Here is a 69,109-nt window from a genome sequence, read left to right as displayed (position 1 = left end):
TCTGCTGCACTGCCTGCTGTGAGGCTTCCTCACCTGTGTTGAGGGCCTGGGCTGGGGCCTGAGCTCATGGAGCCTGCTGCTGCCCTGGAGCTCCCACGTCTTCCTCAGCTGCTGGCCCTGAGGGAGCTGTTCCCCCTGTGCTGAGGGCTGCCAGGACCCAGGGTGCTCCTTATCTGGGCTGTGGGGGAGCTGGTCCAAGCTGTGCTGGGCTGGTGTGTCTTGGGCACCTATGACTGTCATTGGCACTGGCAAGAGGTGACTGTGCCAAGGCCAGGGAGGACACAATCCCCCTGAATGCCTGCTCTGCTCTGGGGTGCCTTTGCTCTGCTGCATGCCTGGCTGTGATCTGGAGCCGTGGGCAAGCTGTGCACTTGGTTTCCTTCCCCAGATAAAGCTGGAGAGGCTGCAGCAAGCAGGATGTTTGGTTTCGCTGGCAAGTAACAGTTTGCAGCTGCTTTCTGGCTGAGGACGTTGCTGCTGGGTTGATGTCATTGCAGCACATCTTCCCCTTCTGAGGCTGGTGACACTGACAGCCCTGGCTGAGCAGTATTTGCTGGGTGCAACCTGGGGCAGCAGAGCTGGTGTCGCAGCGAGTGCCATAGGCAGGTGCCGTGGGGAAGGCTTGCAGAGGCTTGGGTCCCTGCAGGTCATTGAAGAGCTGCATGCTTTCTCACTTGTGGTCTTACATGTTGAGGTCGTGGTCTCATGCCTTTCCTCCCACAGCTAAGACCACAGAGCAACCTGTAGGTGTTACTGGGGTGATGAGGGTGAGCGGGTCATTGTCAGGTCCTTGGCTTCTGGTGCCGAGGGATGGCCCACCTGTTGGTGGGGTGGGTTTAACAGCCCATAATGTGGCTTCCTGCATGGGATCGGGATGCTGGGCATCTACACTGTTCTGCACGTAGTGCTGAGGGGTGCACAGCACTGCTGCTGATGCTGGCATGTGCTGATTGCTCCACTCGCCCTTTCCTCTTGTCCTGTGAATAATTGTTCACCATCTCCTGCCGCTGTGGAGGGCAGTGGGCTCTACAATGCTGCCTGGCAGCTGTCACATCTCCAGACAGAAGTGCTCCAAGCCATTTAACAGCCCCTCTCCCTGGGACTCATGATGCTGCACTGTGCTCTTTGCCGTGACTATGTTGAATGCTGCAGCCCTGTATGGCTTCTTGCAGGGCCTCGTGGGTGCCAGTTCTGCCATTATTCCTGGCCTTAACCAGCTGTTGCTGCAGTGTGTGAACAGCTTCCCTGCTGTGCCCCCATCTCAGCCTTGTGTCTAGGAGAGCTTTTGCCAAATCTTTTCTGTTTTAGCGATGTACAAGCTAGTGGTGGGTTCATCACCCACATGTGCCAATGCTGTCCAGCACCTATCAAACTGGTGTGTGAGAATTGCTCTGCATAGGCCACGCAGCCCTTTCCTCGTGCCCCTGTAGTGCTGCAGGGCGGGTGGTGTGTGTGTGTCTGTAGGCATGTGCATATCTTGCTCAGTGGCACTGTGCTGGGCATTTGCACTGTCCCGTACTGGTGCTGCCAGGCTCATTTGTGGAGTGTGTGCTTGTACATACCTCAGAAAATACCTTTGTCCAACATTGCTGCTGCCTTCTGTGCAGCACCCATCTCTGCAGTTCCCTGCCTTCCTGCACTGCCATGGTCTGAGAAAGGAGTGGTAGCTTCGGGGTTTGTGTTTTTTTTTTGGGGGGGGTGGGGTGGGGTGTGTGTGTGGGGGGGGGGGGGCGGGTTTATCAACACTACAACCTGATTTTAGATGTCATTTAATTACTTTTGTGCTCTTTTTTTTTTTTATTTGGCCACAACCACTTCATTTTGACATACTTTTTTTTTTCTTTTTTTCTTTTCTTTGGTGCCTACCCCAGGTCCTCGACTCCACTGCACAGTCATGCTCCTTGGTTTCTTTGTGTGTGCCTCAGGTCTGCTTAAAGAACTTACAATAGTAGGCATGTGTCTGTTCTGACCCTCCAGGATAGTATCTCTAAACAAACATTTTCCAATTTTCCAGGGCACCAGAGCTTTATAAAAAAATCTTGTGTTTTACTGGTAGCCCTAATTCTTTTTAATATACCTCCCTAAAATACAAAAGTTAGCTGGCAAAACAAGGTGCTCTGGCTCTCTGCAGCTACAGCCTTGCTACCTGCAGCCCAAGTTACAGCATGGCAGCACCTGCACCCCACCACCATGGTGCTTTTGCTCCTCAGGTACCCCTCATCTCACCAGACCAGGGAGCAGCACAGCCCCCTCCCACCAGCAGCCTGCTGGGATCTGGCCTCATCCTCCTTCCTGGCCCTGCTGCCAGGGTGTCTCTGCCCTCTGCAGCCTGTTGTGCAGTGAAAGCAGCTGTGATGCCACCCTCAGTGGGACAGTCTGTTAACTGCAGCTTGTCCAGCAGCACAACGTGGCTCAGCATGCAGCACTGGCACTCCCCCGAGGGCCAGAGGTGTGACAGACGGCCTTAAGAGGACTTGCAGCTCTTGCACGCTGTGCAACAACAGGTCTCCTTCTAAGGGCCGTACACACATGTTCCAGAAGTGCTAGTACCCGTACACACGTGCACACACACACACACACACACACACAGATCTGCAACTCTCCAGGGACAGTTCTGCCTTTGAGCCAGGATGCTTTTATTGAAAAGACCCTGCCACAGGGAGTCACTTGTTCTGTCCCTTCCCTACCTAGTCCTGCAGCAGGAGCTGAGCAGCACCTGGAAGGATGAGTCCTGAAAGTGCTTTTTACTGGGAGGTTTATTCCTGGAAGACGCTAGATCCTGTGATGTTTGAGTCCAGGGCTGCAGAGCCAGCATCCTAGCTCAGTGACAGGCTGCAGAGCAGAGCATGGAGAGAGAGCAGCAGCCAGGGCACCAGCTGCCATCTCTGCAGCAGAAAGCCTCCTCACATCACCCCCTTCCTTCCCCCTGCCGCTGGCAAGAGGGCATGCCCGGGCCTGGCCTCAGCCTCGGACACCGAGCACTGCAGATGCCCAGCGAGAGATCTCTGCCTGCAGGCTCTGCGGAGCAAACAAGCACAGTCCAGGCACCACTACTTCACCAGCCCCAGGGTGGTCAGTGACACGAGCAGGTGGACTGGGCACAAAACAGCGAGCCAGTGGTCCACCAGCTCTAAGCATTCAGGACCAGCCTTTTTCCAACAGGTCTGTGCTACATCAGCCAACCTGGTGCAGGCCATGGGACTAGCTCCAGGAGTGGGAGCACCAGCAGTGACCACATCCCCGCCAGACAGAAGGAGCCAGGAGTGGGATGTGCCGCTATTGAAGCTAGGGTTCCCAGAGCAGTGATGAGCTCTGCAGCCCACATCCTGCTGAGCCCACCGAGACCCTGTTGGGCCTCACCCCATCATCTCCTCCAGGCAGCACAGGCAGCGCGCTGCCTGCAGGGTGCTCACAGCAGCTCCCCCACAAACAGCTTGAATGTGTCAGGGCTGAGCCCTACTACGGAAATGGCAAAGCCACAGCCATGCCCTGGCACCGCGTGCTCCCATAGCTCTGGGGGGCTCACGCTAGCCCATAGAACAGCTCCAGCCAGCACTCCCTGCCCCAGCTGCGTGCTCTGCAGGCGGGCTAGACACTGCGGCAGCACTAGATCCTCATGCTCACTTGTGTCTTTGTCCCCTGCAGCAGAGAGAGGCCTTGAAGCCCCTGCATGGCCAGGACGGGGTGCAGCAGAGCCCCCTTATGCAGCAGGGATCCACTCCAGCTGTGCTCACTGGGCCCGGCCCCACAGGTAAACCCTCTTACCACCTAGCTGTGACTTCCCTGGCAGCACTGGGGCAAATGCCTGCACTGCCCCATCCCCTCAGTCTCAGGGCCAGAAGGGGAGCAGCTCCCACCCCCTGCAGGCAGCCCTCTGAGCCCAGACACCAGCGGCTGGGAGCAAGGTCTGCCCCGGGCTGGCTGCTGGGCAGGTGGCGGGTACCATGTGGTTGTACCCAGGCCTTTGGCCAAGCCAGCGCATAGGGACATTGCCTCCCCACAAGCCAGCGCACCAGCCTCTCTGCTCCCCTAGACTTGCCCCCCTGTGCTGGTGGTGTGCCCCCCCCACCCTTTCTCAGCTCCGTGGTCCACAGTGGCAGGGGAGCAGGGCCAGGCATGTGGGATGGGCAGGGCCACGCACTGCATGCACGGCTGGGAGCCGGCTCCATGCACATCCCCGGACAGGTGCCCTCGGGAAAGCGTAAGTTCTGATACGCGGATCTTCGCATGCAGAATTCCAGGCTGGGCACCTGGTGCTGCCTCCTCTTCCAAGGCCTGCTTTGGCTCTGGCAGGACGCCCAGGACCGCAGACACAGAGCTGGCGCTGCACTTACACCTCGATTATATTGACCGAGGGAGACTTCTTCTATGAGAGAAAAAAAAACAAACTGCTTTAAGGCCTTGTTTTGTTAAGTCCCCTGGGATGCAGAGCCCCCAGCCTCCCATGGCAGGTACCACGACCAGCAGTCCTCCTCTGCAAAAACGGCTGCCAGCTGCAGCTGAGCCCTCTGCCCTGAGCTGAGGTATGGGCAAGCTGCAGCAGAGACCTGGCTTCAACATCTCCCTCAGAAGACCAAGTGAGCTAACCCCACACCCCCAGCATTTCGCATGGATGCAGTCTCCTGCCACAAAGGTTCAGGTAGCTAGCTCAGCTGCATCGCCTGGGTGCCTCTCTCCAGGTGAATCCCTTCAACCACACAGTCACCTCCCCAGGAAGCCTTTCTGCCCACTGCTGTGCCTCAGTGCTCCTGGGTGAACCAGCGCACCCCCCCCCCATACTCTTCAGCCTCCAGGGCTTGCAGATGGGTGATGACTTCCAGAGGTAGCCATGCTACGCCTGATGCCCTTGCACAGGAGGTAGGTGCAGGGTCAGAACACAAAAGATAAGTGAGGGGGTAGGAGAATGTCTGCCATGGGGCAGAGAACCCAGAAAGCACAGAATGATCAGCATGGAGGGACAGAAGAGGCCTGCTGAGTGCCAGGCATGTCTCACTGCCATGCTCCTCATGACAGCTCCGGAGTGTGCCAAGGGAACTAAAGGCTGCAGGTGGCAAGGTGAATTTTTCTTTAAAACCATTGCAAGCACAAGCAGGCACTTTAACTAAAAGCAACGTGCTCACTGAAGAGCACAGCAGATATGTGAATTCAGAGAAGGTGCTGGGAAAGAAGGGCAGGGGTTCTGGTTGCTGCACATCTGTTTTGTAGCTCAGCCCTTTCACACTGGAGCAAGGCACATGCACACTGAAGCAGGGCACAGGAGGTGAGTGTCCCCGTGACCACGCTTTATAACAGGGCTCAGATGAACTGCTGCACCATTGCCTGCTACTTTACAGCAGCTTGGCCCTGAAGCCAGGAGGGAAAGCAAATGCAGAACTTTTTTTTTCCTATGCCTCGTTCCCAGCTTTGTAATTAAGGACTGCAAGAATGCAGTGCTGTCACCTTCAAGGATGCCAAAAGTATGGTGAATGCAAAAAACCAAGCTGAGGTGCATCAGCCCTGTACAGGCGAACTTCACAAGCAGCAGGAACAGGCCTTCGCACCTGCCTTTGCAGCCCAGTATGAGCAGGGTCAGTTTGGAGCAGGGATCCAAGAGGGATCTTTTTGGCAAGGAGTAATCAAGAAGCTGGAAAATCTGGAGAACTGGGGCCTTCAAGTCCCGATAGGAAGTTTCTGCTCCTGACATCCACTGGAAACCAAGATGTGGAAGCAGAGGGGCAATGAGACAACAGAGTGAGTTCCCACTATGGATAGAGGAGGCAGAAGAGACACAAGGGAAAAACCTAATGCAAGGTCCTGTTAGAGCATGTGCATCACTGTTATAAATCACTGTCTTTGTCAAGTAAAAAAGGGAGATGTGTCAGGTGCTGAGGAAAAAGCGAGATGAAAGTACTGCTCCCTCCCATCCACAGCTCAGCACAGTACCTTTGTTAGGGTGGAGAAAGGGCTCTGGGGTCCTTCCCATGAACAACTTGTGTAGTGATGGCCTGGAGCAGGCCTGAGCAAAGGCAGCCACGGACCAGTGCAGCAACTACAAGAACAGCTGCCCAGCCTGACCACCTCCTGCCTAAACTGGCAGGAGCTAGATCTGTGTATGGGATGAAAAGATGTGCAGCCTTGGAGGGACATGGTAAAGGGGCCGTTACAGTGACAGGACAGGCACCACCCCACAATGTGGAAGCCACCTCAGCTGATACATCCTGCTGTCTCTTCCAGTGTTCCTCCTGCAATCATCCATGGGGCACACACACTGCCCCAGAGAGACCAGGGCTTACTGCACTCTAAACCCCCTCATTTTTTAGGGAGAGGGCATGAGTTGGGATGTTTCTATTTCTGGAGAGAGCCAGAACCGTCCAGGCAGCAAGGCACAGCAGACATCACATGCCATCCCTCCTGCCAGCCCTCCCCACTCACCTTGCTCCGCAGCAGCCCTCCGCTGGGTCGCTCTGGCGTGCTGTGCTCCGAGGACGGCTTTGTCTTTTCCTTGTTGTTGTTGGAGTCGTTGTCCTTGATGATGTCATACTGTCTGCAGAAGAGGGCGATCACCGCTGCAGAAAGACAGGGGATGAAGGACTCCTTCATACTGTCTGCATGCTGTCTGCCCCTGTTTTCCCTCCCCACAGCATCCCAGCTGGACAGCAGTCAGGCCCAGGGCACACTGGGGTGCAGGTCACCCACACACTCCACCTGTGTCAGCGTGGACCGCCTCAGGCACCTCTGCACGTGTGGCCAGGCCAGTCTCCTTGGGCAGACAAGGCATGGATGCAGCTAAGGCCATCAGGGCAAACGTGAGGTGCTTGGTGCCTACAGCTCAGGGCTCTGAGGCCAAAGGCAGATGTTGAAGCACTCACAGAGGGACAGCCCTTGAGGTCAGCAAGCAGCTGAGTGGGGTTTTGGCCCAGTGCTTGTGACCCTCACAAAAGCTAGCCCTTGGCTTTGTCCTGTCTTGCCAACTGACTGTGGGGTCAGCCACTCTGTCATGGTTTTACGGCACCCATCTCACGCAGCACGCATCCTACACCTTGGGACCCTGGATGCAGGACTCTGGAGCAGTGCTTGGAACCGTAATCATTAGATGTGTTGGACCCGTTCCAACCACAGTGCGTTATCACAGCCACCCGCAGACTGGACCTGACTTCTCCCTGCTGGCATTCTGACACACCAACCTGCACAAGGCATAAGCTAGCAGCAGACATCTTGTCTTTTCTTCCGGTGCACTAGAAAAGTGGTCAAGGCCAGGGCAAGGAGCAATTCCTGCAAGGTACCACTAGAAAATCCACATTTACCAGGAAGGGAGTAGGGGACAAATGACTTGCCATTCACAGCAGCTGCATGTGGCCAGTCAGGAGCTGACTTACCTCCTAGGTTTTCCTTGCTCCCAGGCAACATGTTGTTTGCTAGAGCACTGGTTTTAATCAGGTGCCGTACAGGAGCAAATCACCCATCTTACACAGCTACTACCGGCCTTGCAGCAATGTTACCGCATGTCGGACAAGCTAGCTAAGGACCAAGTTACACATCAGTTAACATCAGCTGGGATGCTCCCACCCTGTAACTCTGTATTCCTTGGGTCCCACACTGTCTCCTCCTCTTCCAGCACAGCAGCCAGGCTGGCCAGCCCACACGCTTCAGGCCACTACTGCTGAGCAGTGGCTGTGGTTGCTCCTTTTATCCCACTGGCTCGAGCTCCCACAAAGACTCAACGGACTTACAGGAAAGGATGCCAGACACATACTAATATGCCTCTGCACTCTTTCAAGCCCCATCTTCTTCATGGACCCTGGATTGCACCACTGCCCCAGCCTGCTGGAACGTTGCTTGTGGCACTCACCTGCCCACATGAGCAGCACAGCCACGATGATGATGATCTCGCCCGTTTGCAGCTGCCTGTCTTTGTCCAGCCCTTCCATGGTGATGTCACCTGCAGAGAAGAGAACCCAGGCAGGGCTGGCAGCAGATACCCTCCCACCAGAACCTACTTCAGGACCAGCAACACCTGAGGATCTCAGAAGGAGCTCCAGAGAAGAGAGACCCACCTCCCCCAAACAAGGATGGGTGTGGGATGACATCTGGGCTCTGGAGAAGACATGCAGCCTGTGGCTTTCCCACATCAGATAAGCCATCCTCACCACCAAAGGCAGTCAGGGATTCTAACTGCTTGTTTGGGTTCAAGTAGGGACTGCACAATGCATGGGAGGAATCACTGAAGTTACTTCCTATGTAGGAACCAGGGCAAGTTAGGAAGGCCCTGAGCTGAACACAAAAGTTCTGAGGTAAGCCATTTGCTTGCCCTGTTACACTCTTCTCAAGTCCCCCTCTTATGGCTAGTGCTGGAGACAGACCCCTGTGCCCAGCAGACACCCTCTGGGCATCATTGCTCTTGGATTCTTGGATCATCTCTCCCTCACGGAGCAGTATGTAGGCAACCCCAAGGCAAGAAGGCACAGCATGGATATGAGTTGGAAAAGAGGCTGGGGGGCTCTGTCATTTGTCCTTTGATAGCTTGCAGGATGGGAGATCTGAGAGCCTGTTCAACATCTGCTTCCTATGGGCAGCAGCTGAGCAGGCCACAGCAGCTGTCCTGGCCACAGCCTGTTTAGCTGAATAGGGTGCCAGGACCGGTGACAGGGGGGCTGTAAACTGGGGCTTGGGGACATCATCATGGCCATAGTGGACACAACAGCAGCCTGTTATGAGGCTGTGCGTCCCAAGCAGCCTGCTGCTCAGGGCAGCGCCTTTCTCACTGGCTGCTGGATCCCTGCCCGTGTGCTGTGGAGACCTTCAGATATGGTCCCACCAGCAGCACCCAGGCAAGCTGGAAGGAGCTGCCTCACCTTGGTTGGAGCTGTTGGAAGGGAGGCGGTCGGTCTCCTTCAGGGTCCGGAAGTGGACACGCTTGCTGGCCTGGCTTTCTCCATACAGGCCGATGCTCTGCACCTGGATGATGTAATCGGCATCCTCTGCCAAGTCCCACAGTACGCAGGCCCGGTTGGTTGTGTTCACCTCCCGGATGAAGCGCTGCATCTGTCCGTCTTGCCGCTGCCAGAGTGAAGAGCTGTCATCCCCAGGAGGCTGTTCCCAGCCGCACCAGGCACAGGCCCCCGTCTGCAGGGCTGTGCTGGGCACTCTCCCCTTACTCCTCCCTTCCCGGGCAATCCTCCACCCCTGGGGTGGGCCAGGCTGGCCAGCACTTTGCTATGCAGCATCCCTGTGTGGCCTGAGAGCCAGGCGCCTCCCTGGAGAAGCCACCATCATCTGGGGCTGTGGAGGCAGAGCAAGGCAAGCAAAGAAGGGTTATGCCATGGTTAAAGCACCATCCTTATCCAGACAAATCGCAGGGAAGCCACTGGAGGAACAGCTACCCCCAGTACAGCCCATGCTCTGTTGCCTCCCACCAGAATGGATGGCTCAGACAGGGCACCCTGGCAAGGGCAGCTCAACAGCAGAGATGTCCTCAGGCAGGTGCCAGAGGAGCTCCCAACTGCAGCAAAAGGGCTGACATAGGAGCATACTGGTAATTGGTGAAAGAGGTCCCCAGCCCCCTGGGGACAGAGCCTGGGTACCTGCTGTAGGATGGCATAGCCGATGACCACGTCTCCTTCTGGGACGTCCCAGGAGACGGTGGCAGAGTTTGCCTTCAGCTGCGTCACGGTCACGTTGACAGGGGATGGTGGCCTGTCTGGGTGAGCCAGGGATGGACCGAGGCAAGGCACAGGAAAGAGGCAAAAGAAGATGTCTCAGAACAGGCACTCACCCCTGCACACCACGATGGGGACCCTCTCCAACATCTGCCCATGGCAGCACGTTGGGCAGGGCTACAGGGAACAGCTTCTCCGGTGAATCTGTCCCCAGGAGAGGAGTGGCAGAGCAGGTGCACAAGGCTGAGCCCCCACCAGCAGCAACACATATGTGACGGCATGGTGCTTGCTGGGCTAGTGGGCAGCTGCCCACTGTGTGTGGGGGCAGGTGTGCAGGCACAGAGCTACTCCCTGCCTGCGCAGCTATCCCATGGCTTTGGCAGTCTTTGCTCACTGGCCAGGGCTCCTCCCTGCCTGGCTGTTGGTGAGAAATGTGCTCACTGCACACCTCACCCTCTGCAGTGTCCTATAGCAGGGAGGGAGGACAAGCTTGCGAGGCATCTGACGGGCTCTTCTCTAAAGGGCTTGCTTACAGCGGCAGACATAGCCCATTGCTCATAATACATGTTCCACGTAAAAGGCATTAGCAATGCTGACCACGTGCCCAGGCTGCCAGACCCAGCTAAAGACATGAAGGGGCCCCAGCAGGCTCCTTCTACCTTGCAGACATTGAAATGGGAAATGCATGAAAGCCTGTCATGAGCAAAAAAAAGAATTAAGAGTTAGAGACTGTCATGGCAATTTAACCAGTCCCTGCAGCTCAGAATCACATGAAAAGTCTCTGCAGCCTGTCTCAGAGCACTGCAGAGACCCTGCTATCAGAGAGGAGAATGACATTCAGACCAGTTCTTCACAAGGGCATCTGCTTGCAGATCTGAGGGACCTTCACTGCTGCTCAGATGTTCATCTGTTGGAAAGTTTACTTCATTCAGCTCCAGCACTAGCAGTAGCAGAGCTGCCTGGCATGACATGCTCCTGCTCAGCCTGGGCACAGAGTAGATTCTTGCTAGGGAAGTCCCATGTTTCTGTAGGGTTCAGAAAGTGCAAACACATCCTACATTAATGCAATTCTTCAACCAAGACTGTGATGGTAAAATCAGGCTCCTCTAAGCTGTGGGGCTGCCCCGTGGATATGCACATCATAAATGCCTGGCACACCACCCAGAGCTGTGTAGGAAGCAGCCCAGACACAGTATTTATATATCAACTGTGACAGAAAAATGGGGCAGCTTGGAATAAACACACTATGCAACTCAATCTGGCCATCTCAATCTGCCTGGCATTACTCCTTGCTCTAGAGCGGGGAGGAAAACCCAACGCAGAACGCAGAGCTGACTTCCCCAGCAGTGAAATGCCATCGGCTGCAAAGCTGGCAGGAACACTCAGCCATTGCTATCCTTCAGAAAGCTGGCTTGACTGACCCATGGTCTGCATCATCACCATTTTGAGACTTCACAGCACTAAGAACATGGCAGGAAACTACACAGGTACACAGATCTGCATACAAAGCCAAATCTTGACTGGAAATTAGACACAGAAGAGCGTGAAGACAGACACTGAGGCTGTTGTTCATGTGTCCTCTCTCCCTGTAAACAAGACAGCGTCCTGCTACAAGCTACCTGTGTAGCACAAGTTCAATGCTGTGATTTATACAAATAGAAAGAGCCCCAGAGGTCACCCAAGAACAAGTTAAAAAGACAACTCTAACACTACCAACCACCACTGTCAGAGTGACAGGGAAAGGTAATTTCTGCAGGTCATCTATTTAAATGCATGCATTCACATTTGAATATTCCCAGGTCCAGATCAAACCAGGAAAAGGCTGTGATTCCCACTCTGAGAAACGCAGGGCTGTGGTTTGCCAGAGGCAATAAAGACAGATGGAAGGGTCGCCCACAGAGCCCAGGAAATACGTTCTCAGAGAGACACTGGAGCTGAGTGTGTCCTCAGCAGAAGCCTGCCGCATCACCAGGAGATAAAAGTCACTGGAGACAGCATGAACAAGGACATCACAGGATGCTGCACCTTCTCTTTCAGAACAGAAGCTAGACAACTAGAAAGTATTCAAAGGTACGCTGAACGTCCTTTATCCTATTAAGAATGTGTCTCCTTAGAGTTTTGCCAGTGGGAAACTGGTTCATCACTCTAACCTGTGAAAGCGGGTCTTTTGAGCCATGTCCTTATCTGCACACCCTGGTCTCCCACAAGCCAAGAGCAAAATGGGCTGAATAAAGCTCCAGTCCCCAGACCTGGCCACTGACTGGGGCACATGTATACTGCACACCCAGTAGCTGAGCCCCCAGCAGATGCAGTCTGGTTTTCCACTACTGCCATGGCCAGTGTGCAAGTTAGTTGCACAACCAACAGTTGAGCTGTAGACACCACCCCATCAGCTAGCAAATAACCACGGCCTTGCACTGTCCCAGGCAGAAGCATTTCAAAGTGTGTGGGGAGGAAGGGCTGCAATGTTTTTGTTAGCCTTCAGGCATAAGAAGAACAACTGCCTAAGGCTACCACTATGTCAGCAAATGCAGTGAGGTCAGGAACAGCCTGGGAATCCAGTGGTGGAGACTGGTCCCGGGAACTGCTCTGGTCTGAACCAGCCAGTGTGTGCCCAAACCACTCCTGGGCACGGCTCAGGAGTTAGCATGAGCCACAAGCCATTCCTAGTAGGTAGCAGATGTGCTCCCCGCTTTGGAACTCATCAGCCTAGTGCTATGGACGTGACCAGATGGTGCCAGCTGGCCTCAGGACAAGAAGAAGACCTGGTGCTTCACAGGATACATCTACAGTAATAAATCAGGTAGCTTTTTACAGCTAACTGAGCGAGAAGAGGTCTGAACATGCCCAAAGGGGATACTTGGACTTTCCGACCTTTAAGTGTACGTGAGGAAATTAAAGGAGGGTCGGCAGGGTCTGACATCTCTGCAACACAGAGTCTGTGGAGGGAGCTTGTAGCAGGCTCCTTGCTCTGCAAAAGAATTTTCTAGGCTTCTGCAGGGACCCCAGCCTGGCCCAGCCCATGTTTTCAGGCAGAGGATGCTGAGACATGGCCCTGAGGCTGAGTCACTCTATGATTTGAGAACAAGGGCAATGCACTGATCCACAAGCCATGCTGCTGGGTCTGCACAGGACTTGACAGTATTGCTTCAACTGTACTTAGCCAGAGCTTACACAGGCCCTGTGCAGGGACCTTCACTCACTGGCAATGGAAGGGCATCCCTGGGGGGATACCACCCCGGTAACAGACTGCAAAGACAGTACACCCAAAGCCAGCATGATCTGCTGTTACACCTGGAGACATTCCACAAATGGAGAGAAGAGAGGGCAAGAGCACAGTGCGCGTGGCTAGTCAGTGCTTCAGACCTCATGCATCGTAAACACACTTTGTGCAGCTCTCCAGGCAAGCAGACCTGAACCTGTGTGACAGCAAGACCTGAAGGTGTCCAGGCTTTAGCTCTTCGTTGGAAAAATGACTGGTCAGTTTGCAGTTCAGCAAACTGGAGCAAATATGTTTCTGGGCACACGGGATTTGCACACCTAGCAGAAAGAGACAAGACAAGAAGTTTCAGAAGTCAAAACCAGAGAAGTTCACCCTAGAAACACAGGGCAATGTTTAATCCCAAGGATATTCCAAAGGAGACCTCACTGGAAGTTGTTACTGCAAGACCTTCAAAGAACAGCTCACACCATAGACAGCTTCCCGTATGATCCCCACGTTAAGCATAACATTCTCCAGCCTGCTCTGCCGCTGAGGTCAGAGTGGTTTCATGCCAGAGCTGTCACCATAAAGATCTGTGAGTGCAAGGGCTCCAAAAAAATGTACTCTCTGAAGCCAACTACTAAAAACATTCCTGCAAAGCCAAGATGCTCCAACACCCTGCTGGACTCTCTGGGGAAAAGCATGCCACAGCTAAGCTGCCCAATGCATTAATCACTAATGGTTCTGCATCATTTGTAAGTTATCCAGCTTCACTTTTTATTAAAGCCATGTCAAGACACAAGCACCACCACAGAAAGCAATCACTTACTCAAGGCCTGGCCCACCCTTTTGTCCTGCCAGTACAGCAGCACGTTCCTTTCAGGCCTGCTGAAGAGGTGGGAAGGGTCGGTCCTGAGTGCTGGAGCCAGCAGCGTTGCAGCCCGAGGTGGGGCAGCCGAGCACTGGGCTACATCTGCCACGCAGCCTGGCTTCCCAGGTTAGAGAAGAGGCCAGGCAGGTGCGCTTCACCAGCGATGCTGGCAGATGTGGTGCCGCATAGGGACAGGGCACAGCCCCGCTGGCACCCTCCCCACCCTGCTGTGACTCTGCGGGAGGGGACCCCACCTGCACATCGGCCTGTGCCCTTGGGACCGCTGCTCAAGGGCACCCAGATGTTTGCCCAACTTATCCCTGCAGCAGGGAAGTAAGCACCAGGCCGCACAGCTAAAAATAAGTGGCCCCTTTTTAACAACCCTGACTGCATTTCTTCCCGAACCCTTTAAGCCCCGGAGCATCTGTTTTGCAAGGAGACCCAAAACACAGCAGAAAATGTCTGATAATCGCAATTCGGCTTAATCAGGAACCTGACAAGGGCCAAGTAAGACAGCAGAAGCCTGCCACTGACACAGGGCCATGCGGACGAGTCAAGGGAAGAAAGGACGGCGGCGCCCTGCGTGCCCACAGACCTCGGCATCTCAGCAGACACCAGCCCAGCGCAAGCAAGGCAGGCAGGCAGCGTCCCGCTGCAGCCCAGCCCGCAGCCCGGGAGCATCCCTGCCCAGCGGCATCGACTCTCTCAGGACTCGCTGCTCGCTGCTGGGGGGCGAGGACGGGAGCGGGTGGCCGCCCCCCGCGAGGGCGCAAGGAGGGCACAGGCGGGAGGCACAAGCGGGAGGCTGCCCGTGCCCCCGGGAGAGCCGGGAGCCCTCCGCGGCCGGCAGCCACGGCCAGACGGTGGCACCCCGTCCCGCGGCACGGCCGGCCTGGGGGCCGGGCGCAGCCCCCGGGGGGTGCCCGGGGGCCCGAGGAGGCCGGGCCGGGCCCCAGGTCGCAGCGGCCGAGGCCGCGCCGGGGACGGGGCGAGGCCGGCGGGAGCGGCCGGCGGGGCAGGCCCGGCCCGCAGAAGAGGCCGGCGCACGGCGGGGCACGCCGCCCCCTCGCCTGGGGAGAGCCGGCCCCGCGCCTTCGCCCGGTCCCGCCGCAGGCAGCAGCGCGGGCCGACCCGCCGGGCCCCGCGGCAGCGAGCAGGGCCACCGCGGCCCCCGGTCCCGGCCCGGCCGCACTTACTGGCTCGCACGAGGCAGAGGTCGCAGCTGAAGAGCAGCAGGACGGGGTTGAGGAACGCCGAGAAGCGGGACATGGCGGCGGGGCCGGCGCAGGGGCGCCCCCGGACTGCGGCCCCGGCCCGGGCGGCAGCCCTGGCACCGGCCCGGCTCCCTGCGCCGCGGACGGAGCGGGGCCGAGCCCCGGCCGCAGCGCCCGGTGCGGGGGGTGTGTGGTGGAACGGCTGCCCGGCCCTCCCCCGGCCCCGCTCCGCCCTGCTCCGCCCCCCGAGCGGCACCGCAGCGGCTCCGGCGCCGCCTCCCACCTGCCCCGGTGCCGCCCCCGAGCCGTACCCGGCCCCGCCCCACCCTGCCGTACCCCCGCAGCCGCCGGCGCTGCTCTCGGTGCCCTCCCCTGGTAAGCACGGGTGCCCCACCGCATGCCGCGCCCCCGCCGGTGCCGGCTCTCCCCACGCACTGTGCTCACGCGTCGTGCCCGGCTCAGCCGCCCCCCTCGCCCGGTCCCGGTGTGGCGCGTCGCACGCTCCCGCCCCGCGGGTGTTGGCTCAGGCTGCGCGGCGCTCCCTCGGGTGTCCTGCGGGGGCTGGCGGCGCGCCCTGTCCCTCTGCCGCGGCAGCGATGGCAGCCGCGCGTGGAAGGGTGGCCGGCCACTGTGCACGACGACAGCGTCGGTCTCCAGGGTACTGGAGGGCTTCTGTGCCAGGCGGGCCTCGGGCAGGGCCAACGCTGGCTGTCACCTTGCGGTGCTCACAGCAGAAGGCTTCGTGGTGGAGGGCAGGGCCGTCCCACGCAGCCCCTGCCCAGGCTCCTGCACACGGCTGTGACAGGCTGAGGGGGCCCTCAGTCACCTTCGTACCCTGCACAGGGTTCTTGTGCACCTCTTGGTTCTGCTGCAGGAGGCTCCTAAAAGGCACATGGGAGAAACCTGTCCCATCCTCCCCGGGTTTCATTGCTCCTTGATGTGGACACTGTAGCATGGACCCATTTAGCACAGGTGGAGGTGGTGCTGGCCAAAACCTTGACCCATGGAGCTGCGGATGCAGAGCGATTGCTCACAAACCTGATCCTTGCAGTGCAGCTCTAATGGTCCCTGCTTGTGTGTGTTGTCATCAATTAACGAGTTTACGCTTGCAAAATTCCCCTGACCCGTGGCCACCCAGGAGCTCATCCGGGCCTTTGGCAAGAGCTGGCCGCAGCAGAGCTCTGCTTGCTCCCCAGGGGTTGTGCCTGGGCTCAGGGTTCTTGCCAGGTGCACGTGGGAGATGGACACAGTTGGAGATGCACCTGCATTATGGCACTGAATATCTGATGACTGGGACAGCCTCCCTTCCGCCCCACCGTGCTGCAGAGCTACACCCAACCACGGGCTCTTGCTCACCTGCTAGAAGCAGTGACACTTTGCAGTATTGCTGAGAGAAATCTTCACTAATTTGTGGGATGCTGGCTATTGGGGAGGTAACTCCATCCTCTCCTGTCATAGTCTAGGCTGTTGCTCCCTCAGGCTTAGGCGCAGTCCTTTCTGCAGGGCCAGCCGCGCTGCACTGCAGCCCACAGGCAGTGGTTAACTGTAAATGCTTATGTTCAGGTGCCCCTTCTTGCCTTCAGTCTGACCAAACAGGTATGGCATGGGACTGCAGGATGCTGGGCAAAACGGGTTTTACTTGTGGGACCTTCCCTGCCCTTTAGCACTTTGCTGCTGGGGGCAAACTGGAGAAGCAGACAGGCATGCAGAGCTGCTGGGGCACTATGACCAAGAATTGCCAAGGCTGAGCACAGCATGGCTTGACATGCACAGCAAAGCATGGCACAGCAGGGCATAGCCAGGCACAGCAGGGGAGGGGGAGGGCATGGCATGGCCCGTCATTGCATAGCACAGATAGCTCAGCATGGCAGGGGATGATATGGCGTGGTATGGTAAAGAAGGGCACAGCACGGTGTGACATGGTGCAGGAGGGAAGGGTGTGGTGGTGTGTGGCATGATATGGCATGGCACAGCACAGGCCAGCTGGGCATATCACGGTACAGCAGGGCACAGCGCTGCAGGACAGGGCCTTAAGATGTGGCATGGCAGGGCACAAAACAACACAACAAGGGATGGCATAGTGCAGCATGGCATGGCATGACAGGACACAGCACAGCATGGAAGGCTGCCAGAGCTGCTCAGCAGAAGGCAAAAGCAAGACATCGGGGCTGCTGGAAGACCAGAGAGAAGCCTGGGGCTGTTGAAGTTGCTGGGGGCTTCAGTGCTAGGTGCTGCAGCACCAGGCAAGGAATTGGACCCAAACCATCCTCTATTGCCTTACAGGCAGTAAGGTACCGTATTCTGTGGGCAAGAGGGACTAGAATGAGGAGTCAAGCCAAGTGGGAATCTATGAGCTCCCTTGGTTCCAAGGGGCTGCTAAGGTGGCGCAGCCTAGCTGTGACTTTGGGCAGACTTGGGGACTCCTGAGGCTCCTCCCTGTCCAGCTGATGTCCTTTGCTGCCGCCTGTGTTGTCCTGGCTATGGAGCACAGCTGGAGCTCCATAGCAACTAGACCAAGGCCTGGATGTGGTCAGCCTGCCGCAAAGGTACGTTGATGTGTATGTGTGCTTGTGTGTGCACTTGTGGGCACATGCATGCATAGTTCAATGCACTAGGGCCCCTGAAATTCCTTCCTGGTCTCTTTAGAAGATCTTTCCTAGTTATAGGAGAACTGGGGGAGCTATGGAAGATCAGGGTAGTGCTGTTGCCATGGGAAGAATTTAATCTGCAGTATCAGTGTGCAAGGGACAAATTCCAGCCAAGTGGAAACTGAAGCCTGGCAGAACCTAGGTTAACTTTGCAGCTGTATTGATACTGTCAAGTCGGTCACAGGGAAAAACCCTCTAAGCCTTGATTTGAAGTTTGAGAAGATGGACATTCTTTATTACAGTGCTGAGAGCACGGGGGAATGTTTCCTCCAAGTGTGCTCACCAAGTTACTCAAGGGTATGCATTATTTACAGCAGAGCACTTGCACACTCATAGTGCATTTCACATTCATTTTCATTCACGTACAGGTTTGGTTACAAGTTTCTCGCTTCTAATGCAAACTAGTACGCATCCTCAGGCAGCACTACCGAAGTTTTTTACTGACTACTCACGCTCCCCAAGTGGGGGTTTGCCCTCTTTTGGCAGCGGGGAGGGGGCTATTTGAGTCGGAGGTCACGGTCTCCTACGGCCACAGTTACCTTTGTCCTACTTTCAACCATCTTTCTGTGGATTGCAGCACATTATCAACTCGTCTCCTCTTGTGGCCAGAACTTCCTCACTTGGAGGCTTCTTCCTGCATAACTTATCGATGTCCTTTTCACCATCCATTCTTTGTTTCCCATCTTTCCCAAGGCTGACCCCCTTGATTAAAAATCCCTTCATTTGTCACTTTTAACAACTTTAGAGAGTCAGCTTGGCCTAAACTTTGTGCACAGATTTGTTTAATGTACAGTTAAACACTAAATCAGAGTTTGGCAATTTGGGAGTTTAGACATCTTGTCCCTTATATGGCAAAAGTCTTTCAACGTAGTCTGGGACAGATCAAAAGGTTAAGGCCTTTTGCTGAGCCAGCAACCTTCCCTTAACAGAATACTTTGACATAAATGCATATATGGTAGTAGCTATACAGTGGCATCAGTATGGCATATCGGGTGGTGTTTTGGCCCTGTCTAGGTTGTTCAGTGCTGCTTTTCAGGTGCTCTGGGTAGATCAGGAGATTACCTCCTTCCCATGCCGAGCTTCATTGTTGCTGCAGTCAACAGTGGCTAGGACAAAGGTGAGTCTTGCAGGAGCAAAAATCATGGACTCAACGACATATCAATATGGTCCTAGTTGAAGCCCCTTTACTTAAGTTTCTGCAAGCTTATATACAATTTTAATATTCATATACACGTCACATTAATTCTATTGGTTTCATACACTGTTCACATGCTGCTATACAGATACTAATTGGTTAAAAGCATACAAGTGGTTAGTCCCATCATTAAAATTGTTGACATTCTTGTGGTCATCAGTTCCCAGATCAGCTCCTGTTTTTCTGCCTGCTTAACTGCCAAAGATCCTGTTTAATTTGTTCCAGGTGGCTTTCTCACTCAACCTTGTGGCCTTGCTGAGCAGATAAAGCTTTTAATCATATCAAGCTGCTAAAGCACCAGTGACTTTTGATAGGCCAGATGTCCCTTTTCTTCCAAATACATTGCCACAGTGAGTCTGATCTTGCTTTTCCAGCACAGTCCTGCTGGAAGGCTCCTTTTCTCTCGATATGTATGTGGGGGAGGGAACTTCAATGAAAGCCAAGGGTAGAGCTGGCAACTGTGAGAATGTGACTGCATGAGGTTTTAGAGGAACAGATTAGTTGTCTCATCTCTGCAAGACCAGTTCTCACTTGATCACTGTCATCGTGGCTTGATCCACACTTGGCTATTGCAGAGCTGGTTGTTAACCTGATGGTTGGTGTTAATATTGACCACTCCACAGCTTGTCTTTGCCACCAAAGCCAAGGACTCTTTGTCACTGGCTGTTCTGTAGCATAGGTTCCTCTGTTCAGACAGCTCAGAGAGTAGCTGGAATAAATGTGTGCACTGATGTCAAACAGCTTCTGGTCATACTGCAGCTGTAACCCAAATAACCTAGGTCAAGTTCTTCCTCCTGTATCCTCCTGTACACTGAATCATTGGCTTAACTTCATACCATGATTTTTTCTATTTGTAATTGACCTCTTTTATTTGTTTTATTTGCATTTTAGTGGATTAGTTATTTTACATGCATACTAAGCTGTTACATCAGCCCCTCCCGTTGTTACCAGCACCATGTAGCTCCCTGCTACACATGCTACACATGCTCTACTGGACATTTCTCAGTATGTTCTTGCTACACATAAGCAGCATGTCTCACAGCCTTTGGAGCACAATCTTGAACACTGACATGTTGTCTAGTTGCTTATCAGTTGCATGGTTTGAATCCCTTCAGTTCAGACTGCAGAGCTGCAGTAGTTACTCATTTGCTCCCTGGCTTGCCCAACTTTACTCTAGCCTGCATATGTGTGGTCAGGTGAAGATGACATGGCAACTTTTAAAAGACATTATTTGGAAAGCTCAGCACCGTAGGCATTAGGTATCTGTGGCTAATGCTGTTCTTTGATAGCAGACCCAGGTGTCTATTAGCACTGTGGGACAGTTTATTCTGCATCCTCCATCCCCTACCCCCCACCCCCCGCAGCCACTTTCAAGGCATTAGGTTTCTTGTCTCCTTTCCCCATGCTCCGGGCTGCAACTCTATTGCTCATGCAGGAGGAGAATCATGCTGTGGTCAGTGGAAATTTATATCTGACCACCCTTGGTCACCACTGTTGGCTGAGCGGCATTCCCAGGCTTCATACACCCACCAGACCAGTTGTCCTGGACACAGGAAAGGACATGCCATGCCTCTCAGGGCAATTCTGTGAGCGTAGCAACCATCTCTCTCCAGAGCTACACCATCCCCTTGTGTGCTGCACTGGGGAAGGGCTCTGTGACTGTGCATGGGGAGAAGCACGGTTTGCTTTGGGAGCAGAGGAGAGCATTTGTATCTGTGGGTTTAGTCTATAAATTATAAATACTTAGAGTGCAAACTCTCCACACATATTTTATTATCATTTAAGTGTTTGGGGTTTTGGCCAGGCAAAATTAAATTTGCAATCACAAATCAAGACCTAATACATCCAAATTGCATTATATGCCTTGCAGTGCCTTGTACTTGGAATTCAGTGGGGAAATCCAGCAGCAGGCTTGAGATCCCATCCTCCTCACCTCTGCAGCGTGGGCTGCAGACACCACAGCCCCAGTTCCCTTCAGTTTCGCTCCCTGCCTGCCAGAGGAGGCATTGTAAGTCCCACTGGACCAGCTGACTCACCCCTGGCCACCCCCCACAGAGTGCTCTGCTCACCAACGATCCCTCCTGCCTGTCTGCATTTTAGCATGTGCTGTTGTGCTGCTCTCCTCTCCACTAGTACCAGCTGGCCCATGAGCAAAAGCCACGTGTGGGCAAGGAGCACGTGTGCCACATTATGGCAATGTGTCGCATTGGCTGTGACTGCTGCTCAGTGCGGTGGTGCAGATGGCTTCAATGCCTCTGTGCTGGCTCCCTCCTGTGTCCCATGCACCCTGCCTCACGCACAGGCATGCAGGCTGTAGGAGGCTCTTTCAGCAGAGAGAATTTCCCAGAGGCTGCCGGTATCTGGAAGGCTTTAAATACACTCATTACTAGTCTTTAGTTTTGGCAGTCACTGAGGCAAATGTGAGGAGAGTTGCTAGCAGCAATTGAATGCCCTGACCATGGTGCAGAAGTCTCCTGTACCTGCATGGCATCACCCTGCTGTCGTCTTTCTCTGCCCAATACCAAACACGCCAGCAAGGGTTCCTAGCGCATCAGGAATTTGCCTCTGTGTGTTTATTTCCATGACCCTTGGGAGCTGGGAAAGTTTTACATTTATCATATACCTGTGCAGAAACTGCCCATCCTTTGTAGCATGTAAATGTTACTGATAAATGAAACCCACAATGGATGCATGTCTAACCTAAGCCTTAGTCAGCTTTTAACTAGCACAAGGTGAGCATTCACAGATTTATGAAAGGAACTAATATGACATGACCTCCAATAGCTGGCTCCTGACCTGGGGCTCCTGGACCTCTGTGACTATTCCCTTCCTGGGACACCACGCTTGTGCAATTATTTCCCCAAGAAACACCAAGTTTATGAACATCTGTGCAAGTCTCCATGTCCTCCATCCTCCCTCTGATGTAGCAAGTCTTTGCGGGTCCTATTCTGCCCGTGTCGGGTTCCAGAGAGTGGCAGCATAGTGCTGCCCAAATCGCAGTCCTGGCTCTTCCAGATCCCTGCTGTAGAGCCTCCCATGGCCAGCTGTGACCTGATTATGCCTATGGAAACAGCCAGCAGCTGCTGCTGTGACCCGGGATGGCCTTTTCCAGGTGAGCATCGCCCTTCACCCAGCTGCAGGCTGGCCTAGAGGAGGGCTGGGAGGGCACAAATGTCAGATCTACCCCTGCACTCCCAGACCCTGTGTCACAACTGGTCCCATGACTGCCTATCATGAGCTCTCACCAAAGTTGCTGTGGCTGCTGTTCTGCATTGGTTGTTGTTTTGCCCCATTCACTGGAAGATAATGTCCAGGGTATGTTGTGAGGGTTCATTCACGTTCATTCAGCCATGTCCATGTGCTGGCTGCTGTATCTTACTTCCCTCCCATGAGGTGGAATTAATTCATTGATCCCTTGTGATAATAACAACGGAGGGCAAAGGTACAGCAAATCACAGATATTTTCTGTAAAGCTACTACAGGAAATCCCCCCATTGTCTTCAGCCAAGGAAGGGCTCAGATCCATCACCAGGTTGTGGATATCAACCCTTTGAGACCTTATGAACACTATGAAATGTGGAAAGCCCTTCTGCTAATCATTAATTATTACCAATCCTCCTTTTTTGTTCATTTGGTGATGGCATTTTTTTTACCATCTGCTGCATAACTGGTTTTGAGGAATCCAGTACCGCCCAAGAACAGACATTTATACTTTTGATTATCACAGGTTATTGTGAAGTCAGGAGTTCTGCTATGTAATTATGTGCAATGTGAAAAGTAATTTATTCTTTTGGGTTTAGACCAGCTACCCAATTATCTCTTCTGGCACTTCCTAGTTTCTATTGTAAGAAACAGTTAATAATTGTCTGCTATGTATATGCACTGCACCACTTGTGACACTGCAGATCCTTATCATCTTTCCCATCTGGTGATCTCTGTTCTACCCTTTTAAGATGGGACAACTAGACAGCATATGGTGTTTGGGATGTGGGTGTATTAATATGTTGATAATAACGTTACCACACAGCCCTTTCCCAGATCATTCATAACACATGAATGCATCGAAGCCAAGAGCCTAGTAAAGCTAAAAAGGGATGTGGCAGGTGTGTTGATAGCAAAAGCATCCAGTATTACCATGGTCATTAAGGCCAATAAAATCAGTCTCTATCAAAGCCAAGTGGTACCTCTGGGGAAGTTTATTTGTTGTTGCTTGTTGTACAAATGAGGGTGCAGATGAGCAGAGAAATGTAGAAAGCACTGAACCTGGGGCAGGGAAGCTAACCCCAGTGAGAAGACGAATGAGGAGCAAATGCTGCATCTGAAGCTGAACACTGCTTTTTAGTGACCAGCTGCCATGCAAAAGGAGCTGTCATGCACCTGTATAAATGGGAATATAGCCTGCAAGAAGCCTGATGTGGCTCAGATCCCTAATCTTTTGCCTGGTAGTGCTGTTATCTCTTCTGGGGCTTGGCATCCAGCCAGGGCTTGGGCTCCAAGGAGGGAGAAAAATCACCTGAGAGCCTGTGGTGGTTTACCCTGGCTGGATGCCACGTGCCCACCAAAGCGGCTTATGGTGAGTCTAAGTTAGCCTGGGTTGTTTAGCCTAGAAACTATGAAACTGAGGGGGATGTGCTGACTGCTTCTTTTTATATACCTGACAGCTGCCAAGTATATACGAGGCTGCTGCAGAGACTGGAATGGTCTGTTCTGTGTCTGGGGGTAGGGCGTGAGCCTGTGTGCATCAGTGACAAACTCCTTCATTGAAAATCTTTCTGTATCTCAAAACACAATGGCAAAGCAGAAAACCTGGAGATTTGATTCATTGGCATACATGATCTCCCAAATCTTTGATTTTATGAAAAAAATATTGCCGCATCCAGATTCAGGCAACTGATTTGAAGAAAAATATTTGCTTTTTTAAGAGATCATAAATATCACTGGAAGAATGAAGCTGACATAAGCTGGTGAGGATACAAATTACTGCATGAAGAATAATGTATAACAAATTAGGAAGTTCAGTGTGGGCGCATACTTTGGGAGACTTTTATAAAAGCATTAGATCCCACTGTGTCTTAGAATACTAATTTTCTCAAATTCTAAATTGTATGCAATGTATTTTGTCTTATGCTGCCTCAAATGCAGCTGTAGAAAGAATATTTTTAGGCCAGTTGCAGAAATCTGTTAATTATTCATTCTGTAACAGATAAACTGTGATTTAAAAGTATTTGAAAATGTACATGTGAAGTGTTCTTTGAATCAATGCCCCATTGAGCACGACAGTCTATCTTAGCATGTTAAAACTGTTAGTAAGTATCATGTCAAATAATGCAACGAGGTTTCTAGTTGCATCTGTAATGGCAATATAGAAAGCACACATTCAAAAAATACTGGACATGAAAGAAAATGGTGTTTCTTTAAAATTATGTGATTTCCCATATTTTTCATCAAGCCCAGCCCAGCCAGCTAGTCAAGGGAGGTGAATGTCCCACTCTACACCGTGCACTCCAGTATGGTGTGCAGTTTTGGGCGCCTCAGTGTAAGAAGGACATCAGACTGTACGTGTCCAGAGGAGGGTGACCAAGGTGGTGAAGGGTCTCAAGGACAAGACTGACAAGGAGTGGCTAAGGTTACTTGGTCTGTTCAGCTTGGAGAGAAGGTTGAGGGGTGACTTCATCGCAGCCTACAACTTCCTCAAGGGTGTAGCAGCAGAGGGAGGGGTGCTGATCTCCTCTCTCTGGTGGACAGTGACAAGACACAAGGGAATGGAATGAAGCTGTGTCAGGGGAAGTTCAGACTGGACACGAGGAAAACGTTCTTCACTGAGAGGGTGGCCGGCCACTAGAACAGGCTCCCAGGGAAGTGGTCACAGCACCAAGCCTGCCCAAGTTCAAGGAGCATCTGGACGACATTAGTCACATGGTTTGGTTTTAAGTAGTCCTACAAGGGACAGGGAGTTGGACTCAGTGATCCTTATGGGTTCCTTCCAACTTGTTATACTCATAATTCATGCACCTAACACTGATTTTCCCCAGCACAGTGCCTGGTGCCTGCAGCAGTGGTCTCTGCATGAGCATCCCCTGGGTCCCTGCCATGGGAACTGCTTGGATCCCATCAGAGACCTTCTGCAGGTCAACACAAAAAGCAGATGAATGTGAACCTGCACCTGGCAAGTGGTTGGAGGCTGGCAGTGCCTGTGGCTGGGGTAGCAGTTCCTGCACAGAAGCCTGCCACCCAGGTCTGTGCACAAGGGTCTTGGTCTGGCAAAGGCTCTGCCCCAGCATTCCCCACCTGCTGCCCTGCAGGTGCCACAGCAGCAGGGATGGATTGGGGCAGAAGCAACAAGATCTGCCTGCAAGTCCCTCTTCCTGCAAGTTACAATGTAGGAACATCCATGTCAGTGTTTCCAGCCTCTCTCCAGGTGCCTTGGATTGCCTCATGCACCAGGCCTGTGTGTGCTTCCCAGGATGCTGCCAGGTTTCTTTTGCTGAAAATAAACCCACCTCCCCAAAAAAAGACTGATGCCTTCGGCTATTTACAACTCGTTTTGGCTTGCCAAAACCACATCTCACATGACTTGCTATTATTTCAGGCACAAGGCTCACCAGGTTGATGGACTTCACTGATTAACTGGGATTCAAGGGAAGCAAAGCATATCAGCGCCATGGCCATCCTACCTGCAAATCCTGGCAGGAACCAAACCTCCCCCTCTCACTCCGAGATGTATAAACGCATGAAAGATGAGGAGGAAGGCAGGCACCCAAATCACTGTCCCTCTGTATTACGTACTGAACTGTGAGGCTGACATACAGTTGCATACATGGTAGGTGTATTGAAAGTTGCAGCTCCTTAGAATAGCTCCCAATACAATCCACAGTGTCTGAAAGACATCAGAGGGACCGCAGTCTGCATGAATGCCTAGACAGGAGCCTCGCAGGCAATGTCAACACAGCAAAAACCTCTCTCAAGGTTTCCAGGCTCCAGAAAAAAACATCAGTAAAACTTTATTTACATGCTCACAAATGCTGAGAACTGCTTAGGGTTCCTGACACGGGAAGTTTTCCCGAATTACTCAGTATGAAAGAAGTGGGGGAGAGGCTGCAGAAGGACTTAGGGAGACACACTTTCACATGCACAATGCATATAAGTGCAGGGATGTTCTTGCAGCTTCCCAAGAGAGGGACTGGAGGTCACCAGCAGCAGGGGAGAGCACTCCTGGCAGTAGGGCTCCTGGCACCTGTGCCTTTCCTGGCATGAATTACCAGCCTCTGAGAAAAATCTAATGGCAGCTTGAAGACCTCAAGCTTGGGTGTGCTTTCAGTTTGCCTTTTCTTTCTTTATGCTTTTCTTTTATGGTTGCAATGCCCCTATCTTTTTTTTCCAGGAAAATCATATTTCTCCTTTTAGGCTCACCCACCCTTTCAAATAGAGGGCACAAACCACATTTCTCCTTCAACTGCTGGGGATCAGGACAAGCTGAGGTCAGTTACTTGGTGCACCTTCCCATGCTGCCTGGCTGAGCAATTTGCAGTGCACAGCTGCAACTTGAGCGGCAAGTGCTGACAGGGCTGGGCCCTTTGTGTCCCTGCTTTGCAAAACTTAAGGAGGGCGGCAGAGGGGACTAAGATGCTCCTGTCCTCAGGTGTCACCAGTCCTCTATGCAACACCTCCTTGAACAGGTGCTATCTTGAGGACAGGAGACCTCCCCTCCCCTCTCCTCTCTCCTCTTTTTTTTTTTTTTTTGCATGGAAGACTGGCATCTTTAGTGCGGAGAGCTGAAGTATCACACTAACCTGCTCAGAACATAATTACAGGTAGCCATACTGCTTCCATGTGCTGTTCCTGTCTTCACTAGGGTGCTGGCACTGAGGTGGCTAACAGAGAAGCTGCAGGACTGAACTTCAGAGAGTTCTCGTCTGGGTGTGAAGACACAACTTGCCTCTCTAGCCTTGGGGTCACTCCCAACCACCAGCCTTCATTTGGCTTTGCATTTTCCAGCTCAGCCCTGCGATGGACATTGCAAACACACTTCTCCACTGCATGTGCTCTCTTTGTACAAAATGTCTGTTTCCTACCAGTGTACTCAGGTGTGGCATCAAATCATGCCATGTTTCCTCCCTGCCAAACTCTCATGCTGAGCCCTGAGGTCTCCCGCTGCACTTGTTTGTGTCTTTCTTCCCACCAGGAGATGGGCCCAGGGCAGCGCACAGGCATTTTGCAGATTTCTCTAGCTGGAGACCTGGGCAAGTAAGCTGGGGCAGCCCAGTGTGGCAGGTGAACACAGGGAGACAGCAACAGCTCAATATTTAACTGTCTGCATTACTGATTACAGTGAAGGGCTGGCAAGGTAGGATGAGGTGAGCTGCAGCGAGCAGTGCAGCCCGAGTGCCCTGCCCCTGCCCTTGTTGGACCCGGACCCAGCCAAACTGCAGCGGTACCTGGCTCTGGGCCCTGCAGACTCTGCTTGAACTGAGCATTTATTTATTCCTCATTGAACTGGAAGACCCCTGACATACATTCAACGCCCAGTGCTACAGAAGACAGATGCCAGGGGAATATTGGTTTCCTGACGAGGGTAACTACTTCCAAGCAGACCAGAGCTCACGTGCTGCTGTCTGGTGCTGAGCCTAAACACCAGCGTCGGAAGGAGAGACGGTGCCTTGCGCAACAGACTGGAGCACACGCTAGGAAGGCCTTTGCTCTTCGGGGGCAGCCTTGCTGACAGCAGCCAGGACACTGCCAGGGCAAGCTAAAGCCTTTCTGTTCTGCACAGCACTGCTTCGTTTGTGTATGTACTGTGCAAGAAAGGGTTCCCCACTTACTGGGACCTAAACGGTGCGCTAGCCAGTCCCTTATAGGGAGAACTGCTAGAAAAGAACCCTCATCTCGCCCATCAGAGGAAGACGACAAAACAGACAGCTGCTGTACTGGAAACCACTAAACAAGCAACTAATGCGAGCCAAACTGAGACTGTAACCAGAGCAGGAACTACACCGGCTGCCCTGCTAGTGCCACTGTCCAAGGGAACTGCACCAGGAGAGGCAGCCTCCCTACCACAGCTTTGGTTTGAAGTCTCCCACAACTGACCAGAGGCAACAGTTTCAGAATCAAGGTCACTGAGCAGAACGGAGTCACAGTCCCAAAGACATTCAGTTGCTCGTATTAGCGCTGTGCGTTATGAGCGTGACACAAGTGGGGCTTCTCACTGAGAAGCTTTAGGATTGCTCCTGCTCTTCTTCTAGGGCTTTACTTCCGGCCTCGCTTGCGGCTGCTTTTTGGAAATTTGGCTCTCCGTGCAACTTGTGGCCGCCCTTCCTCACTGCTCACGCTCTCATTGTCCACCCGCCGGGGACGACCTCTCTTACTTCTCGTTTTTTCAACTCCAGCAACGGGGAGCTTCTTAGCAGCCAGGGTCCCAGTACTCTTCTTTTTGCCCCGGGTCAAAGGACGTTTCTTCCGTTGCTTCCTCTGCTCTTCTCTCTGGCGGATTTTCATTAGCTTCTCAAAGCTTTTGGTGGTAGTTGTGTTCACATCAAACCAGTCCTGGAGGGTTCAGAAGGCAACAGGTTGGTACCCATGGCGAACATACCGTATAAAGCCTATCAGAGCTTATAATAAAGCTGCCTCCTGGGACAAGGGCTTCCTGAAACCTGAGATCTGGAAAGGCAGCTGCCTAACAAAGATCTGCTTCCCGATGTTCCTCCTCAGGTGTTGCCCTGTCTCAGAGGATTCAGGCTTGATTTGGCAACTGCCTGGCTAAAGGCATGGAAAAGGCTGAAGAGCTGAACCGAGCAGCAGCAGCTTGGGACAAGACACGTGAAGCAACACGCCTGTTCCCCAGACCAATGCGTGTTTAAGCAAACCAAAGGCCCCGCCAGTCTAGGACCCTGTCCCTAGCAGTGAGCAAGGAAAAAATAAAACAGGGCAAGCATCCAGCATTTCCTTCCCAAGACACCCTCCCCCCCTCCGACAGCCTGGGGTCAGAAGACTTCCATTCTGCCAGTCTTACCTCAGCATGCACAGAGTTGATGTGATACTTGACCCCACTCTCTGAAACGAACTCCTTCTCACACAGGAGACACTTGTATTTACCAGCCACAAAGTCTCCCTGGCACCAAAACAAAAAAATCCATCACCACTTGCTGCCAAGAAGGCTGACGCGCCTATATATTGTATTTGACTCTTGCTCAGACACAACCCAGTAGTAAGAAACTCTTGCTCCTACCAGACAATGCTTTAGCTACAGGAGCGCTGACCTTATGCGCCGGCTATGCCCACAAAGCGTACGAGTGCTCTGTGAGATGTTACAAGGTCTCTGGCACCGTACCTGGAAAAAATGCTCTTGTAGCTCTGAATCTACAGCTAGGACTGCGGTTTCACCAAAAGGCAGCCCGTTAAGATGCCTCCTCCTTGCCTCAAGCAGTGCTTGCAATGGCAACCCCGTTAGCACACAGCAAAGCCCTCAAACTGTGAGGAACTCAGATCAGCAGATGGCTGGGCAACAGCTTCAACAAGGAGACAGCTGAAGGACAGGGACAGTCCGGCTATCGGTATAACAGACAGTGAGGACAGGAAGGCTACCAACCAAGGTGCACGTGCCGAGGTGAGATTTGAGTCCCGAGACGCTGCCGTATACAGACTCACAACCCTGAAACGGTAAAAAAAGGGCACGTCAGCAAAACTCAAGTTAAGAAATCACTTCTTCCCACACAACAAAGTCTTGTTCTCCAGAAGACAATTCCAAAAGGGATAAGAGAGGCAGGGGGAGGGAGACACCGAGTCCCACAAAGCCAGAACGTTTCTGCTAAAAGGACCATCAAAAGAGACATAAGCTTTCAGCAAGTGAAGTGTTTCTGAGCGCATTTCGACATCTCCAAGAGACTCCTGTCACAGTTACTTTCACCCTCTATTAAAGCCTGAGTGCAACGACAGAGTTTGCGTTCTGCCTAAAGTGCAGCAGAGATTAATTTCAGGCAGAGCACAGGGGCAAGAACAAGACGCTTCAACCTCTCCTGCCCTGCTCACGTCCCTAGGGGCACTGCATCCGCATCAGCGGTCTCAGCTAAAGGGCAGCTTTGCAGGCCTGCCCCGCGTGGAGCGTTGGGCATCACCCTCGCGATACTCGGTCCCATGCAGCCGACATCCCAGGCACTGAAACAGGAGGGAGCTGCAAGACATGCTTCTGCGTTACCTGTCGGTGCAACAGGACAGCTGCTTTCTGGAGACAGCTCCATACACAGCACCACGTTGCAATTCTTACACTTGGAAATGACGCAAGGCTGAAAATTGGGGAGAGAGGGATGGGGATGGGGTAGGGCAGGGGGACGGCATTGTTTCTACCTCCAAACCTGGATGGAAGCCGCCACTTGGCTACCTGGCAGCGTATGTCCCCCGCATCACATCTACCACCGTCTCCACCAATGGGGACTTTTCTTCTCAGTGGATCTGACTGGTGGCTGGTGCGTGGGATTGTAAGAGACCAAGCGCACATGCATAAGCGTCCCTAGAGCAGGACAACAGCGCCATGCAAGAGTCTTCTGTAGCTCGTTTCCAGCTTTCAAAAGAAAACTTAATTGCTGTGCCAGACACAGCTCCTCTACTCTTACATTTCCATCTCTACTCCTCCCTGCTTCCGTAATTAGGTTTAGTGCACCTGCTAGACAGGCCGGGGCCTGACATTTTGCTACTGCTCAAACCTCCAAAGGGGCCGGCTCCCAGCTGGATGGGAAAGCTGTCCAGTCTGACACCAAGTTACTGGCTCTGAAGCAGACAAACACATCCCCAGAGGCATCACCCCTCCAGCAACAGTCCAGACAGCGTCTTGGTGACACTAACCAACCGTGGAGCAGAATTTGTCGCCCACAGCGAGACAAACTGCAATGTCAGGGTTCTGGAAAGCTGTTGGCTCACACAGACCTGAGATCTGTCCCCTTGGAGGCTTCAGAAACACTTCAGGATTACCTGATTTGGGCAGTGGACTCTTCGGTACATCTTTATCTCCGTTTTCCATTTGCACAGCACGTCTTGACTAAAGGTGGGCAGTCCGGGACGAGTATATTTCAGCTGAGATAAAGAGACGGACTTGAAAGCTGGAAGCAGCGTTGGCTACGCAGAGTGCCAAGTATGGCCCTTTCTCTCCCAGGCTGTGAGACAGAGGTGCTATTTCTTGTCCTGCGCTAACAGCCAATCCTTTCCTGTCTCACTGACTCTCCACAAACATAAGTGAACCTGGAACACCCCCCACCAAGGCCAGAATCCCCAGACTTTGACTACAACCATCCCTCTAACTGTACTTACCCCGCCCAAATCATGAACCACCCTTTACCCTTGGGTTTCCCTTACAGCCTAAAAGACGCTCCTGGAAACTCTGCTGCCTGAAAAACTATGAACTATCACTGCAGGGCAGCAGCGACCTGTAGCCTACGACTTGCCAGCAACATACTGCCTACAACTGCCTTCATTACTTGTGCCCACTGAAACTGACAGCGATACGCCTGGGAAGTCATTATAGCCTGCCTGGATGAAATACTTACACCACAGCAACTGCTGCTGTAGCAACACTGTAATCTAAGACCAGGGAGAGCAACACCTGATCCCTCCCACAAGACAGTACTTCTTCAATACTTGCTTTCCGTGGGCCACTGAACACTGGCAACACTGGGTAGATGCCAGCGCAAGACTCATCCAATGTGAAGAAAGACTCAGACCCTAGACAGCATTTCTACCTTCCGGTCATCCGGAATCAAGTCCTGCAGAACTTTTCTCTTCGGCCACTCTCTGGCCAGCTCTTCTCCAGCTAGCTCATGGAGATAGTAGATCGCCGCCTTTGCAGATCTCCTCTGAACTCTGCCCGTGTTGTTTGGCTCACCTTTTATTTCCTTCAGGCTCTCTGTTCTTCTCTCCTCATGGAGGAAAGGGACCTGCAATGAGGGCCAAAGAAGGTGAGCCTCCTTCGGTAGTTCCCACTTCAGTTACACTAAAGACTGTCAAGAAATATTCTGCCAAATCCCTCACAAAAATGCTGCTGCGGCTGTGGTTCGCTCTCACAGGCACAGGACAGAGGCGCACCCCTCTAGCGAGACAGACCCCCAGATCTACTCAGAGCGGTCACAGCACTAAGGCTCAAGCAGACAGTTCCATGCAGCCACTGGTCTTGAAAGGATCGCACCGTTCCCTCTAACGCCCTCATGGACAACAAGCAGAGTACTGCCTGCTCCGCTCCAGTGTTGGGTCTTCCAAGAGCAAAAGAAAAGCACCTCACAGGTTACACATGTTGGCGCCATTCTTCCGTGGAGCAACAGTCAGGCTGGGGAAAGTTTACTGCTGCCACGGTGATTCACTATCAAAAACTTCATCCTAGTCATGGAACAGCAACAGCTGCTGCTAGAAGGAAAGTGTCAAGGACACAATACTCCAGAGAGACAGAAAAACACAAAGGTTTGCCAGGCCTAAGTACCCACCCGACCAGCAGACAAAAGCCTATGTGTGCTGCACGTCGGGATGGCTCAAGTACCACCAGGCTATCGGGATAACTATGGCCATTTGCACTTACCGGCCCATGCTTAGATCGCAGATGGTAGACAAGTCCTGCCTTTGATTTGTATGCTTTTCCACAGTGATGGCACTTCATAGCCATTTTCTCCAGCTCAGAAGCAGCCTTCCCACATTTTTTAACATGATACAGGTATCCCATTATGGTCGTGAAGCTGCCTGTGCAGCCCTGCCAATGCAGAAGAAAAAGGCATGGAAGAAAAATGCTCGCCAAGTGATCACACGCCCACTGTGCATAGGATCCACAGCTTGCTCACCAAAGTACTGGCACTTTTCCTGCCACACCAGAGACCACGAGGTAGCAAACCTTAACGTTCACCTGTTCAGACGGACAAAATCTGGGAGAAAGAACTGGCTCAGATGGGAGAAACTGTTTCTTACAGCTTCTTTGTAGGTAGTGCGCAACAGAAAATGTCAGGATGTGGACTGAAGAAGCAAGGTGTAAAATGAGGATGCACAAAACGGGAAGATTGAATTCAGATACAAATGCGGGAGGTGGGCAGAAAAAGAGGGAGCTTTTACACTTGGTTGGCCGGCCAGACTGTCTAGAGCAATAGCAACACTCGGGTAATGGTAAATAAAACTTTCAGCTCCTCCCAGGATACAGCTATTGCCTCCTGCTGCAGTGGAGGACAACAAAAAACCCCAATGGCTCCAGCAGATGTCACTTACTAGAGGATCTCCTGACACTGAATCCAGTGATCAACTTGACACTGAGCTTGGGAACAGAACAAATCAAACATGCATCAGCCAGGTTTTAATATTCTTAGATGTATCCATCTAAGGGAGGCCTCCATCCCCTTCTCTAGCTGTAGCCAGTCTCAGTACTTTCAAAAACCAGAGACACGCTCACACAGTTAATTATGTGTAAAACCATCTTCCCAGCCATCACAAACAACTGAGGAAGAGCAGAAGCACACATTCATAAAATGTGTTTGGTGCACACAAGAAACAATGCAGTGTCCTCTCGATCCCCCTTGAAGACACCAACACATGAGATACCCAAAGAGCTCCAGCTGACCCCGCTTGAGCACAGGGGTTGAACTAGGTGACCTCAGCCGGTTCCCTTGCAGCCTTAACCATCACCTAATGCTGTCAGCAGTTTATAATACTGTTGCAAGTTAACACGGTTCTCCTTTAACTTCTTCCTCCCTGACGCACTCCACTGAATGCATTTATAAAGTCATACCTTTGCTGAACCTACATTTACAGGCAAGCGGACAAGGCAGCAGAACAGAGCTCCAGGTCTTTGAGGACCCCTTCCACAGAGTGCAAGAGCTCTCGATCCCCAGGTGTAAGGTGCCTGGTTGTGTAGGGTTAGAGTCACAAAGGCCAAAATGTGGCCAGAACTGAACTTGGCAAAGGACACAAAAAAGAAGAAGGGCTACTCTAGGTATGTCAGCCAGAACACAAAGGTCAAAGAAAGCGTAACCCTGCGATGAACATGACCGGCAAACTGGCAACAACAGACAAGAAGGCGGAGGTACTCAGCAGGTTTTCTCTCAGTCTTCACTCCTGCCGCACCTCTCGAGCGGATGGACCTCAAGGCGAGGACTGGGGGAGCAAAGTCCCTCCCGCTGGAAGAGAAGATCTGAGAAGGTCTGAGGCCACCTGAGGCACCTCAGCGTACCTAAGTCTACGGGACCTGATGAGACGTAGCCCAGAGTCCTGAGGGAACTGGCTGATGTAGTTGCCAAGCTGCTCTCCCCGACACCGGAAAAGTCATGGCAGTCAGGTGAAGTCCCTGGTGAGCGGAGAAGGGTAAAACTCCCATTTTTAAAAAGGGTAGAAAGGAGGACCCTGGCAACTACCGACCTGTCGGCCTCACCTCTGTGCCTGGCACGATCACGGAACTGATCCTCCTAGAAGCTACGTTAAGGCACATGGAGGACAGGGAGGTGATTCCAGACAGCCAGCACGGCTTCACCAAAGGCCAGTCCTGCCTGACCAACCTAGTGGCCTTCTGTGATGGAGTGACCACACCAGTGGACAAAGGAAGAGCTATGGATATGACCTCTGTGGAGTTCCGTAAGGCCTCTGACACGGTCCCCCACAACATCCTTCTCTCTAGATTGCAGAGATACGGATTTGGTGGACTACTCGGTGGGTAAGAAACTGGCTGGAATCTCACATCCAGAGAGCAGTGGTCAACAGCTCAGTGCCTGGGCGGAGATCAGTGACGAGTGGAGTCCCTCAGGGGTCTGCACTGGGTCCACTACTTTGTCAGCGACACAGACAGTGGGATCGAGTGCACCCTCAGCAAGTTTTCAGACGACACCAAGCTGAGTGGCGTGGCTGACATGCCTGAGGGATGGGATGCCATTCAGAGGGACCTGGACAAGCTCAAGAAGTGGGCCCTTGCGAACCTCATGAGGTTCAACAAGGCCAAGACCAAGGTCCTGCGCCTGGGTCGGGGCATCCCACGGTATCAGTACAGGCTGGGGGATGAAGGGATTGAGAGCAGCCCTGCCGAGCCGGACTTGGGGGTACTGGTGGATGAAAAACCGGACACGAGCTGGCAGTGTGTGCTTGCAGCCCAGAAAGCCAAGCGGATCCTGGGTGCCATCAAAAGAAGGGTGGTCAGCAGGTCGAGGGAGGGGATTCTGTCCCTCTGCTCCGCTCTGGCGAGACCCCACCTGGCGTGCTGCGTCCAGCTCTGGAGTCCTCAGTATAGGAAAGGCATGGACCTGGTGCAGCGGGTCCACAGGAGGTCCATGAAAAATGATCAGAGGGCTGGAACACCTCTCCTAGGAGGGAAGGCTGAGAGAGTTGGGGCTGTTTCACCTGGAGAAGGGAAGGCCCCGGGGAGACCTTACTGCGGCCTCTCCATACTGAAAGGGGGCTTACAAGAAAGATGGGGACAGACTTTTCCGTAGGAGCTGTAGCGATAGGACAAGGGGTAACAGCTTTGAACTCAAAGAGGGTGCCCTCTGACTAGACTGAAGGGAAAAAAAAATTTTACAAGGCCGGTGAAGCACTGGCAGAAGTTTCCCAAAGACCTGGTAGGTGCGCCATCCCTGGAAACATTCAAGGCCAGGCTGGACAGGGCTCTGAGCAACGTGGTCTAGTTGAAGAAGCTCACTGCAGGAGGGCTGGACTAGATGACCTTTAAAGGTCCCTTTGAACCCAAATCATTCTACAATACTCTGTCTTAAAACATACCTAGGATCTTGAAATAAATCCAGCTTTAGCCAGCCCCACAGCAGACCCAGCAGAACTCTCATAATGTTTTATATTCATGCATCTGCCGCTGTTTAATTCAGAATACTTAGCACAATGCAGCTTACCTCCCTCGTACACTTGAGTTTTCCCATACGCTTCAAAACCTTCCGAAGGCGGTCTCGCTCAAGCTGCTCATCCAGTTCTCCTCCCTCCTTCACAACTGGCTAAAGCACAGCAGAAAGATGAAAGAAAAACATAGGGGATGCTCAGCATTTAAAGCTCTTCTCACAGGGAATTCACTAGTCAACACACAACCGAAGGAGAGCTTCCAAAACAATTACATCTCTGCAACTTAGGATTTTACAAAAGTGTATCTAATACAATGATCACGGTCTGTCTATATCCCAGAACAACCAAATTACCTTTAACGGGAGTAAACTGCCTGAAAACCACTTTGCAGATAAGCATTCTAACATTTAGATAGCTATCTAGGAACAAAACCTTGCTAAGAAATGGTCCCAAGCCACAGCTGCTGGGAAGGACAAAGGTATGTATTTCCATAATTACTTTGGTCCCCTTCTGCCTGTGGGAAGTACTTACTCATCTCTGTCACGCACCTTTAACATTTCCTGGGCCTGCCATTTCCACTTAGCCCAGCTAAAGCTAAGCCGACTAACTACCTGTAACGGTTATTCACCTGTGCGAAACTATAGCTCAAGTTCTTGTCTGTTCTCTCTCCAATGGTTGCTGTTTATTATTTCCTACACTACCTAATAATAATGTTACGCTTGGACTGAAGAGAAAGTTAGAACAGAGTGACAGACCTATTCCTCAGGGTCAGAGCGTGATCCCTGGCCTATTACGTTTACTAATACAGCTGTAGGTTCAGAAACCACAGTACTGAGAACCACGTAAAAAAGAACAGTAACCAATTATCTAACCCAGGGGTCCTCAAACTACAGCCTGTGGGCCGGATACGCCCCCCCAGGGTCCTCAATCCGGCCCCCGGTATTTACAGACCCCCCTGCCCAGGGTTGGGGGGGGAAACCAAGCAGCCGCAGATGGCTTCCTGCCACTTCATCCGCGCACCGGCCCCCTGGTTAAAAAGTGTGAGGACCTCTGATCTAAACCCTACCCAAACTTCCCAGTGACCTTTTCAAAAGTTCTAATTCTTCACAACTGCAACAGGAGACATCGCCCTCTTTAAAGTAACAGCAAAGAGGAAAAGCAGACTGTAGCATTCCTATCTTTACAGTAAACACAGACAAGAACTAAACTGCTGTTTCTGCTTTTTTACCTTTCAACTTGTAAAGCACTGAACTCTAGTCCGTTCTGGATGTAGAAAAACAGCTTTCTAGCACAGGACTGAAACTCGCAGCCTAATGAGCAATCATTTTTTTTCTCATTGAGAATGCTGTTTACCTGTGACCGTATAACCAGCCTAAACACAAATTCACCCCCTCTTTCTAAGATGCAGGACGGCTACCATCTCTCCTAACACTCTCCTGTTTTTTCAGATGTTAAATCTCACAGGAAAAATAACAGGCAGAGAAGACTGCAGCAGCTACATCACAGGAAAAAACCACCATGCTCTCTTACTGTGTGTGCCGGGGAAGGAACCCAAAACTCTCTTGCCTGCAGGGTTTTTAGATGCACAGCAGTCATGTTACCTGATTGTTATGGTCTGCCATGACATGGTATTTCATCCCTCCTAAAGACTTCAGCTGCTTCCCACAGTGATGACATGTGAACATTTCCTAGAAACAAACAAGGACACGGTGCGTGCAACTGTAAGCTAACCAAAGCAGTGGGAGACGCTTTGGGGGAAAGGAGCACGAGAGCAGAACATTTTGTTTGTGCCTGGTAACTGCCCATCAAGAACAGAAGAGATTTTAGGGAGCCTAACATTCAGGGGAACAATAAAATAGCTACACCTTTGTTCACTACCCCAAACCGCCAGCAAAAGGCTAAGCCAGAAGCACCAAGCGCAGCCTCTTACACGTGTACAAAGGACTCTCGCTTAGAGACGTGATGATGAGATGAAACCCGTTCTAAATGCAACACAAAACAGCGTGCAGGCAGCAAGCTGAAGAGGATTAAAGAACACGTTGCTCATCTCTCGTGTTCCTACCTGCCTGCAATTTACCATATGTTTCTTCAGTCCTTCTACAGTCTTCCTCACCACAGCCCGGCATGTTGGGCAGGTAACTCGGCCTTTGTCCTGAATTTCCAAAGACCACCGCTCTTCCATACTACCTGCCAAAACAAAAGGTTTGCAACAGAACTGCAAACACAGCATCTTTTTTTTCCCCTTCGACTTGCACAATTAATCCTAGAAGGAAACAGGTCACACGCTACCAAACTCGTGTCCAGCTACACTTCAATAGCTTTAGCTCATTTGCAGCTTCCAGTGTGCCATGGGACGAGGCACACGTCACTCCTTTTGGGAGATCGTTTAATAAAAACTCTTTAATCCTACCATCTCCTTGCAAGGAGTGTTCTTCCACTTGTGCAGCAGAGATTTTTCATCCATTCACTTGTAGTTTACACAATTACTTCAGCATGCACAGTAAACTCTCCTTCTGGCAAAAGGGTTTCCACAGTAGAAGCAGCCACAGGTGTGACCAAACAGTTTCAGACAAAGTCCACGGTTCGCTTCTACTAACCAAATCTTTAGCACGCCACTTACGTTAGCCAGCCACCTTGGCACCAAAAGTGAACAGAGCTACACCACCGGGCCAAGATCCTCAAGATACAGCCAGGGAAAAGTACCCTCTGTGGCACAGTCTCCAGTTCCTGGCCTGTTTGTGAAGGGCCATACGCCACAAGGATTATAAATTACTGAAAGGGGTTCTGGGAAGAAAGTGGCTTAGCAGCCATCTGCCCAAAGTCTTATCATCAAAAGATCTAAAGGCTTTCCCCTTGGCCCAGTAGTATCAGGGAGGGGCTGCCCCTCCCCAGGTGGCTGCGGGAAAAGCCTGTGAATCAGACAGCACCGGGCAGAAAACTGGGCTATATCACGAGTGCTGTGAGCAACACATCCCACGTCATTCCACCTGCTGAGCCAAGGCTAACGCTGTTCTCCTAGGACGGACTGCTTGAGTCTCTGCCTGCCAGGTTACCACAAGAGGTGACTTGGCAGCAACAGCGACGGAGTTTTTCCTGCAAACACACTCTGCTGAGTAAAAAAGTATACATATTTTTGCAAGCTGTAGAGTTGAAACTATTTCAACGGGCTTTTGCTCTCTTCAGAAAGCAATTCCCCCTTCACCGTCCCACTGTGCAGGGGTAAAACCACCTGGAACTACACTATTAGGCCGTATGCAGTCCCTCCAGTCTTGCTCTGCAGTACTGACACAGCGCCAGGAGGACAGCAGCCAGTTCTTCCTTGTCAACAGTACAGTGAACAACAAGATGGAAACACCAGAAACACAGCTGTTGCTCAGATTCAAATCCTAGAAAGAATCACCTTTATCTTTCAGCTGCCTCGAGGTTTAACCCCAGCCGGCGACAAAGTACCACCAAGCCACTCGCTCCCGCCCCGGCCCCACCCAGGGCTGGGGAGGGGAATCGGGAAAAGGGTCAACCTCAAGGGTTGAGATAAGAACAAGTTAGTAACTGAAAGAAAATAGAATAAAAACTAGAATAAGCATAACAACTACTGGAAGGAAAAAGAGGGAGAAGCGGAGAGGAATAAAATCCAAAGGGAGGGAAGTAAGAAATAACTCTCAACAACCCCCAAACAAGCGATGCTCACCACCCGCTGGCGAATGCCCAGCCAGCCCCCGAGCAGCACGGAGCAGGCCCCGGCCAACTCCCCCCAGTTTATGTACCGAGCACGACATTCTGCGGTGTGGAATATCCCTTTGGCTAGTGCGGGCCAGCTGTCCTGGCCGTGTCCCTTCCCAATTCCTTGTGCCCCTCCAGCCCTCTGGCTGGCAGGGCCCGAGGAACTGAAAAGTCCTTGACTTTGGGATAAACACTACCCAGCAACCACTGAAAACATCAGTGCGTTATCAACATTGCTCTCACACCAAAGCCAAAACACAGCGCTGTACTAGCTCCTAAGAGGGTAAGTGACTCCATCCCAGCTGAAACCAGGACACGCTGCTTCATTAACAGTTCTGAGCAACTGCTGCTTCTTCTTACCTGGGCCATAGGCTTCTGGTTCTTTCTGAACACAGGGGCCTTTCGCTCTGGAGTTCTGTTGCGTTCCAGCTTGCTGTTTTTTTCCTGTTAGAACACAAACAAGAAAGACCAGAAGACTTAATTTCGCGAGCCTTGTTACAAAAAAGCAGAGTCTTTTTGCTAGGATGCTGCTACTCAGCCTGCTGTCTCAAAGCTACTCATTCGGAAATGTTCAACGGTTTTTTTGTTGGTTTTTTTTCTTTGAAGGAACGTCAAGATTATGTTCCCTACTCCCTCTCAAAATCCATAGCTACTTACAGCTGCAGGCATTAGCCCCATCCAGGTATCTGCTATCTGTATGGTTGTGCATACACACAGCTCAGGGGATGGGAACTCTTCACACTGAAACATCCCCTGTTCACAGTACGGCTGAGCCAATCTAACGACTTGTTGGCAACCAAATGGGACAGTCCCGTTCCTCTACTCATTCCTGTCTTCTTTAGGCTAAACAACTCTTATTGTTTCAGGATTTTCTCACGGGGTTATGTTTTTTTGCTCTCTTCTCCCTGGTCTCTTCAGCTGGTCCACACACTTCCTGAACTGCAGTGTCCACTGCTGAAGCAGCACTCCAAGTGTGACCCTGCATTAGAGCACAAGAATTACTTCACATGCCTGACAGTCTGCATCTCTGCCCAAACACCTCAGCATGACATGTGCCTTTGCCGGAACAAGCATGACGCTCTTCGTCCTTATTCAACATTTGAGCTGCTATAAATCTCAAGCCCTCTTCTGAAGAACCGACACCTAGGATGTTGCTCTTTGTCTTTCAGCTGCGCTAGTATTTCTTCCCAACTACAGCGTCTTTAAGTTTACACACTATATTATATGCCATCCTGTTTTTCAAACTGCTTCTCTAACATCAAGACCGCTTTCAATTTCAGCCTTTTCTCCACCGCACTTGCCATCCCTTTCGGCTTTGTGCTGTCTACATATACTTCCAGGTCCTTGGTGACAAAAACAACGGTTAGAATCGAACCTAGGACAGACAGACTGCGAACCATCATTCTATACTTGTTTCTGTTTCACAGAAATCACAGCGATGTTACGGCTGGAAGGGACCTCCTGAGATCACCTAGTCCAACCCCTGTGTTCACGCAGGGTCAGCTAGAGCAGGCTGCCCAACAACACGTCCAGTCAAGATTTGAGTACCTCCACTGATGGAGACTCCACAACCTCTCTGGGCAACCTGTGCCAGGGTTTGACCACCCTCACAGTAAAAAAGTCTATCCTTGCCTTTGGGTAGAACCTTGTGTGTCTTCATGTGTGCCCGCTGCCTCTTGTTCTGTCAGCGAGCACTACAGAGAAGAGTCTGGCTCCCTTCTCTTCATTCCCTCCCACCAAGCGTTTATACACACTGGTAAGATTCCCCCCGAGCCTTCTCCAGACTGAACAGTCGCAGCTCTCTCAGCCTGTCCTCATAGGAAAGATATTCCACTCCCTCGATCATCTTTGCAGCCCTGCACCAACCTCTCTTTTGTATCAGGCAGCCCAGAACTGGACACGGTACTCTGGTGCTGAGCAGAAAGGAAGGATCACCTCCCCTGACCTGCTGGCAACGCTCTTCCTAAGGCAGCCCAGAATGCTGTTGGCTGCCCTTGCCACAACAGCGCGTCTTGCTGGCTCAAGGCCAGCTCGCTGTCCTTCGGGACCCCGACGTCCCTGTCTGCAGAGCTGCTTTCCACAAAGTTAGCCCCCAGCATATGCCGCTATGTGGGGTTATTCCTGCCCAGCTGCAGGACTTCACACTTCTCCTTGATGAACCTCAAGAGATTCCTCTCTACTCAAGTCTCCGGCCTGTCCAGGTCCCTGTGAACAGCAGTACACCCCTCTCATGTACCACCGCTCGTATCACGTGTGTACGTGCTGAGGGTGCACGCTGTCCCACTGCCCAGGTCATTAGTGAAAATCTTAAACAGCACTGGCCCCAGCATCTACCCCTGGCGTACAGTGCTAGTGGTGTGCCTCCAACTCGACTTTGTGCTGCTGACCACAACCCTCTGGGCCTGGATTTTAAGCCAGTGTTCAAACCACTGGACCGTTCATCTATCTAACCTGTACTTGGCCAGTTCACCGCCGAGGATGTCGTGCAAAACAGCACCAAAAGCCTTACTAAAGCTGAGGTGAACAACATCCACGACTCTCCCCTCATCCGCCAAGCTAGTGACCTCGTTGTAGAAGCCTGTCAGGCTGATGAAGCAGGATTTGCCCTTCGTAAATCTATGCTGACTACTCCCAATCACCACCTTGTCCTTCATATGTTTGGAAATGATTTCCGGGACGATTCTCTCCATCGCCTTCCCAGGGACTGAGGTGAGATTGACCGGCCTGTAGCTCCCCAGATCTTCCTTCTTTCTGTCCTTGAAGACAGGAGTGATATTTGCTCTCTTCCAGTCTTCAGGAACCTCTCCCAGGTGCCATGACCTTTCAAAGATAATCAAGAGTGGCCTCACAATGACATCAGCCAGCTCTCTCAGCGCTCAGTACAACCCGTCAGGCCCCATGTAACTTCGAATCATACAATCACAGACTCATTTAGGTTGGAAAAGACCTGTCAGATGCATCGAGTCCAACCGTTACCCCAGCACCGCCAAGCCCACTGCTAAACCACGTCCCCAAGCGCCACATCTACAGGTCTTTCAAATCCATCCAGCGGTGGGGACTCCACCACCTCCCTGGGCAGCCTGTTCCATACTTGACCACCCGTTCGATGAGGAAACTTTTCCCAACATCCAATCTAAACCTCCCCCAGCGCAACTTGAGGCCGTTTCCTCTTGCCCTGTCACTTGTTACCTGGGAGAAGAGACCGACCCCCGCTGGCTACAGCCTCCTCTCAGGTAGTTGTGGAGAGCAGTACGGTGTCGCGTGTGTCCCCCGCTCCCGAGTCTCCTCTCCAGACTAAACACCCGCAGCCGCTCCCCATCAGACTGGTGCTCCAGACCCTTCCCCAGCCCCCTGCCCAGCTCTAGACACGCTCCGGCACCTCAGTGTCTGTCTGGGAGTGAGGGGCCCAAAACCGAGCCCAGGACGTGAGGTGCGGCCTCGCCAGTGCTGGGCACGGCGTGACAATCACGTCCCTAGTCCTGCTGGCCACACTATTTCAGGCACAAGCCAGGATGCTACTGGCCCCCTGGGCACGCTGCCGGCTCACAATCAGCCGGCTGTCGACCAACACCCCCAGGGCCCTTCGCGCCGGGCAGCTTCCCAGCCACTCTCCCCCAAGCCTGTAGCGCTGCGTGGGGCTGCTGTGACCCAAGGGCAGGACCCGGCACCGAGCCGTCTCCGGCCTCATACCATTGGCCTCGGCCCATCGGGCCAGGTCCCTCCGCAGAGCCCTCGAGCAGATCTACGCTCCCGCCCAACCTGGCGCTGTCTGCAAACTGACTGAGGCTGCACTAGGGCCCCGCATCCAGACCACTGACAAAGATACTCAACAGGGCTGCTCCCAGCACCGAGCCCCGGGGAACACCACGCGTGACTGGCCACCGGCGGGTTGTGACTCCATTCACCACCACTCCCTGGGCTCGGCCACCCAGCCAGGTTTTACCCGGCGAACAGGACACCTGTCCAAACCATGAGCAGCCCCTTTTCTCCAGGAGAATGCTGTGGGAAACCTTGTCAAAGGTCTTACTGAAGTCTAGGCAGACGACACCCACAGCCTTTCCCCATCCACTACAGCGGGTCACCTTGTCACAGATGGAGATTAGGCTAGGCTAGCCAAGCAGGACCTGCCTTTCATAAACCCACACTGACTGGGCCTGATCATCTGGTTGTCCTGCACGTGCTGCAGGATGGCACTCAAGATGATCTGCTCCATAACCTTCCCCGGCACCCGAGGTCAGACTGACCGGCCTGTAGTTCCCAGGATCCTTCTTCCGGCCCTTCTTCTAGGTAAGCATCGTATTTGCTAACTTCCAGTCAGCTGCGACCTCCCTGATTAGCCACGACGACGGATGGTAAATAATTAGGTAGGTCCCGTCTGTTCAAGCACTCTAACTTCACCCTCCTTCACCCAGTGTAAGGCTCCCTTGCTCAAGACCCTCCCTCTGGTCTCGGGCACCCGGCATTCCTGAAGGATTCCTGTAACTCATCAAGACTAAGGCACAGGAAACCCCGAGTACCTCAGCCTTTTCAACATCATTTGTCACCAGTTCCCCTGCCCTCTTCAGCAATGCACTCATGCTTTCCCTGGCCTTCCATCTGCTGTTCACATACTTGTAGAATCCTTTCCTGTCCAGATTCAACTACAGGTTGCCCTTGGCTTCCTTAACCTCATCCTTGCAAGGTTGAACGGCAGATGTATACTTCTCCTGCGTCACCTGCTCCTGCTTTCACCACTCGTACACTTCCTCTTGCACCTCACCACTGATTATCGATCCTCTGAAGGCATGAAAGGCCTATGATGTCCAGCTTTCCCCCACCGCCACCCCTGCCCCGGCCTCTGTCTCTGCGGTAAAAGAGCATTAAAGTGGTCGGCTTTGGTTTCTCCTCAACAAACCCGTATTGCTGTTATCATCTACTCATTCATCTCCAGAGGTTTACAACTAAGTTCTCTGATTATTTAGTCCAGAATCTCTGGGGAAACTGAAATGAAGCACACTAGCCTGTACTTCCCCTGCTTCCTTTCCTCCCACCCTTTGCTGGACTTTGAAGAGACTGAAATTACAACAATCATCTCCCACTGTAAAATCAAAACTAGCCAACTGGCTCCTGTAACAAAACACCTAGAATCCAAAATAGAGTTGGAAGACAGCAGAGGATAGCGTTTGGGCATGGAGGAAATCTGAAGCGCCTGGAGGCTTGCAACTAGGAATTACAAGTTATTTGTATTACCCGAAATCTTCTGCTTCTTCTTGGGAGAGTCCGGAAGATCTTCGCCTTCCCCTTGCTCGGACTTCCTCTTGCCTTTCAATAGTACTTCTCCTGCTAACGAGTAAGAACAGAAACGCTTCACTTTCATCATTCCCTCTGGGTAACAGCTTTGAGCCTGCTGCTGCCTCAGCTTATCCTCGTATTCAATACTCCAAAAAAAAAGGGGGGGTGGGGTGTGTGCAGGAAAGTAGATTTTGTAAGGCACCTGGACAGCAGTGAGCTAGAGACAGCCTTTGGACTCAGTAACATCTAGGTACTCCACAGCCTGCGATCCTTGGACACAGCAAATATGCAAGAAACAGTGTCACAGCACGGCCTGGGAAAATAACGCTCCTCAGGAAGTGAGCCAGAAGGTGCGAGGTTATGTCATAAAAAGCTCATCTGTGCGCACACACAAAGTAGCACAGAGAAACAACGGCTGGTGGGAACCCCAGGTAACATCCTGGCTCCCCTCCCTCTTTCCAGGCCTATCAAAGGCTTATCTCCACGACCACAGACAAGTACAGAAGCACGACGGCAGGCAGGGGAACACAAATGATGGTCTCAAAGAAACAGACACCTTCTTCCCAGGTCTGTCCCAGGACACCCACCAGGATGAGTCCCTGGGAACCACCCTCTGCAGCACCCTTGGGGAGCGGGAAGGGAAGGGAGCAGGGAGAGGGGAAGAGTGTGGTGTTAACACCTACGGTTAGGTGACACACGGGATGCCAGCAAAGAACAAGTCACGGTGACACAGGACTGGGATGTTTAGGAGTGGGATCAAAGGAAGGGAAAGGCTGAGGATTACCTGATTTGGGGAGGATCAAGTGCGGGAAAGCAGAGGTGTAAGACGATAAAAAGGACCACTTGCTTGTACAGGTGGTTGGTCTGTACACAAGCCTGCTCATGCCTGACACCAAATCAGAGGGACCAGGGGACAGCAGTGTCTGAGCATGTGAGCCTGTCTGTAAGGAGGTCTACACCAGCAACTGGCGTGGCTCTGCAGGCCTCAGGGGCCAGCATGTCCACGCACCAGCAACTGAGTAGGCCAGGATCCAAAGGCCAGATACAGAGCAGAGCGAGCGTTTAAGTCCAGCTACAGGAGAGATCCACATTGCACTTGTGCGTGCACACACAAACATACACATACCTATATACACGCACTTCTTTCATATGCACGTTTTGTATATGCTTCTCTTCTCCCACCAACACATCTTCATCCTGATCAGCCAGACAGGCAAACAGGATGGAGGCTGTTGGGGCTGTTTGTGCGAGTGCTCAGCGCGCCTCTTTGCGCTGGTCCGTGTGGCTGGCTGCGTGTACAGGTGGCAGCCCTGTGTTTGTACCTACAGCAATACGCGCTTAGCCTCCTTACTGGTTCGACCTGGGGGTGTGGGGCTGCAGCAGCCTCGGTTCTATCAAGGCGCCAGATTCGGCTCTCCCCACAACAGGATGGGATACACATCCTGACTTAGAGGCGAGAAGGAAGTACACTAAAGAAGAGCAAAGATTTGGCTCTCCCCCACACGAGAAGGTTGGAAAACAGCTGCCAGGCTGGGAAATCTGAGCGTAGGACCCAAACCACTCCAAATCCAAAAACAGTCAGTGACAAAAGTGAGAAAAGAAATGAAAGCATCCTTAATAAAAAAAAAAAACAAAAACAACTACCAACCACAAAACCCATGCCTAATCCAGAATACTGCTGAATGAACCCTTTTCTACATCTTTAGCGATGGTTGTTCTGGTTTTGAAGCTCTCAAAGCATCGTCCTGATACGACTGGCAGAACCCTCATACACACCTCTTCTACAGATAAAAGTAGGTTCAGTCATAGAGTCATTGATTTCAAGAGACAAGTCACTCAAAAGGAACCGTGTAACCTCAGAGAATTTCACCTATACTTCTGCAGTGGAGGAAATCTATTTCTCCTGATGCATGAGTGGCATTACCAAGCTGGGAATCTGTGGCATGTCTTTCAGAAGTCATCTAAGCTCTCATCAAAGAACCACAGAGAAAAACAGGTTTGCATCGAGCCAAGAGCCACGAGTACCTTTATTTTCTGAAGATTTGTTAATGCTGGTTTTTACTCCTCTCGTTTCCAACCAGTAAGCAGGCCTGCGAATGGCCCGCTTGCTTCTGGACTCTGCACTTCCGTTCACTCGACCCTGTGGTGAGGCGGAAGACACGCTGCTGCCTGTCTCATCGCAGTTACTGCTCAGTCCTAGGACAGTAGTTTCCACCTCCTCAAAGTGCTTAGACCTGGAAAACAACAACTCAAAATCCTGTGTACAGGTATGCATACATACACGCACAACCACAATAACCGGACAGACAGCACCCCTCGCATCTTCCCAAGCGCTCTAAAACTCATCGCGCAGTTCCCCGAATCGCCTCGATTTCCTGAACTGAAAAGTGCCACCCCAAATGTTATCTTTCAGGACGTCTTTTTACAGAATGACATTAAAAAGCTTTTGAGAGGAACAGAAAAAAAAAATAAATCCATCCTGCCTCAAACCTCCAACTTCGGAAGCAGGCACAAGTTAAACCCCGTTTAAAAATACACAGTTGTCCTTCAGCAACCCGAGGAGAATATAGGACTTCTTCTGCAGCCCAGCGTTACAAAAGAGACCTCTTCCATCCCACAAAGGGCAAGATCTCCTTCAGTACCTATTCTCAGAGCCAGAGCTGACACTACACAATTAAAAGACTTAACACTAGAAAGAATCTGAACCAGCAAGGGCTTTCAGCAATGGAGACAGCCTTACAGTAGATCCTACAAATCGCACTACATGAAGATGAATTTAGACAGACAAGCCAGCAGCCGCGATTTTTCTTCCTCGAGATCAGACGGAACTTGGCTTCGCTAGTCTCAAGTATTTCTCAACAGCCCTGAAATGCCTGGACATTTACACTACTGTAACACGACAGCAAAACGATTAGGCGTCAAAGCAACACAGAGAGTATCTATTCTCTGGGCAAATACCATTAACGTGTGAGAGGAGAGAACAGAAAACAAACACTTGCCAACGTATCCCAGTGCTGCCAAAATTCACAAACTGAAATAAGTAGATCGCTTAACGATGACGGTGATGGGCGTCCCAGCAATACTCTCCCACGTGCCGGGTTGTGGAGTTCACACGTTTGAACGCATCCGTGCTAAAATCAGTAGGTGGGAGGCGTTGATGGTACCAGGTCAGGTCAGTATAGACTATGTTTAAGAAGGTACCGCAGAAGGACGGGGAGAGGAATTCTCTAATTAAAGCCTTTCACAGTTGCAATCACGCTCAAAATACATAGATTTTGGAACACCGCTTGGTCTCAAACATAAAATATTTATCTTCCCAGTGCTAAAACCCTTTTGAAAACAATCAATGAAAGCTCATACCCCTTTGTGAAGTGTCAGAAAAGCACTTTTCCTACAAACCAATGAGCAAAGTCAGTTGAGACGCTCATCACACAAACCAAAATCATCGCAGCTCTGAAAATTCAGAATATCGTGCACAGACCAGATACGGTTTTCCAAGAGGAATCCCTCAGCTTATTTCTTGCCCTCCCATCAAACCACGCAAGAAACATTCACATACCTTTTGTTTCCCAGAGACCTCTTGACCTTCTGTTGCCTGTGATGTCCAGGCCTGCCGTCCTAACAAAGTAAGAACAATTTACATTAGTGGCATAATTTTTCTTCTTTATGCACGTTTCACCGTTCAGTTAAACACAGTCACCTGCACTCTGAGGACGTGCATACCATCCTTTGAAAAGGAAACCACTGTTTTCTGCAACCAGGAAGCGTTTAAGCTGTTCAACTCGCAGATGAATTACGACTGGCATCAAAAGAGGGATACGCCTCGCTACGCTCCCCACACGAAAGCCCATCCTTCCCCTTGCAACGGGGCACGAGGGAGTGTTCTTTGTCTCCAATGCGTCCAGTGGTACCTGCTTTCTGCCCCAGACTTGACCACGCTGTGGGAAAATCACCTTGAGGGGGGCAATTAGAGAAAATGGGGTCCTGACAGAAGCGCCATACTCCAGAAAGCTTTTTTAGGGTAAAATACAGCTGTCGCTTGCAGGATGCTTGGCATGCACGGAATCTACATCACCACAGCTCCCCAAGCAACACACCCTGCCAGCTCAGCACATGCTGATAAGTGACGGAGGATGGAACAGACACCGCGGCCAGGCTCTGTTGTGCTATCCCGCAGGAACAGCAACTTGATGGCACCACACAGTTGATAAGCTGCGTACCAGTTGTTGCATGAAGAACCCACGAGATGTCCGCGGCCAGACAACCACTGTGGCAAAATGACTTTCTTCAGATGAAATAATCTCATCGTAATACTAACGCACACCTCCATCTCGAAGTTACCGGCCTCCAAGGAACTGCTACACCTCACTGGGCACCCGATACAAGTTAGTAACCACAAAGTGTATGCCTGGAGTTGCTCAAGCTCCACCTAAATATGACAGAAAAGGGCTAGTCCTGGACTGAAATCAGTGCAGGCGGGGAGGAGGAGGGCAGGGGGGATTGCTGTCTAAACCCCTGGATTACCCGACTCCGATTCAGTGTCCACAAAGCTAGGTCAATCCGACTCACCCTAAAGTTGGTACAAATGAAGGGACTTCTAACCAAGGCAGTCAGCCTTGGGGAGGAAGAGACACACAGAACAGACAGTGCAAAGAACACCGTCACCTAAGTTACGCAGAAGGAAGCCTTCGCATGAGGGAAGTACTCGCTAGGAGAGAAAACAGGACCCGAAGGTGTTGCAGTCCACTGACACCAACAGAAAATTAGCTGAAAATAAGATAAAGCTAATTGTGGTAGTGGGAGATCGTCACCTCCAACTCAAATAGCCCCCCCCAAAAGAGGGCAAAACCCCACCTGAGGAGCCCACGCAGTTAGTAGAGAGCTTCAGCAGTGCTATCTCCGGATGCGTACTAATTTGCATTAGAAGCGAGAAGCTTGTAACCAATCCTATGTACGATAAATGAATATGCAATACACTACGAAGTAAAACAGGTGGGCAGATGAGGGGAGAAGTTAGGGAAGACTTCATCCTAACTTCTGGGATCCGTCAACAGGCTGCACCCGTCTTCTCCCCCACACGGACGCCAATAATAAGACAAAGTAAGAACTTGACCTTATGTGTGCTAAATAACTAACTCATGCTAGCTGTTATTAGTGATTATAGTTTGGTTGTGTATGACTCCAAGCTCACTTTTGCAGACAGTCTCTATCACCAGCAATCACAAACCCCAACCGGTCACCATCTTATATGAGTAAAGAGTGTTATTCCGGAAGCTGTTAGCGTTAATCCTTTGTGGACGCTAGCAGTAACTGGCAGCGGGTAAAATATTCGTGGGCAGACCCACCAAGGGGTCCCACCTGCTGTTGTTGGCGTGTTCCCCTGAACAAGTCGCTCAAATCGCCCTCCGATCCAGTGGGACTGTTTGCTGAAGGGTCCCTGTAACGGGATGCTGACAGACTGGTCAGGCACAAGGGTCCCAGCTTTCCTGGGGCGCTGACCTAACACTAGGCGTCGAGAAAAATCTTCCCCCACGCCCCCATGCTTCACGTGACACACACGATGACAAATGGTTTAGATCCCAACTGACTAGCTTTTACATGGCACTTGTTTACACGGCACAAAAATCAATGCCCAGCAGAAGTATATGAAATGCCAAAGACGTAACCTAGGAACAGAGAGTATTTTGCCAAATACAGGAACTGGCTAAGAAACTTCGGGGGGAGGCGGGTCAGCAGGGAGAACATGGCTTAACTACCCATCGTCTTTACAGGAAAATGTAATGCACATTATCAGCTGGACCATGCCATGAAGTTAGTTGTTAGAAAGAAATGCTACATGTTTTCTGGGGAAAACAGCACACGGGGATATGACAGAATCGGAAGAAATCGTAAAACTGCGATGACTCGTCAGGAGGAGATGCTGACAAACTGCGGGTGCTGGAGCAGAACTAGGGAATGGGCAGCTTCCAGGCAAATGAAACTCACCACTAAGAAAACAAAGGCACTGGGAAAAATATAACTTTCATCTGTCTTTTATGCTCTCGCCATCTCATCTGTACACAGGAACAAGTAGCAGTTCACTCTTCCCAGGACCACAGTCAGTGAGAGACAGCCCAGCCAACAGCTAAGAAACTCAGCAGACGGCAGCGACATCAACTAGATGAATCCTTAAACCGTGACCACAGAGCGTCAGACGGTCCTTGGGTCTCCAGCCCCAGAGTCTCTGCTCACGGGAGGCTCAGGGGAGGAGCAGGAGAGAACGCCACAACTGCTCGACCAATGACTTCACGGTCCTATTTGGGCTTCTCTGGAAGGAAAGGCAATGGGATCTTTGCGCCTGTATTACTTCCAGGCAGTTTATGCGCAGCCAAGAGCGGCGGCTGGGAAACCCCTACATCGGAACCATGGAGAAACCTCACTGAGGAGCAGCTACAGTAACAAACCAGGCCTGCGACGCTGTAATGAGAAAACCGAGCAGACGGGCAGGCGCAGCCCGCTGCCATGAGCCGGCCTCACCTGCCACCTGCGGGACACGGGTGGCTGACAGACACGGCACATGTTTTAAGGTGGTTTGTGGGGATTTTTCTTTCCAGGAGTAAAACACTTTGCATAAAAGCAGAGACCTGTCTGAAACGTTTCGCTCCCGGTTAAGGAGAGGCAATCTAAAAGGGAGAGCAGGGATGAGCCGCCGAGGCGCCCTCTCCGGGAAGCTGACAGCCGCAATCCCGAAGGGGCCTCCACAGACAGCGCCGCCGAGGCCCGCGGGGTTCCCACCCGCACGGCGCGCTGCCCACGCAGCACGCAGAGGCCCGACGCGCACGGGCAGCGGAGCGGCCAAGCGCCCCGCCGCGGCGGGAGGAGGCAGGCAGGCGCTCGGCGAGCGGCCGCTGCTGTGGCCCGAGCGCGGGCGGCGGCGTCGACGGCAGCCCCCGGGGCTCCGCGCTGCCGCGCCTGTCCCGACCCCGCGGGACACGGGAACGGCTTCGCGTCCTTCGCGGGGCTCCCGGCCCGCGGCCCCACGCGCCGCCGCCTCCCGCGACGGAGACCGTGCGGGCAGCACGTGCGGCTGCCGCCCCACTCCGGACCCGCCCCCCGGCTTCAGCCTCGGCGGGCGGCTCTCCGGGCGGAAAGCGGGCCTGAACGCCGCCGCCGGCTCTCCGGGCGGCCCGCAGCGAGCCCCGCTCGCCGCCCGGCCACGGGACGGGGCGCGGCCCGCGGGCGGCAGCGGCGCAGACCGGGGCCGCTCGGCTACTCGGGGCCGCGCCGAGCCCACTCTGCGCCCGAGCCCAGCGAGACCCTCGGGGCGAAGCGCGAGTCCCGCCGGCGGCGGCCAGCAGCACCCCGGGCACTCACCGGGCCGCCGCCGCTCCGCATGGTGCCGCCGTCGCCGCCACGTCAGCACGCGCCCCGCACGGCCGCGGGGTCCCGCCCTCCCGCTTCCGGCCGCCTCCTGGCGGCGGCCGCCGGCCCCGGGCCCCGCGGGTGAGCGCTGCCGGCGGCCCGCGGGCCCCGCCCGGCGCGGCGAGGCCGTAACGCGTACCCGGCCGGCAGCGGCACTGGCGGCGGCGGCGCGGCGGCCGCGTCCCCCGCGCGTCACGGCGGGGCGCTGCCGGGCCGCCCCCGCGCCGTCCTGCCCGCGCCCCGGAAGGACCAAGCGGCTGCCGGGAAGATGGCGGCGGCAGCAGCAGCAGCAGCAGCGGCGGCGGCAGCAGCAGCAGCAGCAGCGAGCGCTCCGGTGTGCGTGCTGGTGCTGGGTATGGCCGGCTCCGGGAAAACAACCTTCGTGCAGGTGAGGGGCGGCGCGGGGGCGGCGGGCGGCGGCCTCTTTCCCCCAGCGCCGCGCCCGTGGCCAGCGGGGCCTGACGCCTCCTCGTGTCCCCGCAGCGCCTGGCGGCCCAGCTGCACGGGCAGCGCCGCCCCCCGTACCTGATCAACCTGGACCCCGCCGTGCCCGGGCTGCCCTTCCCCGCCAACATCGGTGAGCGCGGCCGCCCGGGCCAGCCCGGCGGAGGGGCGGGGGGGCGGGGTACGCGGGGCGCGCGGCCGGGCTCCTTCTCTGCCCTTCCCGAAGCGCCGCTCGGCCGGGCGGGGGCTGGGCCGCTGCTGAGCCCCTTCCTCTGCCGCCGCTCGAGCTGCGCGCGCTGAGGGCCCGGGGCGCCGCGCCGTCCGCCGCTGCCGTCGGCTGGCGGGGCCCGCGGTGCCGCCGTCCCGGTGGGCTCTTGCCTTGCCGGCCGCGAACGTCTGAACGGCTTGGGTCTGGTTCCCCGCCGCCGAGCAGCGGTAGCCCGCGGTGCTCCCAAAGCGCTGCCTGCAAGCGCTCCGCAGGACGCGGGTTTTTACAGAACGTGCCCGGACAACAGGCCGGACCGTGTTTGGCTGTTCCAAAGGGCTTAGCGATCGCGAGGTCGGTGAGGGTCCTGGGTCTCCAGCTTCCTAACGCTTCCCAGCCTGCCTCTCCCGAGGGTCGGAAAGGCAGCGTGGATACCAAAGCTGGTTTCCTGCTCTCGGGTGAGTAATCGGAGTGTCTGCTCCGGTGTTGGGTCTCTAACGATACAGCCAGGTACCAAATTGTCGCTTGTTAACTGACATTGATCAGCTGGGAAGAAAATGCCACCCAGGAGGCGGCTGCTGCTCAATACCTAAATGGGCGGTGTTTCCTGTAAATTGCGCGGGGTTTCCTAAGAGTGTTGAGAGCGTAGCAGATCTGCTAGAATGTATTAATTCTGCTCTGGAGATTTTTCCTGTTGGCGCGAGATCTGTTACCAAGACAAAAGGAGACTTGCTGGTAAAAGAAGGGCTTTCGCCTCTCCGCACATGGAGGGAGGAGGGTGCTTTAAAAGTGATGTCCTAAAACGGCTCCTGTGTCTTCCTCCTCTAGATATCAGGGACACTGTGAAGTACAAAGAAGTCATGAGACAGTATCCTTTTTCTGTTGGAATAATGACATTGGAAGTCCCGGGTTTTGTGAAAGTAGTCTGTTGCTGCTGCACGCCTGTGCTGAAGAGGGCAGGAGGTGCTGGGGCTTGCGGTAATGCCGAATGTTGCGTGGTGTTCGGAAGGTTTTGACTATGTACTTCTTGCATGTGAGATTAGAAACGTGTGTTCCACAACAAACCTTTGTTTCTTTGGACACAGACTCATAGAATCACTTAGGCTGGGAAAGACCTTCAAGATCATCAAGTCCAACCGTTAAGCCAGCACTGCCAAGCCCACCACTAACCCATGCCTCGAAGTACGACATCTACACACTTTTTGAACGCGATGGTGATTCCACCGCGTCCCTGGGCAGCCCATTGCAGTGCTTGACCACCCTTGTAGTGAAGAATGTTTTCCTAATATCCAACCGAAAACTGCCCTGGCATAACTTGAGGCCGTTCCCTCTTGTTCTGTTGCTTGTTACCTGGGAGAAGAGACCAACCCTTGCTGTCTGCAGCCTTCTTTCAGGTAGCTGTGGAGAGCAATAAGGTTGTGAGCCCTCCCCCCGCCCCCCCCCCCCCCCCCCCTTCACTTTCTCCAGCAGCCCTAAACAACGTAATTAGCGTACAGTTCTGTATGCATGGAAAAGGATTTTGAAATCTTCGTCTTTAAGCTGACACTTGGGGTATCTTTACAACATCCATTCCCGTTACCGTTTAAATTGTGCTACAAATGCATTTGTGCAAGAAATCTTTTAATTATCTTTTGAAGTGTAAATTCTTCCAAGTTAAGCGCATCCAGGGCATTGTTAAATTATGAGTCACTGGCTGTGTTGTAAATCTTTTTGGAAAGACAAAGATGGCTTTGATGTGTATACGTACGTATGTTTTCTCTGTCCGGAGCGGTATTGCCTGAATAATGGCGAGGGGAAGCCACGGCACAGCCCCTTTTCCTTTTGTCAGTCACGCGTGTTTGGGCAAGAGAGAGACCGCTTAGTATTTGTTATGCTACTGCATCACTTGGGAGACTGAATTGCGTGTTAGGGGTATTGTCTTTTGCTGCAAGGTGTCCGGTGTGCATTGTACACGGCCAGCTGTTAGAAGGATTGAAAAAGAAGCCCTCTGAGCTCTGCGTAATCATCTGCTTTCCTAAACCAAGCCTCTAGATACGGGCTGGGCCCAAATGGTGGAATAGTGACCTCTCTCAATCTCTTTGCTACGAGGTTTGATCAGGTACGAGGCTGTTCCTCTGTGATGCTGTGCTGCGAATACTGTGCTGGGAGGCTGCGGGAGGTTTTTGTGTATTTTGGAGTCTCCTGGGAGCACTGTGTGTGGTTAGCCTCCTAATACTTCTTTGGAGTTAGAGTATTCTCCATACAGAACCATGTATTTTACAAAGCAGCCAAAGCGCACTGGCTTTCATATGGGAGATTTCAGGTTTTCAGCTTTTTCAAAAGTAAACTTTAGAAGCCACGGTTACAGAGCGTTCTTCAGTGGTTTGTACGTAACTGTTCCGTTGCACTGTGGTCTCTATCGAGTCTTTCATACAAATGCCCTGATTCTGAAGTCGGGAAGCTCACTTGTGGGAACGGGTTAAGTTTTCCTAGGGTTATTTGATAATTGACTGCTCCCTTAAACCCCAAGCGGGAGCCTGTGCAAGGTGCGGAGACAGTGCACAATCTCTTAGTAAAAAGGTCGGGAACAGCTGCATTTGTTACACTGTTTCTTCAGTCAGGTCCTGGAACAGAGACCAAATCAAGGTTGTCTCTGACCTGTGCGGTGTCTGAGCATTTTCCACCGCGCCTCTGTAGGGCATTTTCACACACTGCAGAGCTTAGAGACTGTGCTCTTTTAATACGTGCATGCAGCTGTGCAAGTTGACGTAGTTTCTGTTAGGAAATGATGATGAAAGTTTCCTGTTGTGAGCCTAAATACAAAGCGTACTCCTCCTTTTTCAATCAGGTGATGAAGTTTATTGAAAAAAGGCAAAACGCATCAAAGTGAGTATGTTCTACCAAGTTCTGCTTTTCTGGGATCAGTGTGGGAAAACCGTGTGAAATCCTAAAAAGATTCTCTGTGTGTTTTCTAGTTGTTTTTCACCCTTGGTATAGATTTATTTTTTTTTTTTTTGTAGAAAAGGGCACAGAATTAGAATAGATAAACCAGGGGTTCTTCAGCTACATTGAAGAAATGTTTGCTGATTCCAGCTCTGCTATTCACGGCTACCGTTAGACGGTCTCTTTTTTTTTTTTTTTTTCCTGGCGCTGTTCGAACAGGCGACAGTTAATTCTTCTGAAGAGTTTGCAGGAGTAAGTGTCTGCCAAGTGGGTGCCTTCAGCTTTAGTAGAATCTGAAGAGAGTATGTGCTTCTTAGATACAAGATTCACACAGGAGATAGAGAGGTGTGCCTGTAAATCTTGTCACTGTTTGGGAAAAGCTTTTCTGATCTGTAACAGAGTAGTCGTGTGATGTGCCGTTGTGTGCTTGTGGTGATCTGGTGAGAATGGGCCCTTGCGCTTAACTGCTTTTCCCTTACGGTTTGTTGGGGGTGATTTCTTGCCAGGTATGTCATTATTGACACGCCGGGGCAAATTGAGGTGTTCACCTGGTCAGCATCAGGAACCATCATAACTGAGGCCTTGGTAAGTGTTTGCTGTGTGACTTGACAGTGTGGCTGTGTGAAAGAAGTGGTTGTTGAACAGCACGGACTTCTAACTAAAATACCTTTTACTTTTGTGTTTCCAGGCTTCCTCTTTTCCTTCAGTGGTTGTTTATGTGATGGACACCTCTCGCAGTACTAACCCTGTCACCTTTATGTCCAACATGCTGTATGCCTGCAGGTAAGCAAAGCTGAAAACGCAGCCCGTCTGCTTTGATGGTTGCATCTCTGTGATCCTTAATTTTGGAGGGGAACCACAGGATGATTTGGGTTGGGAGCGACCTTGAAAGGCCGTCTGGTCCCTCCTTGCCGCTTCCATGGGCGGGCACATCTTTCACTAGATGAGGTTGCTCGAAGCCCTGGCCAGCCTGCTCTTGAGCACCTCCAACAATGGGGCACCCGCAGCTTCTCTGGGCAACCTGCTCCAGTGCCTCGCCGTCCCCCATCGCGTAACATTTCTTCCTTTTGTCCAGTCTAAACCCATCCTTTTCCGGTTTGACCCTTGTCCTGTCGCTACAGGCCCTGTCAAAAAGTCTCTCTCTCTCTCTCTCTCACAAGCCCCTTTTCATGTACTGAAAGGCCGCAGTAAGGTCTCCCTGAAGCCTTCTCTTCTCCAGGCTGAGCAGCCCCAGCTCTCCCAGCCTGTCCCCCTAGGAGAGGCGTTCCGGCCTTCTGATTGTTTCCCTGGCCCTCCTCCGGACGCAGTGCTCCAACAGGTCCGCGTCTGCCTTGTTCCGTGGGCCCCAGAGCTGGACGCAGCGCTCCAGGCAGGGCACCAGGAGAGTGGAGCAGAAAGGGACAAATCACCTCCCTCAACTTGCTGGCCACGCTTCGTTTGATGCTGCCCGGGATACGGTTGGCTTTCTGGGCTGCAAGTTGCACATTGATGCCTCATATCCTCTTAATCCGCTGTTTTGGTTCTTCTTCGTCTTAGTGATTTTCCCATTGGATACGCAAAATGATTTAGGTGCCAGTGGACATCTGGAGGTCATTGGGTCAGAACTCCCACCAAAAGCATGAAATGATGGAGGAGACCTTAGTGTGGTGAAGGCTAGTTACCTTCGATCTGACACGTTGTCTGTTGCTTGTAACATCATCTATCTAAGATGTATCAAGATAGGCTAGCTTCAGCTCCTTCTTATTCTAAACACATAATATTTTATTCTAGGGGCTTTTTGAATGTTGTTGATCCTTTCAGTGGTTCTTCAAGGTTTGTTTAGAGCTCAGCATAGCATGGCGTTCTTGATTTATTGTCTCCCTCCTCGTACGTGGATTTATCTGCTTTCTCTCGTGTTAAACCGGGGACTAAATACCTGTGTAAAGACCAGCGTATCTAGAGCTGTCATAATTCATGGTAAATGTTGGTAAAAGGTTTTCAAAAAACCTATCGATCCTATTACCAAGGTCAGAAGCGGTATCACTGCGATAGGAATATGCAAAATGTGTCTTATTGCACGCTGCGTTTTCTGACATCAGTGTCGAGCAGAAAATGATAGAATGTGTACACGGTGAAATTAATACGTAAGCGGATGTTTCGAGATAGTTTTGCTTTGTAGATGTTTTGAGTTCTTTGAATTCATTGCTCAGTTCACAAGTAGTATCTCAGAGCCTAAGGTTTGGGTCAAAATAACTAGAAAATGCCAACAGAGTCAAGTACTGGGATCTGAGAGTCATAGAAAATAGTAATCGACATCAACTGGGTGTGTAGAAGGGGATTTTGCATCTTAGAGGCATGCGCTTGCATCTTGGGGGCAGGGGGAGGGGCATATTTTGTTCAACTACGGTAAGCAGGATCTGGCTGAAAGTTCCATTCTAATTGATGCGGGGGAAAATAATGATCTTTTGAAGGTCAAACGCGTTCAGTTTTGCACAAGTCTTGTCTGCCTTAACGCTTAACTTGTTTTCTATTCTAGTGAGATTTAAATTAATTTTTAATGTTTTGTGTGTGTCTTCCCCTTCCCCCTGCCCCTTCTTCCAGCATCCTGTACAAGACAAAGCTACCTTTCATCGTTGTCATGAACAAAGTAAGTTAAAAGTATGGTTTCCGTGCCCTAGGGGAACATTGTTCTGCTTAGCTTGCTTTGCTGTAGCGCCTTTGTCTCACTACAGTAATGGGTTTTCCAGAAAAGAGAGGCTGGGAGGGAGCTTCAGGCTGAAACCGGATCTGAAAGGGGTCTTCAGTCTGGTGTACAAAGGCACAAGAAGGATCAGGGATGAGCAGTTACACCCGAACATTCAAGCTAGAGATGATCCTAACCGTTGGAAAAATGTTTTGCACCTTAACCCTAGGCTATAAGGCCACTTAACTTTGTAACATAAGGGTAAGTTCATTACTGAATCTGCTCTTACAGTCCCCTGCTTCCTCAGAACAATCGTCTTCATCGTTAATTATTTCTACTCAGCAGCAGGCTGATGACTCACAGTGGGAACTGTGTAACACCTGCCTGTTTTGAGGAAGGAGGCCCATGCATTGTAGCAGGCAAAACTTCACAAAAGGCGTCCTGATCAGTGTCACTAAAAATATGCCAGTGTTTGCCAGCAAGCAGAAGCAGATACTTAACTAGCCCAAGGATACAGCTTCGCTGTTGTGTCAGGTGCCTGTAGCCTCAAAGGAATGCTTTTGAACTTAAGGGCTAGCTGGCTCTTGAAAGGCAGCACTTTCACATGTTAACAGAATCCCGTTTGATTTTTGGTGTGAGTGCTCTTCCTCTTCCCCACAGACATCCTTTGTGTTTAAGGAATCGCTCCCCAACATAGCAGGGTTTGCACGTGCGCGCACAAATATCCCATACGCTTCCTCTGGAAGACCCCGTGCTTTGAATGTGAAATTTCACCTCACACCAGCCAAGCAGGACTAGTGTCTGATGTACTCCGACGGCATGCATCTTCCCAGTGACCCAGACCGTGCCTGTCTTTGATAATGCGCTTGCTTACTTGGCAAGTTTTTGTACACTGTTTTTTTTTCCAACTCTGGACAGTAATTTTAGAATAAGCTGTAAAGCTTTTTCTGTAGAAGAAGGCACGAGAGGTAGGGAAAAACATTTTTTGAAAGGCTGGCAGAAATGGGACTTCATCAGTATACGTAAGGAAAGGTGGACCCAAGGCTTAGGATTCATAACTTTACGCTTCGTTTCGGTCTGATGTTTAGCCTTCAGTGAAAAGTAAAGCTAACAGCATCTGAAGAATTTTTAACAAGCATTTTGGAATTGACTCTTGATAAGAATGGAAGAATCTCAAGGAACTGGTAGGTGTGCAGTGGCAAACACATAGATTTAAGGAACGTTACGATTTGCAGAGGAGAAAAAATAATGCCACTTTCTTGTCAACGAGTTGACTTAATGTTATTTATAGGATTTAATCAAGCTAGCTCTAAATGTTCAGGCTTTGACCCTTGATGCATTCAGTTCGGTCTCTAACCCCATAAGTAATCCTAGGCAATGCTTTCTTTACCCGTTTTCCTCCTTCCCACTGGTGCTGGGAAATGAAACGTGTCAGAGTTTTAGATGCCTCATATTGCGATAATAGCGGATATACATGTGGTAAAATATGTTTACAAAACTCTTTAATAATTAGACTGTTTGCATAGCACTCCATGTAAAATTAGAAAGAATTCATCATTATTGCTTCTGAAAATTTTCTCTTCTCCTTCCAGACTGACATAATTGACCACAGTTTTGCGGTAGAATGGATGCAGGACTTTGAGACTTTTCAGGATGCCCTGAATCAAGAGACATCCTATGTCAGTAACCTGACTCGTTCAATGAGTTTAGTGTTGGATGAATTTTACAGTTCACTGAAGGTAGGAATATTCCTTTTTTTACTAACTTGCGTAAAAGCTGGAGAAGGGGAAGCTCGAGGAGGATATTATTGATACACCTGATGGGAGGATGTGAGGAAGACAGAAGCAGGCTCTTGCAGTGGTGCCCAGTGAAAGGACAGGGGGCAACAGACATGAAGTGAAACGCAGTAAACTATGCTTACAGAGAAGGGGAAGAAACAATTAATGTAATTTTACTAACTGAGCACTGGAACAGATCGTCCAGGGAAATGATGGAGCCTCCATGCTTGGAGATACTCAAAAGGCGCTCAGGCGAGATCTTGAGCAACCTGTTGTAGTTAATCCTGCTTTTTGAGTAGGAGAGGTTGGGCTGGACGATCTCCAGCGGTACCTTCCCACCTCAACCGTATTGCCTGCCCCTCTGTAAAAGGGCTTTGCGCTGGCTGCCCTTTTGAACTGGCATCTGTTGATGAGCCTTGCACTGGGGGTGAGGCTTTGCTGGTGTGAACATCGAGTAACCGTAGTTGCGTGTCACACTGAGTGGCAGCGTGAATCATTTAATGCTGGATTGTGATTAATCGTCAGGGGAAAGCTAAGAGAGGCTGGCAAGGGGTAACATTCTGTGTCGTAGCGTCTCCCATCTGAGATAATTTTCCTTGTTCTGAGGGTGTCAGGTGCGGCTGGGCAATTCAGTATGTAGGGAGACTTTCAAAAACGAACAAAAAAATGCTGGTGTGCTTGCTGACACAAGAAGAAGTGGGGTTTTTTTCCACTTACCAGGTTTTGAGAGGACAAATCCATTTGGTTTCTCTGGAAGCACTGTACCTTGGAGGGTGTTAATGATGCATGCCATAGGCTGCGCTAAAAGGGTTCAGCTAATTGTGGTTTCGTCAGCTTTTACTTGAGAAGGAAGCAAGCCGAGGGCTTTACGGGTATTGCACGAAAGGCAATGAAAATAAACTTAAGTGATACCATTTGTATAGGTAATGATAATTTAGCCAAAATAAAAATACTGTAAGTGCCCTATGGGGAACAATATACAGTCTTTCAAAAGAGATTGTACTGGTGCCGTATACGGGACTAAAGTACTTCCTAGTCCTGATTTGCTAATCGACTGTCTGTATACGTGTCATATCTTCAGAACAGTAGACTGGAGAACAGGACATACGCAGAGGATTATAGAGCAGAAGGCAACTTGTACTTAAGGGCAGTGAAAGTATAAATATTAGTATATATTGGCACAGCCCCTGGACTAACGCTTGAAATCCTTTGGACTGCTTGATTGCATGTTTACTGTACTATTGATGAAATGCAAGGTTGTCCTGGAAAAAGTCTTCCGTTTGAAAGTGAGTACTTGAGATGGCTTGCTTATGAAAAAGAGGGAGAATTTTCACTAGAAGATGTGAGATTCTTAAGGGTCACCAAGTATGGGCTAGTACTAGTCTGATTAAAGGGGTTTTTAGATAATTGGTTTAATAAAAGCAGAACAAATGGCCAGAAGTGCAGTGACAGACAAGTTCAAATTAGAAAGCAGATGTGCATTTTGAACATGTGTTGCCGTAGTAACTGATTCAATTCTCCATCTCTTGCGGTTCAGGGAGCTGGATTGGGTCTCGTGGTCTATTTTGCTCTTTAATTCTAGTACGCTGGTGTTGCAGCAGTCCTACTAACCACTTAGAACTAGGTTCAGCATGAGAACGCGGACTATTAACAGTGAAAGACTTGATCTTCCTTTTGGATTGCCCTATCTTGTTCATTAAGGTTAGGCACTGTATTGCCTTAACCGTGTTTTTTGTGAGGTATTGGGATTGCAGGTACAGGGATGGGTGCGGAGTCAGGTTTTCTGTGGATCTTTTTCTTTTTTAACTGTTGCTTTTCCCCCTCTCTGCTCTGTGGTAGAACTTGCAAAACAGACAGGAAAACCCAGGTTCCCGAGTCAAATAAGAGGGAGGGAGGAAGGAAGGAAGGAAGGAAGGAAGGAAAGAAGGAAAAAAACCCTCAAACACCACCCCCACCCCCTCCAAAAAACCCAACCAAACAACCCCAACGCCCAAACAAAAAACTGGAGGTAACCAACATTCATGGCGGGGCGGGGGGGAGTGGGGGAGAGAGAGAAGTCGAAAGTAGGAATGACCAAAGCTGGAAGTATTACTGCACACTCTGGTGCCACTGTGATGATGTCGTGGTTTAACCCCGGCCGGCAACCAAGCACCACGCAGCCACTTGCTCACTCCCCCCCACACCCGGAGGGGTGGGGAGGACAATCAGAAAGGAATGTACAACTTGAGGGTTGAGATGAGAACAATTTAATAATTTACACAGAATAAAGAGATAAGAACAACAGTAATGACAATAATAATAATCACAGTTAGGGTGGAAAGGTGGGGAAAATCCAAAGGAAAAGGGAAGAAACCCCAAGTGATGCACAGCACAACTGCTCCCCACCTGCTGACCGATGCCCAGCCAATCCTCGAGCAACGATCCCCGCCCCCAGGTTTATATACCAGGCATGACGTCCCATGGTATGGAATACCTTGTTGGCTGGTTCAGGTCAGCTGCCCTGGCTGTGTCCTTTCCCAGTCTCTTGCGGTGCACCAGCTACTAAGAAGAAAATTAACTCCGTCCCAGCTGAAACCAGGACAGACATTAGTGTTCCCTATTGGTTTTTTTTTTCGTTCAGGTTGTTTGTTTAAGATACTGCTTAGTCTTTCTAGCTTTGATGATCCATCAGTGAACACTTGGCTCTGTTACTCTCCAGTTCTGGTATGTGGTTTTCTTTTGTAGGTGGTCGGTGTTTCTGCCGTGCTCGGCACTGGACTGGATGATTTTTTTGTTCAGCTTTCTAAAGCTGTAGATGAATATGAGAGGTAAGGTGATAACCTTTGGTCCCTGACCCAGCGAATACTTGCTGAAGTTCCTGATTTTGTGAGCCCACTCCTTTGATTTGAAGGACTGTACACTTTTCACAGCCACGGTAGTCTAGGGTTTCTAGTAAACTCCAGTGCAAGAGTCAGCGTAAAAAGCAGCAGTCAAAAGGAGCTATTCAGTGGTGAATTTTTGCGCTGAGTGTTCAGTGAAAAAGCGAAAGCTATCTGTGCCAGCAGATCTGTATCTAGGTTTGAATTGTCGTCAGGGAACTAACATCAGTTTGGCAGACCGAATAGGTGAGCAAGTTGAAAATCAGTTGAGAATTTGCTCCTTGCTGGATTCCTCCCCGTGAAATGCTGCCAGGCTGCTCTGTAACATTAGAAAGGGAATCCAGTAACTTGGATTGCTTGGAAGTACCTAAACCAGGCCATAGACTATTGTTAGAGGGAAGTGTATCACGCTGGATTGGATAGCCAGGGAGGCTGCTACAGCTTCACGCTCCCAGGTCTGATTAGTCTGGCCTGGTCGTGCCCCCAGGTCTGGATACTGCCTGGTCTCTGCTCACCTGCAAATAGGCCCTTTTATTCCCTTAAGCCTCTCTTGCCCACACGTGTTCCTCCCCAAACCTCCTGAGTGCCTCCCTTTTCCCACCTTGGGTTCCTCCCCTAAACATCCCATAATAAACCCTCTGCTATCCCCAAATGCTCTTTCCTTGCATCCCGTAGTGTGTCGCACACCCCTAGGCAGCCAGACCCCTAGCCTGTGCTCGCAGGGTGATCCAGAGGGCTCCCGATGAGGCATGGTGATGGATTTCACACCTGGACCTGATGGGTGGGGCTGATGGTTCTGCTGGGACAGCCCTGGGAGGGGCTGGGGTAGGGTGTCCCTTCCTCCGAGCCCTTAATTTGGATCCCCTGCCTGCCACCGTGCCCCTGTTCCTCTGGGTTTGTTGAGAGAGGTCTTGGGCGGTTTGGTTGCTCTCCTGTGATGGGCTGGGAGCATCTGGGCAGGGTATTATTTGTGCTCCCGCCTCGCACCTCCAAATGTGTGTCTCTGCTCTTTGGAGGTGCTGAGGAGTTTTGCCACGTAACCTGACAATTATTCTGGGATACGCTGCCTACATAATGAAACCCCGGTTAAGGGTTTCCCGTAAGCTGCCAGCACGCATTTGCAGCCTGGAAAGGCAACCGTATCCCGGGCAGCATCAAAGGAAGCGTGGCCAGCAAGTTGAGGGAGGTGATTTGTCCCTTTCTGCTCCACTCTCCTGGTGCCCTGCCTGGAGCGCTGCGTCCAGCTCTGGGGCCCAAGGCACAAGGCAGACGCGGACCTGTTGCAGCACTGCGTCCGGAGGAGGGCCAGGGAAACGATCAGAAGGCCGGAACGCCTCTCCTAGGGGGACAGGCTGGGAGAGCTGGGGCTGCTCAGCCTGGAGAAGAGAAGGCCTCGAGGACACCTTACTGCGGCCTTTCAGTATATAACAAGGGCTTGTAAGAGAGATGGACAGAGACTTCGTGACAGGGCCTGTAGTGACAGGACAAGGGATGACGGCTTTAAACTGAGAGAGGGCCGATTTAGACTGGGCGAAAGGAAGAAATGTTACGTGATGGGGGACGGCGAGGCACTGGAGCGGGTTGCCCAGAGAAGCTGCGGGTGCCCCATTGTTGGAGGTGCTCAAGGTGAGGTTGGACGGTGCGGCGAATGAAGAGACGGGACGCAGCTTGATGCAAGCAAATGTCAATTTATTGTACAGAAGCACGAGGTTTTATAGACTTTCAGAAGCTGCGCGTTTTAAACAGATTGGTTCTTGAAGCTAAGCCTTGCATACTAGGCAATCCCCGATTGGTGGTTAACTGCCATCAATTAACAGCAAGGTGTTACCTTTCCTTGGCGCCATCCATCTCCCACTCCCCTGTGCTCTGTAAACACGTCTCATCACGTTAATTGTTGTCTAGACAAGCTCGAGCACATTCCCCTCAGCTAACTGATTGCCGCGCATGGTCCTAGTTTGCAGCCCGCTCCTGCAGGACGGGGCTTTGAGCAACCTGGTCTCGCGAAAGATGTCCCCTGCCAAGGCAAGGGAGGTTAGACCAGATGATCTTGGAAGGTCCTTTCCAACCCAGACTATTCCATGATTCTAAGAAGAGGGTATCCACATCCCCTTCCTCCTTACTTCCTTAAAGAAATGTTTCAGAGGTCCCATCGGGATGCAGTAGTTTGGAAGCCTGTGAACAGTCTTTGTGTATGAGATCCCATTGAACTGTCTCAGGGGGCGCAAGTACTGGCAGAGAAAGTCGTGTCTGTGATGAGAGGAGAGCGACACACCTGCTGATGAGCTGTAGCAGTGAAATGACTCCTCAGTCGAGCTGGTTTAATTTCTTACCCCAGAAGACGGCGTGAGAAAGGTTTGCTATTTCAGTGAAGTATGTTCACTTATTTTGCACCCGTTGGTTTCAGACTCCAAACCTGGATAAAAAGTCCCGTTGGTCTTTCTGAAATGTCTCTCAAACATGAAGCCTAGAGAAAACTTTTTGGGGGTAAAAGCAAGGCTCCACGATGATCCTCGCTTAATATAAGTGGTGCATTAGTTCAGCCTGAACACACTCTTATTTCTCTTTGCAGAGAATATCGTCCAGAATATGAGCGCCTAAGAAAAACACTGGCAAGTATTTTGAACTATTGTACACCTGGGCAGTGTATCTTGGGGTCACTGTTATGTACACAGTTGCTTCTGTGTTGGGAGGGTCTAACAGTCATTCACTACTCATGCTTGTTGCGGAGAAACTGCTGTGCTGAAGCTCACCGTCTGTCTTTTTTCCCCTGCATTCGGTGGAGCCTATCTCTGAAAAAATAATAAAGATGTTTTGTAAAACAGAGGTTGCTCAGCGTTTTGGTGCTAATAATTCATTTGGGCAAATGGTGAGAAGATGATTGGGGAAGATTTACATATCTTCCCTTCAGGATGAAGAGTAACCTTCCAGATTCATTTGTTGAGAATAGCTGTGTATCTTTCCGCACCAGTGAAGTGTGCTGTTGCAGTACCAAAATCGGTACCGCTGCTCACTTTGAGTTCTGGCTGTCCAAAGGACAGTTGTCTGCCGGCGCAACTTCGCCGAGTCTGGCTTCCTGATGCTGCTGGAAACGTTCTGGAAGTCCGTTGTGCTGGAGGTTGCTTTCTACCTTTACCCAAAAGTTCTGTGTAACCTTAGTTGTAACGTCAGACCTGCTCGCTGGCTTCTGCTGTCTGGCTGGGGGACAGGCTGCTGGTATCGGGCGAGAATACTCTTCTGTTGGTGTTTTAAATGCGCTGAACATCCCTGTGTAACTTTGTACCTACAGGAGAAAGCTCAAAACAAACAGAAGAGAGAGCAGCTGGAGCACTTGTGGAAGGACATGGGCAGTGTGTGTATGCAGGACAACACACTCGCAGGTACCTTACTAGGAAGATGGAGTTTATTGCAGAAGTTGTCTGAAGAGGCTGCCTTGAGAAGACACGCAGTGCTTTTCTGTCTTCACAGCAGAAGCGTGAAAGCAGCTTGATGTTAGTAAAGAGGAGTGGGGCTTTAGTTCCTGTGGGGTGGGTCAGGCTTAGCTCTTCTGTGTGTCAGTCAGCGGGGTGAGCAGAAGAAAGGCTGCCGTGTAGATAAAGCAGGGGACACACTGTAATGAAAGTAATGAAACGCTTTAGCCAAGGTGAGAGAGTCAAATTAGAATGTGAGAAAGCTCTGCTGTTGGTGGAACTGTGGCCTTACATGAGGGTGACTATGGTGCTGATGCAGCCTGTCATTTGGAATTTCTTTGGAATTCAGAAGCAGCTTTCTGTCCCTTTAAAGTAGGTGTTAATTGCTGTGTTTCTGTGCAAACACAAATTGTCAGGGCACAAGCGACCTGACTTGTTAGCGTGCCCTTTTGTGTATAGCCCTTTCTGTTTCCTTTGAGGGTCTGACGATGCTTCTGCAATGGGTCCCTCTGAGCTGATCCTAACACGAGGAACCCTTGATGAAGAAGACGAGAGGGAGAGTGATACCGATGACATTGACCGTGAAGGTAAGGGAATCGGGGATCTGGTCCGCTCTGAAAGCTGCCTGCCGGTCTAGTCAGGAAATACCCTCTGTATTTCGTTAACTGGCGTGCCTGTCAGGAGGGCCTAGAGAACAAGCAGACGCTGTCGCCTAAACACAGGCGTCTGAGTCTGTAGCAGAAGCCCAGCTGCAGTGCTTCGTCCAGCGCTGTCACACTCTGGCCTTTGTGCAAGTTCAGTTGTAAGTTTTCTATTTGAGTAATTATTTTTAATAGGTGCGTAACATGCATAAACCAGATAACTTGTTACGCTTGGAGCATGCGGTGACCTCTGAAACTGATTAACGCGCAGTGTGTTCCATCATCTCTTTGGCCTTACAGCTCTCTTCCCTTTTCCTGTGACTCTTGGTCTTGCAGCGTTCTTCTAAGTTCTTACATTGTGTCATTTGTCTCTGATATAGCTCAGGGACTTTGTCTTTGTTCTTCCCCTGTTCCGTTGATCTTCAGGACCACTTGTTTCTTTTGCCTTGTAATGAAGTTGAAATACGCGTTGCTCTGACTAGCCTAACTCTAACTTTCTTCAGTAACACAAGTAGAACAAGTGCCGAAATAGCGCTGAACTGTGGATTTTTTTTCTGCCCCAGTTACTGAGGAGAGTCATGAAGAACCAGCCTTCAGAAACTTTATGCAAGAGACGCGGATGAAATACCAGAGAAGCAGCAAGGCGAATGAGTGAGACCTTCAGAAGCAGGGGGTTCGGAATCCCTTGTAATGGACTTACAAGTAAAAGAACAGTGTAAAGGAACTTGCGTGGGACCACGCATGGAGTCATCTATCTGTGAACAGCTTCCTCTGATGTATTTGTATCTTTCTTCCTGTGTTGGTCGTATGAGTTGAACGTCTTGTATCCAACTGACTGCACCTTTGGCCATGTGCCAGTGTGACTTCCTGAATACGAAGGAACCAGACAGGCGCTTCCTTTTGCTCCAAATCCTTCACCTGTGCCTGTTGAGAGCCTGGATTTTGAGCTCTGGCAGCATCAGCATCTGTAGAGCACTTCCTGGTCTCCAAACGTGCATTCTGTTCACCTTGTGCAGACAGGTGTCTGCTGCAGCCAGGACACAAGCGAACTCTCTGCTGCATGAAACTTCATCAATCTCGTGTTTGATGTCTTGGTTTTAATTAAATATATTTTACGTACTAACAAACGTGTGATGTTTAATAGCGGGAGATTTCAGTTCACTGTTCCAATGGGAGACCTTCCCCCCCCTGCCCCCCGCCCACTTACAGCCCACCCATATGGATGCACAGCAAATTCATCTTAATTACATTACACAGACACAACACAAATGCCTCCTGGGAAAATCCTGAGTAAGAAAAGTTCCCAGGAGGGAAAGCCAGAAAGAATCAGGCTAGATTTGGCTGAGCACTGAAGTACGCGTGGCTGCGTGCTGGCTGCATATATCTGTAGGTAATGTTAAAACGAGGACTTGGAGACTGGCTAATGCTCATTTTCCTGGTAGCCACCACGGGCAGAGATTTTCACTTGCTGTTTACCATTCTGAACTCTGGCATCTTTGTTTCCTTTCCCTCCATGCAGTGCTGTGGCCTCACTGCAGAGATTTCTCTGTGGGAATCTGGCAGCACGGTCTGCCAGCACAAGTTCTGTACATTTGTGGAAAAACAGTTTCTGTGACTCTTTAAAGTATAGCTGGGAGGGAAGGGAAACTGACAGCCAGCTGTTACCTGCCAGCTCTGATATGCTTACTGCTTTGTTAATGTAGAGCGCTCCAAGAGGGCAACAATTTCAAATTTAGCTAAACTAGACTGATCCTAGTAAGAAGTATTACCAGAAGGAAAGCTGAAGCAAAGGTTTCATAGCATACCGGTAAGCTTAAATAATACGTTTGTTGTTAATCATAGGACGGTTTGGGTGGAAAGGGACCTTCAAAGGCCATCTAATCCAACCCCCTGCCATGGGCAGGGACACCTTCCACTAGACCAGGTTGCTCAGAGCCCCGTCCAGCCTGGCACCGATTGTTCCCAGGGACGGCACATCTACCACCTCTCTGGGAAACCTCTGCTAGCATTTCACCACCCTCACTGTAAACAATTTTTCCCTTCTACCTAGCCTGACTCTACCCTCTTTGAGTTTTGTCATGGTTCAACCCCGGCTGGTAATGAAGTACCACGCAGCTGCTCGCTCACTGCCCCTCACCCAGAGGGATGGGCAAGAGAATCGGAAAGGAATGTGACACTCGAGGGTTGAGATAAGAACGATTTAGTAATTGAAACAGAATAAAAATGAAAGAACAATAATAACAATGACGACAATAA

General features: G+C 51.5%; 3 protein-coding genes across 5 annotated transcripts; 1 reads left to right on the top strand and 2 right to left on the bottom strand.

Moving 5' to 3' along the window:
- Positions 1 to 1,734: 1,734 nt before the first annotated feature.
- Positions 1,735 to 15,190, bottom strand: FNDC4 (fibronectin type III domain containing 4). 3 transcript variants are annotated; one of them, XM_080390314.1, is made up of 6 exons: positions 14,905 to 15,176; positions 9,561 to 9,676; positions 8,832 to 9,036; positions 7,829 to 7,918; positions 6,412 to 6,545; positions 1,735 to 4,366 (listed from the first exon to the last, which is right to left on the bottom strand). In XM_080390314.1, exons 1-6 carry the CDS (start codon positions 14,975 to 14,977, stop codon positions 4,331 to 4,333), a joined length of 654 nt encoding a protein of 217 aa, XP_080246440.1. In that variant the 5' UTR covers positions 14,978 to 15,176; the 3' UTR covers positions 1,735 to 4,330. The 3 variants fall into 3 exon arrangements, 1 of the variants encoding a protein (XP_080246440.1); XR_013928610.1 differs by lacking the exon at positions 1,735 to 4,366 and adding an exon at positions 7,164 to 7,264 and having other exon boundaries at positions 7,356 to 7,918; positions 14,905 to 15,190; XR_013928609.1 differs by lacking the exon at positions 1,735 to 4,366 and having other exon boundaries at positions 7,164 to 7,918; positions 14,905 to 15,190.
- A 10,551-nt stretch (positions 15,191 to 25,741) lies between these two features.
- Positions 25,742 to 52,029, bottom strand: LOC308064219 (zinc finger protein 512-like). The gene is given in 15 exon segments (XM_080388305.1): positions 25,742 to 28,013; positions 28,015 to 28,305; positions 28,772 to 28,870; positions 29,348 to 29,410; positions 30,724 to 30,825; positions 31,488 to 31,682; positions 32,315 to 32,482; positions 35,601 to 35,699; positions 37,146 to 37,232; positions 37,607 to 37,731; positions 39,625 to 39,708; positions 44,494 to 44,583; positions 46,561 to 46,769; positions 48,095 to 48,153; positions 51,889 to 52,029. Coding segments are annotated over 15 exon segments (1,728 nt in total). The 5' UTR covers positions 51,910 to 52,029; the 3' UTR covers positions 25,742 to 27,977.
- Positions 52,030 to 52,190: 161 nt separating this feature from the next.
- Positions 52,191 to 67,980, top strand: LOC308064227 (GPN-loop GTPase 1-like). Its single transcript, XM_080388315.1, has 14 exons — positions 52,191 to 52,324; positions 52,420 to 52,513; positions 53,414 to 53,453; positions 54,617 to 54,683; positions 55,413 to 55,450; positions 56,014 to 56,092; positions 56,196 to 56,290; positions 58,088 to 58,133; positions 59,762 to 59,908; positions 62,672 to 62,754; positions 65,375 to 65,414; positions 66,092 to 66,182; positions 66,692 to 66,799; positions 67,417 to 67,980. The coding sequence occupies exons 1-14, from the start codon at positions 52,205 to 52,207 to the stop codon at positions 67,506 to 67,508; spliced, it is 1,140 nt and encodes a 379-aa protein (XP_080244441.1). The 5' UTR covers positions 52,191 to 52,204; the 3' UTR covers positions 67,509 to 67,980.
- The last annotated feature ends 1,129 nt before the right edge of the window (positions 67,981 to 69,109 follow it).

This window comes from Falco punctatus, assembly GCF_963210335.1.
Source record: "Falco punctatus genome assembly, chromosome: 5".
In the NCBI taxonomy this organism is placed as follows: domain Eukaryota; kingdom Metazoa; phylum Chordata; class Aves; order Falconiformes; family Falconidae; genus Falco; species Falco punctatus.
This window is presented reverse-complemented; position numbering and strand designations above follow the sequence as displayed.

Bases quoted from the DNA above. Each gene is read 5' to 3' on its own strand.
- FNDC4 (XM_080390314.1), bottom strand. From the start codon at position 14,977: ATGTCCCGCTTCTCGGCGTTCCTCAACCCCGTCCTGCTGCTCTTCAGC. The intron at 7,919-8,831 runs GTGAGGCAGCTC...TCTTCTCTGCAG, and splicing joins TTCCAACAGCTCCAACCAAG to GTGACATCACCATGGAAGGG. The intron at 4,367-6,411 runs GTGAGTGGGGAG...TTTCTCTCATAG, and splicing joins GAGGGCTGCTGCGGAGCAAG to AAGAAGTCTCCCTCGGTCAA.
- LOC308064227 (XM_080388315.1), top strand. From the start codon at position 52,205: ATGGCGGCGGCAGCAGCAGCAGCAGCAGCGGCGGCGGCAGCAGCAGCA. The intron at 56,093-56,195 runs GTAAGTGTTTGC...TTGTGTTTCCAG, and splicing joins CCATCATAACTGAGGCCTTG to GCTTCCTCTTTTCCTTCAGT. The intron at 59,909-62,671 runs GTAGGAATATTC...TTTCTTTTGTAG, and splicing joins AATTTTACAGTTCACTGAAG to GTGGTCGGTGTTTCTGCCGT.